At 43.9% G+C, this 71,617-nt stretch overlaps 3 protein-coding genes across 18 annotated transcripts; 1 reads left to right on the top strand and 2 right to left on the bottom strand.

The window, feature by feature from the left end:
- The first annotated feature begins 46,202 nt into the window (after positions 1 to 46,202).
- Positions 46,203 to 52,561, top strand: LOC106573599 (duodenase-1). Its single transcript, XM_014148779.3, has 5 exons — positions 46,203 to 46,332; positions 48,314 to 48,476; positions 49,409 to 49,529; positions 49,752 to 49,979; positions 50,718 to 52,561. The coding sequence occupies exons 1-5, from the start codon at positions 46,284 to 46,286 to the stop codon at positions 50,850 to 50,852; spliced, it is 696 nt and encodes a 231-aa protein (XP_014004254.1). The 5' UTR covers positions 46,203 to 46,283; the 3' UTR covers positions 50,853 to 52,561.
- A 971-nt stretch (positions 52,562 to 53,532) lies between these two features.
- Positions 53,533 to 58,649, bottom strand: LOC106573600 (cold-inducible RNA-binding protein). 10 transcript variants are annotated; one of them, XR_001321379.3, is made up of 8 exons: positions 58,540 to 58,648; positions 57,352 to 57,469; positions 57,086 to 57,192; positions 56,803 to 56,974; positions 56,274 to 56,364; positions 55,963 to 55,997; positions 55,166 to 55,274; positions 53,533 to 54,602 (listed from the first exon to the last, which is right to left on the bottom strand). XR_001321379.3 is itself a non-coding variant. In XM_014148782.3 (7 exons), exons 2-7 carry the CDS (start codon positions 57,449 to 57,451, stop codon positions 54,583 to 54,585), a joined length of 555 nt encoding a protein of 184 aa, XP_014004257.1. In that variant the 5' UTR covers positions 57,452 to 57,469; positions 58,540 to 58,649; the 3' UTR covers positions 53,533 to 54,582. The 10 variants fall into 10 exon arrangements, 8 of the variants coding, with proteins under 8 accessions (XP_014004257.1, XP_082818829.1, XP_014004262.1 ...); XR_014380899.1 differs by having other exon boundaries at positions 56,824 to 56,974; positions 58,540 to 58,646; XM_014148782.3 differs by lacking the exon at positions 55,166 to 55,274 and having other exon boundaries at positions 55,933 to 55,997; positions 58,540 to 58,649.
- Positions 58,650 to 58,686: 37 nt separating this feature from the next.
- Positions 58,687 to 64,779, bottom strand: LOC106573597 (uncharacterized). 7 transcript variants are annotated; one of them, XR_001321378.3, is made up of 9 exons: positions 63,924 to 63,968; positions 63,522 to 63,627; positions 63,316 to 63,422; positions 63,071 to 63,236; positions 62,752 to 62,950; positions 62,514 to 62,581; positions 59,819 to 59,905; positions 59,362 to 59,444; positions 58,687 to 59,223 (listed from the first exon to the last, which is right to left on the bottom strand). XR_001321378.3 is itself a non-coding variant. In XM_014148775.1 (7 exons), exons 1-7 carry the CDS (start codon positions 63,951 to 63,953, stop codon positions 62,084 to 62,086), a joined length of 690 nt encoding a protein of 229 aa, XP_014004250.1. In that variant the 5' UTR covers positions 63,954 to 63,968; the 3' UTR covers positions 61,185 to 62,083. The 7 variants fall into 7 exon arrangements, 5 of the variants coding, with proteins under 5 accessions (XP_014004250.1, XP_014004252.1, XP_014004253.1 ...); XR_001321377.3 differs by lacking the exon at positions 59,362 to 59,444; XM_014148775.1 differs by lacking the exons at positions 58,687 to 59,223; positions 59,362 to 59,444; positions 59,819 to 59,905 and adding an exon at positions 61,185 to 62,097.
- Between the last annotated feature and the right edge of the window lie 6,838 nt (positions 64,780 to 71,617).

Below are 71,617 nucleotides of genomic sequence, written 5' to 3'. Positions count from 1 at the left end.
AACAAGATGAGCATCCACATTCCTGCTGCGTTTTGGTCCTCTATTCCCGACGACAACCGTTACAGAATCTCCCACCACAACAAGACCAAGGAGAGGAGGAACGCTGAGAAAATGGACTTTGATATGGACGATCGTGAGAAGTGGACGTGGGAGGAGATTATGGCCGGAGAAGGTCTATGGAGGAAGTGGAGCGATGACAGGGAACGCTACAGGGGAACACGACTGGCGTTTAAGCCCGAGAGGCAGCCCCAATAATTTTGTTTGGGGGGGCACATGGGTAGTTTGGCTGGGCGAGGATGGAGCCCCAGGCCAAATCCCTGTACCTTTTCTGGGCAACCAGTGACTCGACAGGTCCCGTGCTTCGGGGTAATGGGTACTGTGGCGAGGCCAAGTATTTTTAGGCCGGTACGCGCAATACCAGTGCCCCGCATTTGCCAGGGGGAAGTGGGCATCCAGCCAGTAAGAGCGATGCCAGTTCTGCGCTCGAGACCGCCAGTACGCCTCTACGGTCCAGTGCGTCAGCCCAGTCCGACTTGTCCTGTTCCCGCTCCCCGCACTAGCCCTGAGGTGCGTGTTCCCAGGCTGATACCTCCAGCACCACGCATCAGGCTTCCAGTGCGTCAACCCAGTCTGACTCGGCCTGTTCCCGCTCCCCGCACTAGCCCTGAGGTGCGTGTTCCCAGGCTGATACCTCCAGTACCAGCACCACGCATCAGGCTTCCAGTGTGTCAACCCAGTCCGACTCGGCCTGTTCCCGCTCCCCGCACTAGCCCTGAGGTACGTGTTCCCAGGCTGATACCTCCAGCACCACGCATCAGGCTTCCAGTAGGTCAACCCAGTCCGACTCGGCCTGTTCCCGCTCCCCGCACTAGCCCTGAGGTGTGTGTTCCCAGGCTGATACCTCCAGTACCAGCACCACGCATCAGGCTTCTAGTGCGTCAACCCAGTCCGACTCGGCCTGTTCCCGCTCCCCGCACTAGCCCTGAGGTGCGTGTCCCCAGACTGGCACATCCAGTACCACGCATCAGGCTTCCAGTGCGTCAGCCCAACCTCGAGAGTTCGGCAATAGTGTGCATTCCAGAGTATCCGGCAACAGTGTGCAGTCCAGAGTATCCGGCAACAGTGTGCAGTCCAGAGTATCCGGCAACAGTGTGCAGTCCAGAGTAGCCGGCACCAGTGTGCAGTCCAGAGTATCCGGCACCAGTGTGCAGTCCAGAGTATCTGGCAACAGTGTCTAGTCCGGAACCGAGGGAGACTGCCTGGAGTCTGATGGCCTGGAGATAGAAGCTGTTTTTCAGTCTCTCGGTCCTAGCTTTGATGCACCTGTACTGTATCCGCCTTCTAGAGGGTAGCGGGGTGAATAGGCCATGGCTTGGGTGGCTGAGGTCCTTGATGATCTTCTAGGCCTTCCTGTGACACCGGATGCTGTAGATGTCCTCGAGGGCAGGCAGTGTGCCCCCGGTGATGGATTGGGCTAACCACCGTCTAGAGAGCCCTGTGGTTACGGAGGGTGCAATTGCCGTACCAGGCAGTGATACAGACTGACAGGATGATCTCAATGTTGCAGCTATAGAAGTTTGTGACCAAGTCAAATTTCTTCAGCCTCCTGAGTTTGAAGAGGCGCTGTTGCACCTTCTGATACTAACTTTCCTTGCTAGCTTACAGCTTAAGTTAAAATCAATTCACTACCCTAGAACTTTTGTTTGTGATCATATGCATTTAAAAAAAAAATTCTAATAAGAGGATAATATCTATTTAGCCTGACAGTGGGCTGGACAATAAGGGTGAAAATATATAAAAGTAGTAGTAGGGGGAAGGTAAAGACCCCTACCCTATTGACAGCAGAAATCATCCCTTTCCCTTTCCAAATGTGGATGGACCATTTCAGGTTGTCAGTGAAGTGCACGCCGACAAACCGTTCCACTGAGGCCCTGTCGATGTGGATGGGGGCGTGTTCTCTCTATTGTCTCCTGATCAGCTCCTTCTTTTTGTTGACGTTGAGGGAGAGGTTATTTTCCTGGCACACCTCTGCCAGGGTCCTCACCTCCTCCCTGTAGTCTGTCTCAACATTCTGAGGACGCGGCTTGAGATGCTGTCTGGGCTTGCAGCCTTGCAAAGGTTAAGAAGTTTAAATGTCTTACTCACACTGGCCACAGAGAGCGAGAACTCACAGTCCTCATGCGTCGGCGGCACTGTGTTTTCGTCGAAGTGGGCGAAGGTGTTTAGCTTTTCCGGGAGCAAGGCATCGGTTTCCGCAACGTGGCTGGTTTTCCCTTTATAATCCATGATGGTCTGGAGTCACTGCCACACACGTCTTGTGTCTCAGCCATTGAATTGCGACTCCACGTTGTCTCTGTACAGACGTTTTGCCTGTTTGATTGCCTTACGGAGAGCATAGCTGGAGTGTTTATACTCGTCCATGTTTCCAGTCACCTTGTCATGGTTAAATGCAGTGGTTCAATTTGAGAGAATGCTGCCATCTATCCATGGTTTTTGGTTTGGATAAGTTGTAATCATCACCGCGGGAACAATATCCTCTTCCTGATGAACTCAGTCACAGTCACTGTATTTGTCAATGCTATTCTCTGAGACAACCCGGAACATTTCCCTGTCCTTGTGGTCAAACAATCTTGGTCAGACCAACGTTGAACAGTCCTTACCACTGGTACATCCTGTTTAAGTTTCTTCCTATAGGAGGGGAGGAGTAGAATGGAGGTGTGATATGACATGCATAAAAGAGGGTGGGGGAGGGCCTTGTAGCCGTCCCGGAAGAGGGAGTAGCAATGGTCAAGGCTTCTCTATTAGTGAGTAGCGCAGGAGATGTGTTGATAAAACTTCGGTAGCGTTTTCTTCAGATTTGCAAAATGAACCCTTTGGCACATACCAACAAACCAGTGTGATCATTCTACAGTGGTCCCTACAGTGTACGCTCAAACCGGCAGTTATGTAAAGTACTTAAGTGAAAATACTTTAAAGTACTACTTAAGTAGTTTTTTTCTGTATCTGTACTTTACTATTTATATTTTTGACAACTTTTACTTCACTACATTCCTCAAAAAAATATTGTACTTTTTACTCCATACATTTTCCCTGACAACCCAAAGTACTTGTTACATTTTGAATGTTTAGCAGGACAGGAAAATTGTTAACCTCCCTGGGCAAGGTGGGACGCAAGCATATATGTCACAAAAACCAAAACCACAGCTAAATGCAGCACTAACCTTTGATGATCTTCATCAGATGACACTCCTAGGACATTATGTTATACAATACATGCATGTTTTGTTCAATCAAGTTCATATTTATATCAAAAAACAGCTTTTTACATTAGATGCAACAGAAGGACAACAAATTGTCAGACAGGGCACTTCCTGTATGGAATCTTCTCAGGTTTGGCCTGCCATATGAGTTCTGTTACACTCACAGACACCATTCAAACAGTGTTTTCTATCCAAATCTACTAATAATATGTATATTCTCGTTTCTGGGCAAGAGTAGTAACCAGTTTAAATCGGGTACGTTTTTTATCCGGCCGTGCAAATATTGCCCCCTAGCCCCAACAGGTTAAATTTACACTTTTATCAAGAGAAAATCCCTGGTCATCCCTACTGCCTATGGTCTGGCGGACTCACTAAACACAAATGCATCTTTTGCAAATAATGTCTGAGTGTTGGAGTGTGCCCCTGGGGATCCGTACATTTTAAAAACAAAAAATGGTGCCGTCGGCTTTCCTTAATATAAGGAATTTTAAATTATTTATACTTTTACTTCCACTTTTGATACTTAAGTATATTTTAGTAATTACATTTACTTTTGATACTTACGTACAGTACAGTACCAGTCAAAAGTTTGGACACACCTATTCACAGCCTGGAGGTGTGTTTTGTGTGGGGCTGCCCACCGTGAAGCATGGAGGAGGAGGTGTGATGGTGTGGGGGTGCTTTGCTGGTGACACAGTTGTTGATTTATTTAGAACTCAAGGCAAACTTAACCAGCATGGCTACCACAGAATTCTGCAGCAATACACCATCCCATCTGGTTTGCGCTTAGTGGGACTATCATTTGTTTTTCAACAGGGCAATGACCCAACACACCTCTAGGCTGTGCAAGGGCTATTTGACCAAGGAGAGTGATGGAGTGCTGCATCAGATGACCTGGCCTCCACAATCACCCGACCTCAACCCAATTGAGATGATTTGGGATGAGTTGGACCGCAGTGAAGGAAAAGCAGCCAACAAGTGCTCAGCATATGTGGGAACTCCTTCAATACTGTTGGAAAAGCATTCCTCATGAAGCTGGTTGAGAGAATGCCAAAAGTGTGCAAAGCTGTCATCAAGGTAAAGGGTGACTACTTTGAAGAATCTCAAATATAAAATATATTTTGATTTGTTTAACACTTTTTGGTTACTACAAAAAGGGGTGGGGGTAGGGTACCTTTTACATACCTTCTATGTTTTACTAAATAAGTATTAAGCTATTTTACTGTAGAAAATTGTCAAAATAAAGAAAAACCCTTGAATGAGTAGGTGTGTCCAAACTTTTGACTGGTACTGTATATTTAAAACCAAATACTTTTATACTTTTACTCAAGTAGCATTTTACTGGTTGACTTTCACTTTTACTTGAGTAACTTTCTATTAAGGTATCTATACATTTACTCAAGTGTGACAATTGGGTACTTTTTCCATCACGTGCATCCATTGTGATTAGAACGCTTATTTAGAATGTCCAGTTTCAATTGATGCAACAGTCAGCGTTTCAGCTGGCCACGCAGTTTTTTCAAAGAAACATTTTGCACAAACACAGTCCTTACAAAGTTATGTCCTGAATGTGACCAGTTTTTTGGGGGATGCAATTATGAAATACAGGAAATAAATTATTGATCTATTATGAATTATTATTAGGCTGGATTAATAACATTTGCCAACAATGTGGCCTCGTTAACCTGAGCACAGTGGCCAGGAAAACCCCCCTCCCTCCCTCACCATTTCCTTTGCAACTTTGAAGCTTCCCGCAGATTTTGCTTCTGCCTAATCAACCTGCTGAAGCAAGACAGAACGAGAGTAATGATCTGAGCAGCCCACGACAGCTGGTCGTTTGTCAGGGGGGTGGCCTCGAGCGGAGCATTACTAGTATTATATTTAAATTATTCCCAGCTCACGAGGTCCCTTGATGATGTAAGGCCTGTGGCAATTGCCTCTTCTGCCTAATGGTATGTCCACCACTGGTGTCAGACCTCCACAGCCCGGCGGATCCAAAAACACCTCATGTACAGTCTGCATCCGGCTGGCTGCTCCCACCTCTGGCTCCAGCACACAGTCAACCCAAATGAACAGCAGGTTGTCTCTCTGTTGCAATAATGCATTACACTAAGATGTAATGATGTGGTTTACATTAAATTCCAATTGGAGTGCATTAAAACCCCCAACGTTTACTTTAGTCTTCAATTGAATCAGACAGGCTCCACCGGGTCCATTTCTCTCCTGCCAGAGGCACACGTCAAAACAAGTCTGTCTTCGGGTATCAGGATACATATGTAGGCTCCATCAATTTTGCGGAGGCAAGCTTACATGAGGTTTTCCCCCAAGTTAATTTTAAAGCTGCGTGCCATTATACTGTACCTCTAGACTAGTAGCAAGAACAATACGTTCAGGCTAAGTTACATTACAGCATCAGCTAGTCTCACATACCTATCAGGGTGGAACATGGTGAAGAACAGAGCTCCGTCAAGGTCCAGGAGAGTATACTGTATCACCCATAAAGACCATTGGTGGGAGCAGCCTTATTTCTCTATTCATACATTTCCCCCCATGCAGTCGTATTGTGTCAGACTGGGAATGAGAGTGTGTGTGGTAGACATCTAATGGGGTTTATGATTGGGGGGCTCTCTCCATCTGGGTAAGTGAGCATTGCTTATGACCAAAGTGCCCAGATAATGAAAAAGAGAGAGAATGAAATAGAAAATGAAATGCAGCATGTGGCCTGCAATCTCAGAAAGGGCACAGGGGAGTGCAAGTATTAATCAAAGCAACAATATTTATCTCTGATGCCAGTTTTTCTATTTTTCACTTTTTGTTTTTGGTTTCCCTGCTGAAAAAAAACAGCAAAGACCAGCATACATTTGCTGGCCAGTGCTGGTCTGATTCTGGTCAAACTTGTCTGACCAGCGTGGCTAGCTGGTTATGCTGGCAGACCAGCATGGTCTAGCTGGTCAAGCTGGTCTGACCAGCATGGTCTAGCAAGTTATGCTGGCATACTAACTTTTGTTGTGTTTTTTTTGCTGGTGATCAGCCTTCGCTGTGTTTATGCTGGTGACCAGCCATTGCTGTGTTTTTGACACTTGTGACCAGCATAAGCTAAAGCAAAACCAGCATAAAGTCACATTATGCTAGCTTGTAAAGTGATGTTTAAATCCTCTTTTCGATCAGCCTCATTTTCTTTAAAACAGCAACATTTTCTCTCAGCCTCATGTCAAAATGTGTTGAATAGTATGAGATTAGCTATACCTTGCTCAGACCCCCTTGTGGGGGCCCCGCAAAACTGTGGTACGCCACTTGTCAATCAATGTACATGCAAAAACACAGATATTGAAAGAAACAATTCTAAAATTCAATTCGCAATAGAGCATTCTGGGAAATAGGATAATGATCGGCATGGCTTTGCAGAGTCATTACTTGGGAGTCAACCTCACTTAGGATTTGAACTCACAACCCCCCCCCCCCCCCCCCCCCCCCCCCCCAATCATATTGCAATGTACAGCCTTCCCTAAAAGGGGTATCAGCCCACTCAGTGACACCCACAGAACACAACTGTGAAGTGTTTTCAGAAATATCAAATATTAGCATCGTAGCACCTATTGCAAAACTTTGATACCGGCGTGAAATGAGCCACATTAAGCTCACCAGTCAACCTACAATGTAAAGAACATTCATATTGCAATGTACAACCTTACCTGTTGATATTGGGTCCACAGATTATAATTCTGAAGAATTTACACAAATATTAACGTTGCAGCTAATATTCATGGTCCCAACCATAGGGAAGGCTATACATTGCAATATGAATGTCAATACGCACAATAGTGAGGGGATTTCACACAGCTAAAATTTCCTTATGAGCTACAAGACTAATATTTGTGTACACTCTTCAGAATTGTAATCTGTGGGTGTCACTGATTAGGCTGATGGCCCAATTCATGGAGCCAAGATCCATAGGTAAGCCTGTACATTGCAATATGAATGTTCAGCACATTGTAGGTTGACTGGTTAGCTTAATGTGGCTCATTTCACACCGGCTCATTTCAAACTCTTCAGAATTGTATTCTGTGAATGTTACAGAGTAGGTGGATACCCAATTTCATTGACCCAAGATACATAGGAAAGGTGTTACAGTACAAATAAATATTCCCAGTGCTTGACTTGGACTAAAATAGGTGGCGGTACTCATTTTGGGTGCCGGTACTGTTTAACTTTAGGTGCAGGAGCTCCACAATACTTTTGAGCTAATATTCTATAAGAGGAACAGGAGCTCAAGCAGTAGAACGTTTCAGGTGCAGGTATCCAGCTCCGGTGAGCTCCTGCCCAAGACAAGCATTAAAAGGGAAAGGGGGATACCTAATCAGTTGTACAACGGAATGCCTTCAACTGAAATGTGTCTTCCGCATTAACCCAACCCCTCTGAGTATGTCCTTAATGCAATTTTAAAATCTAATACATCCACAGTGCGACACCAACTGTTTTTTTTTGTGTCATATTAACTAATTATTGTCTTTTGTTGAATTGATATATTATAACATTCTGACCTTGTTTAGTATTATTTAGTCTAAATATGGCATGATTCCAATATTTGTATCCATTTGAATCCCTTTCCATGGGGCACTTTCATTTTGAAGGCAAAACGCAAATTCCCCTTGAGGCTAATCCTTATTGTGGCTAGCTTCACCCAGGTCTATGCTTAGCTGGTCATGTATTTTACTGTTAGCTGTAGTATGGCTAGTGGGGGTGATTGTGGTCGATTGTGTAGCATTGGGTAACATTTATGTTTACACTACTATAGTGGGTAATCTGTTGAGATGTGTTGGACAAACATACATACAATTGGTTATACATGGTTATGGTTATACATGTATATAGTTATAAATGCTAGATGGCATGTCTTTTGCACTATTTGTAAGTGAAAAGCATTTATTTCGTTATAGATACTAGTTCATTGTTAAAGAGACATAGGATATGAAAGCATAATTATTTTTTTATGTAGATATTTTTCATTTGATGATGACAACTGAGAATGTATCATTTTCTACAAAGCAAATGTAATGAACCAGGTAATTGACCCTTGACACTTTGGAACAAATATGTGTCTATTGAGAGATCTTTTCCTGAAACCAATATCTCATCTCATCGTTTCTCCTATTTTACAGGAAACATGTTATTTGTTTTCCTGATCACAAGCATTAACATTTTTTATTATTATAGGAAATTAGCTTTAAAACTGCAAAGTTCTCAGCCTCATGGCAAAATGTGTATAATTGCAGGAAACTGCACATTTTTCACTCTGCCCCATAACATGTTGTTGTTATGATAATGTTATCTGGCTTAGGGGTGGCTGACGCTACCACACATTCATGGACATTACCCTGCACATATTGTGTAAACCTGTGCTGAATTTATTGCTTTTATCTTTTTGAATAATTTATTGTTTATATTTTACTAATGATTTGAATTGATGCTCAGATGAAATCTCTCTCCTGGATGAAACAATTTATCAGTCACTCTCCCCCATCCTCACCTACAGGCACTCCTGGCTGGCTGAGTTAGTGCTGTATAGACTATTTGAGCCAATGCAAACACAACACTATTTAGGATATCTAGTTTATTCTGTATGCTGTCTCACGTTTGAAAGAAATCCGGAACATGCTGCAAAGCAATCGTGACCCTGTTTATAGTATCTGTAGGCTAGACAATGTTACTAGAAATGAACACAATTGTTTGTATTTCACCTTTCATGCAACACAAACAAATCTTTCTAAAGTAATCAAATCAGTTAGTTGAAGTTACTTCACCTGTTACTGAAATAGTTGTTCCAGTTTAGATGGTTTAGGTAGTCTCATTTAATCATCTTTCTAACCCTAACAGTCATTCTGAATGCAGATTGTGGGTGAATACAAGTTCACATTTTTTGATATCCCCAGTTGGGCTGGATTCCAATAGGAATTAGACATCACTTTACAAATCAGCATAATGTGACTTTATGCTGGCTTTGCGGGTGACCAGCATATGTTGGTGACCAGATTGTGTGTCCAAAACCTCATAGCGAAAACACAACGAAGGCTGGCCTCATAGCGAAAACACAACAAAGGCTGGCCTCATAGTGAAAACACAACGAAGGCTGGCCTCATAGTGAAAACACAACGAAGGCTGGTCTCATAACGAAAACACAACGAAGTCTGGTCTCATAGCGAAAACACAACGAAGGCTGGTCTCATAACGAAAACACAACGAAGTCTGGTCTCATAGTGAAAACACAACAAAGGCTGGTCTCATAGCGAAAACACAACGAAGCCTGGCCTTATAGTGAAAACACAACGAAGGTTGACCTCATAGCGAAAACACAACGAAGGCTGGCCTCATAGCGAAAACCCGACGAAGGCTGGCCTCATAGTGAAAACACAACGAAGGCTGGCCTCATAGTGAAAACACAACGAAGGCTGGCCTCATAGCGAAAACACAACGAAGGTTGACCTCATAGCGAAAACACAACGAAGGCTGGCCTCATAGCGAAAACCCAACGAAGGCTGGCCTCATAGTGAAAACACAACGAAGGCTGGCCTCATAGTGAAAACACAACGAAGGCTGCCCTCATAGCGAAAACACAACGAAGGCTACCCTCATAGCGAAAACACAACGAAGGTTGGCCTCATAGCGAGAACACCACGAAGGCTGGGCTCATAGCGAAAACACAACGAAGGCTGGCCTCATAACGAAAACACAACGAAGGCTGGCCTCATAGCGAAAACACAACGAAGGCTGGTCTCATAGCGAAAACACAACGAAGGCTGGCCTCATAGCAAAAACACAACGAAGGCTGGCCTCATAGCAAAAACCCAACGAAGACTGGCCTCATAGCAAAAATAGGTTTATGCTGTTTCTTTCAGAAGGGTTGTTCTTGTGACCAGGTCTGTCTGTACTTTTGACCCAAGGTCTTTAGAAGGAACTAAGTCAAGCTGATTTGAAAATATTTTTGTTCTCTTCCTATGAAATTCAGATAAAGTTTCTGAGCATGTCTAGATTATGATCTACAGGGTCATCAGTATGTCAAACGACAAGTCAGCAGCATCCTGGTTAGATACAGATGACTTATGGATATGGAAGATAATGGTGCTTCTGTGCATCAGAACCACACATGTCCTCACCTCGTTAAAAGGACAACATTTCTACCTCTTGAAACAGTCACCGTCAACAAATAATTTATTAACACTATCCTAAGCCTTGCCAACACAGCCAGCCACAGGTACTCATGGTGCATGGACACTTCAAAACCTCCATTACAGAGTGAAAGCATCTGTTGAAAATAGTTTAGCTCACAGGACTAGGGTGGTTGAGAAGTCTGCACATTGTCCCAGAGAATCTCTACCTCGATCCGACAGTCTTCTGAGAGAGCCGGAGCTGGACCGTCTCTGTGGAGTCAGTTGATGAAGTGCTGAGTGACTTTCCAGCCAGAGGCCTTCATAGTCATGCATCTCTGCTAGCTCCGCTGAGAGGCCTGGGCCTGCCAGCATACTGCAGTCTTCAGGCCCAGGGAAGAAAGGGACACCTCCCTGTCCTGAAGTTCTCATGACTCTCCTCAGTTTTTCATCTATTTCTGTTTTTGATGGCTCAGGTCAAACCATAGATAATTGTTGCAGCTGCTCTGGCACATTGAGATGACCTCTTTTTTTTTCTCGCTCTCCTTCTCATTCTCCTTTCTGTTGGAAGGGTGGAAGAGAACAAAGGCCAAAGACAGAAATCACTTTTGCAAATGGACAAGACAATATTTCTATTTATTTTATTGTATCCTCTCCAATGATAACCATATTTGTCTTGAGATTTAATGTTGCTTTGATTTGGGCTTGGTGAGTAAGTAAGTACTTTAATAGTAATTGTTTTAAAGATATACTGTATCCGTTTGTATTACGTACCCAACAGTTACAATTGTTGAAGAACAAATGGCCATTAGACAAAAATTCCCCTATAAAAGCTAAAGCAAGTATATCAAAATTAACTTCTTCCATCCCCCTTCAGATGAAGCCAGTATAAATCTAACATGGTTGCATCACTGCCATGCCTTCAGAAGACAGCGGGGAGCTTAGAAATGCATCTTTATAGTCAGTAGCACAGCAGTTGTATGTATTTAGAGGAGGGCTATTTTTCTATTAGTTGATACGCCTTCCCTGTGGCTCAGTTGGTAGAGCATGATGTTTGCAACGCCAGCATGGTGTGTGCAACGCCAGGGTTGTGGGTTAGATTCCCACGGGAGGCCAGTACACATTTTTTTTTTTAAATGCATCAAATGAAAATGAAATGTATGTATTCACAACTGTAAGTCGCTCTGGATAAGAGTGTCTGCTAAATGACGTAAATGTAAAATAAGTAACCTGGCTGCTGAGGGGCTTGATTATTACTGATGATGATCACTAGACAGGAAATAATCAGAAAGGCACCCAAAGACCCTTACAGTGCATCCCTCAAGCCTCTCACTAAACATGACATTCTTATTACTGTCATAGAGACAGCTGTTTATTTCTACGCTCTCATCCCGAAGACATATCACAGGCCTACCTGGTCTGCATAGCCGCCCTTACCGTTGCTCACAACAACCATTCCATAATTCTGTCTGGGAGCTGTCTTTGTCAGCATCAGCAGTGTGACATTACCGAGCGGAAGCCTTCCATTTCATTGCTGCCATGTCCCAAGCACACTCTCACCGGATCCCATTCCTCAACTCCTGACAGCTTTCCCATCAGAGAGCACTTTTCCATATACAGGTCTAATGTACGTGCAGTTACACCACCGGCCCTCTCTCTCTCTCTCTTGTCCACCCCTTCCTCTCTCCCTCTGTCCTTCCACCCAATCCAATCTTCAGCCCCAGTTCCAGCTATTTCACAAATGTTTCCCACATTACCAGCGACCTGTTACATAAAAACTCCTTGTCCGTCCACAATAGGAATATCATATTAGTGTTGTTGCAAAATGCCAGCGGTCAGAGGCATGAATCATTCAGGCACAACAGAGTATTGTTCCCAAACAATAACACCAATAAAACGGGCAAGAGTTATACATTTCCTCTCCAGAGCTCACAGTGTTCTCTTCCTGGGCTTATATGAATACTTTTACAGTCCTTAGGCTGTATTTCTCTCATATAACATAATGGATTCCCCACTGTCCCACCATGTGAACAGTTATTATTTTGGTCATGGGTTTGGGGTTCAGTGGAAGCAACAAAGTCATGAATAAGAATCCCATTGAAATTAAATCCGAGGGCACTTATACACGGTGACAGACAGTTGCACCAGAAGCTAGCCACCACAACATTACCCAATCCCTCCACTTCCACAAACAGCACCTGATCTCAGTTCCATTTCCTCACATCAAAATACTACCCTCGCTACAAAGTAGGTGTGAATTTCGAGGATATACCGTACTATCAGTAACACTCAGCCTGTATGGAGTAGCAGTTTATGTGAGGAAATGGCTTCTACAAAGGGGCATGTTGGAAGGAAAAGAGCTCTTGACACCTTTAGAGTTGTTTCTTTACACATCCACCAGTCCCAAGAAAAAGCAACTGCTATCATTAGACTGTCTGTCTGGTCTTTCATAGCCATTTGCCCTGTTCTGCCCCTCTTGGGCCTCTCAGAGCAACCCTAACCCAAACCAGTCAATGCACCTTTCACTGAAACCCTTAAATCAACCGCTGGAGCGCTGAGTTGAGTAGAAATGGCTTTCATAACAGGGTGTCCAAAGAAATGACTGTCCTCAGCGTGAAGGATGAGACTCCATTCTCCTGCTGAATGGAGGACCAGGGTAGTTACGTGACGACCAGCATGTCCCTACGATGGGGGCGGACAAACAGACAACATGCAGGAGAACTCTGGACCAGACAGATAACCAGGCCCTGATCACCAGGATTTGCTGCGGGTCCAGAAAAAACTGCTGAGAATGCCAAAGCCACGCCCACAGATGGATTCGCCATTTTAACTTAGACCACCGCTCCTCTCCTCACGTTAGAGGGCCTCTGTAACAACGGAGATTGAGACAGTAGTCTGTGTCCTCATTTAAGCCGGAAGAGTGCTAGAGCACATTGGCCTCTCCATTTGTCATGGTGCCCAAAAGAGAAACAAAACATAAACCATCTCGCAGAAAGGGATAAATACTGTCAACGTAAAACTAAAATCTTACCCGCTTTTAGCACTTCCTCCTCTATTTGAAAGAGGTCCCAAACAGGCTGGTTTAGACGTACCATAGTAAATGCATCCCAGTATATTACACTTTACATACATCACAGAAGACTGAAATATAACAAAACCGTTTAACATGGAAACACTGGATTTTTGTAGTCTTTATTAACTATGAAATTCTGAAAAATATGAATAACAATCCACCCAAGAGGGTGCTTTTGGTCATTGACTGCAGGAAAGAGCTAAGGCAAAAACAAAAGTAGGGAGGGTGGGTGGGTGTATAACGCAAACGTCTAGCAACCCAAAGGTTGTCTGGCTCTCATCATGGACAACTTGAGCATTTCAAATCAAATCAAATCAAATGTATTTGTCACATACACATGGTTAGCAGGTGTTAATGCAAGTGTAGCGAAATGCTTGTGCTTCTAGTTCCGACCATGCAGTAATATCTAACAAGTAATCTACCAATTCCACAACAACTACCTTGTACACACAAGTGTAAAGGAATGAATACGAATATATACATACAAATATATAAATGAGTGATGGCGAACGGCGTAGGCAAGATGTAATAGATGGTATGGAGTACAGTATATACATATGAGATGAGTCAAGTAGGGTTTGAAAACATATAAAGCGGCATTGTTTAAGGTGGCTAGTGATACATTACATCAGGATGGCATCGAGTACAGTATATACATATGAGATGAGTAATGTAGGTTATGAAAACATTATATAAAGTGGCATTGTTTAAAGTGGCTAGTGATACATCTAATACATCAAGATGGCAACATGCAGTAGATCGAATAGCGTACAGTATATACATATGAGATGAATAATATAGGTTATGTAAACATTATCTAATATAAATAATATAAAGTGGCTAGTGATAAATTGATTACATCAATACGTCATAGTCTTCCCTGTGGCTCAGTTGGTAGAGCATGGTGATTGCAATGCCAGGGTTGTGGGTTTGATTCTCCACGGGGGGCCATTACAAAAAAAAAAAGAAGAAAAAAAACAAAGCATGAAATGTATTCATTCACTACTGTAAGTCGCTCTGGATAAGAGCGTCTGCTAAATGACTGAAATGTAAACCTAATCAATTTTCCCGTTATTAAAGTGGCTTGAGTTGAGTCAGTATGTAGGCAGCAGCCACTCAATGTTAGTGATGGCTGTTTAACAGTCTGATGGCCTTGAGATAGAAGTTGTTTTTCAGTCTCTCGGTTCCAGCTTTGATGCACCTGTACTGACCTCGTCTTCTGGATGTTAGCGGGGTGAACAGGCAGTGGCTCGGGTGGTTGCTGTCCTTGATGATCTTTATGGCCTTCCTGTGACATCGGGTGGTGTAGGTGTCCTGGAGGGCAGGTAGTTTGCACCCGGTGATGCATTGTGCAGACCTCACTACCCTCTGGAGAGCCTTCCGGTTATGGGCGGAGCAGTTGCCGTACCAGGCGGTGATACAGCCCGACAGGATGCTCTCGATTGTGTATCTGTAAAAGTTTGTAAGTGTTTATGGTGACAAGCCGAATTTCTTCAGCCTCCTGAGGTTGAGGAGGCGCTGCTGCGCGTTCTTCACCACACTGTCTGTGTGGGTGGACCATTTCAGTTTGTCCGTGATGTGTACGCCGAGGAACTTAAAACTCCACCCTCTCCACTACTGTCCCGTCAATGTAGATAGGGGGCTGCTAATTAACAACTTTTCAACTACTTACTACTTTTTAGCTACTTTGCAACTACTGAACATGTTAGCTAACCCTTCCCCTAACATTAACCCTTTAACGTAACTCCTAACCTTAACCCCTAGCTAACTGTAGCCTTAGCCACCTAGCTACCTAGCTAACATTAGCCACAACAAATTGCAGTTTGTAACATTACATTTTACTTTATTTATTTTTGTCATTTAGCAGACACACTTGTCCAGCAACTTACAGGAGCAATTATGGTTAGGTTATGGTTAGGTTAGGCCTTGCTCAGCTTCTTTTCACCATGTCGGCTCGGGGATTCAAACCAGCAACCTTTGGCACAACTGCTAGGCTACATTTAGCAAATTCGGAACACATTGTACGAATTGCAATTTGTAACATATCACACAAATTGTAATTTGTAACATATCATAAAAAATGGATGATGGACATCTACAAATGAATATACCATATGAAACGTAACATATCATTATAGTTGGAGTATCCTGGATTTAATTGTACTATGTTACATCTACCCCAGAGTCCAGGTTGTTCCAAATGGCTCTGAGTTAACTACCCTTGCTGTAGTCAGAGCCAGGTCAACTAACATCAGGTGTGATAGTGAAATATAGAGGTCATTATGCAAAGTATGGGGAAGCTGTTTATATCATTCAATTCACTTCCAAAAACATGGGAGGAAGATAAAAACAACCACAGTAGTCAAGGAGAATTGCTCAGTGAGTACAATAACTATTAGAAAACACATTTTGAATGATGAGTTGTAAACTCAGGAGACCAGACTGACTAGTACTACAAAAAGTAGGCAATATAGTGCATATTACAGTGTTATTATTAAGGTTAACATTCTTAATCAAATAGTGGAGCCCACATGTGGGATGAGAGTTTAGGCATGGAGAGGGGGTGAGGCGCACAGTGTTCCCCCTAGCCCGTCTGGTAGCCCTCCTCCCATAGCTCTGTTCTCATGGAATCTTCAGCTGAAATCCGCAGTCCATTTTCTCCATCCTCAAAAGCCCTATAATGACCAACAGACTGTCTACTCTACTGCTTCTACCCCCCAAACTCCTCCACCTCCTAACAAGACCCTTCTAAAAGATACTTTTTGTACTGTCCCCCTCATTCCTTCCCTCTTCCATTCTCTGTCTATCCGCTCTATTCCCAAATATCTGCCTCTCTTTTCAGTCAAATACCCAGAATACCATTGTGTGCTGCCTGTGTGGAGACAGCCTCCCTCGGGCAGTAGCACTCAATTCAAGGTACAGACGGCCGGTAAGTTAAACCCAAGGGCTCTATTGAGAAACCTTTCGATACCCAATCACAGTCAAAATATCTATATTTCATTGCCTGCAGTTTTCACACATTTGAAATGCAGATGTGATATCTCCACTTAATTTCAAAACTAAAGATAAATATTGAAGTGGAAAAAAGCCATATTGCACAATCTTGTCAAGAAACCTTGAGTGTGGAGTGTGCCTACAGACAAATAACAATATCTCTGTAGAAAATGAAAATGTAAGCACTCAACATAGATCAAGGGGGCGCCACACATGTTGCCTGTCAAATAAGGCCATGTAGACAGAGTGGGGTCTTTTAGGCTAGTGACAAGACCCCAGAAATGTTGAGATACACCTACCCGAGGTATAAGAAAACTCTCCCATATATGAAATGGAAGGTTGTGTAAAAATATTTTACTGCAAAGTTGTTAAAAATTGATAGATATTGTGACACACCCTCTTAACTCAAACAGTGCAGAATAACGCATGGCTGGAAGGGGGCAATTCCTATGACGTGAAGGCCCACAAACGTGTACATATACAGGTGATTAAACCACAATTTAATGGTAATGTGGCATCCATAATGGATTTGGAGTCAAATCTAAGGGGCCCCCTAACGTAATTGCAAGAGTAGGGGCTAAACATGTGACTGAAATCCATGACTGGAAAAACAGTTTTTAGTGTCTGAGCCCACTTGCCTTAGAGCCAATTACAAAAGCCACAACATCAAAAAACATGTGAAACTATGCATTTTTTTTATTCAGGCAGGACCATACAGCACTGAATGAGAACAAATTTGACTTGGAAAGTTTATTGAACAGCAACCAAAAAGTGTAGTTCATCATAAATATTCATAGTTGATATTTCTGACAATTGTATCTTTGTGTTTACAGTTATATATATATATATATTTCTAAGATGCATTAAGATATCCTAATGTTGTTTGTTTGTGTATGTAGGGACAACTGACTACTTGTATCGCACATTTTAGCATTATCAGAGCTTGCAATTTTGGGTTACATGAGCTTAGGTGGACCACCCCTCCTCCAGCCAGGAATTATTCTGCACTTTTTGAGTTAAGGCGGTGTGTTACAATATCTATCAATTTAACCACTTTTGCAGTAAAATATTTTTATACGACCATCCAGGATTGGCCACTAGCCTATTTCTGATTGGCTATATCGCTAGGATGTGGCAACCAAACAACCCAGATGGAAAATGTGGCATTCATTCCTATGTAATCCAATTTGGTTTTCAGAGAAATGTCCGCAGAGAGATTCTAACATGTTCTGGCTGTTAAGCCTGCAACACATCCGCGTGAGAGACGGAGAGGCTGCTTGGTTGTCTGTCACTCCACGTGGCAGTGGGAATTGGAGCGGTCGGTCTCCTGTCTCCATGATGGCTCCTTCATTTCGACTGCCCAGCAGCAAGAATAACCAAGAGTTACATTTCTATTCGCACAAACCACAGTAATGAATCCTCCACTAAATAAGTTCCATGGTGAAAACCTATGACCCAATACAACATTTGTCCAAAACTGGACTAGGCTAGCTAGCTACATCTGGATGTTCGATTATTCCCCCGGTCTCAACTGAGAAATGTCTAAATATAGGTATCGCCTTTCGGTGCTCATTAATTACAAACAACCCCTACAAAATGAATAATATATTGGAGTCTCAGGTCCCCACTTACAAACCTCATTGGCTTTCAGTGAAAACCTATACAAACTTATTTCTTTTCCACACTGTTTGGCAGCCAGGTTAGCCTTTCAGGGCACTTGTCTGTGATCAGCAACGCTGGATACGTCTACAGACAGAGGTATCTACTGTTGGTCTTTTTCTCATGGTAGTTTTCCTGGGGCTCTGTGTTCCTCAGACAGAGCTGACTTTAAAGAGGATTCTATTTCAGGCTAAGCATGTATTTCTGTCTGAAGAATGAGTGGAGGAGTGAAAAGGGGGCCTGAGCTCCTCCAACACAACCATTATCAAGCAGTTGCATGATTCATCCGATCGCGTTAAACCAAAAAACAGATTTGGCAGCTAAGAGCCTTCATCGGATCTACGTGGTTGTGTCTGACGCTACAGCCCTCACCGCTTTAGGTTTACTAGAACACTATCTAATCTAGAAAGAGGTGAAAACATTGCACTAGACTTGTTTACTATGCTTAATCAGTGGCAAGTTTCTTTCATGTTCTCTCTTCTAAGGAGCCACAGATACAATCTCCAGTGTACGATACTTTTAATTTGGCAACCTGCCACTGATCTCTGCACGATGTGACTGACTGAGTCCTAATGGGTCTGTCAAAGTTAGAGGAGCTTTATTGGCAGAAATGTTCCAATCCCCTATTATTCTGATGTACATCTGATACCTTGGAATATGTACACCATATGTTTTGCAGATCACAATGAATCGAGCAGAACACCAAAACATCCACACAGGCTGACATAATTGATGTTCTTCAGGCTCAAGACAACCTCTATTATTTCTCTTCTAAGCATGGCATGATGCTTCAGACTGGGTCATGTCTGTCTGTCAGATACAGACTGTGGACATTCTTCAGGCTGTGGTTGGGTTTTTTCAATGCCAAAGGATCATTCTTCGTCTGACTCCTATAATCCTTCAAGAACAATTTCCCTTTTGTTTGGGTTCCCTGGTACATGTGGTATATAGGGTATGTGACAGTGGAGGCTCCTCGGGGGAGGAAGGCGAGGACCATCCATTTCAGTGAATTTTAGAAAAATGTAAATAGTGAAACATTTAAAAAGTTATCCTTTTTAGATAAACCTATACTAAATAAACTCAGCAAAAAAAGAAAAGTCCCTTTTTCAGGACCCTGTCTTTCAAAGATAATTCGTAAAAATCCAAATAACTTCACAGATCTTCATTGTAAAGGATTTAAACACTGTTTCCCATGCTTGTTCAATGAACCATAAACAATTAATGAACATGCACCTGTGGAATGGTCGCTAAGACACTAACAGCTTACGGACAGTAGTCAATTAAGGTCACAGTTATGAAAACTTAGGACACTAAAGAGGCCTTTCTACTGACTTTGAAAAACACCAAAAGAAAAATGCCCAGGGTCCGTGCTCATCTGCGTGAACGTGCCTTAGGCATGCTGCAAGGAGGCATGAGGACTGCAGATGTGGCCAGGGCAATAAATTGCAATGTCCGTACTGTGAGATGCCTAAGACAGCGCTACAGGGAGACAGGATGGACAGCTGATCATCCTCGCAGTGGCAGACCACGTGTAACAACACCTGCACAGGATCGGTACATCCGAACATCACACCTGCGGGACAGGTACAGGATGGCAACAACAACTACCCGAGTTACACCAGGAACGTACAATCCCTCCATCAGTGCTCAGACTGTACGCAATAGGCTGATAGAGGCTGGACTGAGGGCTTGTAGGCCTGTTGTAAGGCAGGTCCTCACCAGACATCACCGGCAACAAAGTCATCTATGGGCACAAACCCACTGTCGCTGGACCAGATTGGACTGGCAAAAAGTGCTCTTCTCTGATGAGTCGCGGTTTTGTCTCACCAGGGGACATGGTTGGATTCGCGTTTATCGTCGAAGGAATGAGTGTTACACCGAGGCATGTACTCTGGAGCGGGATCGATTTGGAGGTGGAAGGTCCGTCATGGTCTGAGGCGGTGTGTCACAGCATCATCGGCCTGAGCTTGTTGTTATTGCAGGCAATCTCAACAATGTGCGTTACAGGGAAGACATCCTCCTCCCTCATGTGGTACCCTTCCTGCAGGCTCATCCTGACATGACCCTCCAGCATGACAATGCCACCAGCCATACTGCTCGTTCTGTGCGTGATTTCCTGCAAGACAGGAATGTCAGTGTTCTGCCATGGCCAGCGAAGACCCCGGATCTCAATCCCATTGAATACGTCTGGGACCTGTTGGATCGGAGGGTGAGGGCTAGAGCCATTCCCCCCAGAAATGTCCGGGAACTTGCAGGTGCCTTGGTGGTTCACAGCAAGAACTGGCAAATCTGGTGCAGTCCATGAGGAGGAGATGCACTGCAGTACTTAATGCAGCTGGTGGCCACACCAGATAGTGACTGTTACTTTTGATTTTGACCTCCCCCCCCCCTTTTGTTCAGAGACACATTATTCAATTTCTGTTAGTCACATGTCTGTGGAACTTGTTCAGTTTATGTCTCAGTTGTTGAATCTTGTTATATTCATACAAATACTTACATATGTTAAGTTTGCTGAAAATAAATGCAGTTGATAGTGAGAGGACATTGCTTTTTTTGCTGAGTTTAAATTCACGTCACCAAAGAATTTAATAAAACACACTGTTTTGCAATGGTCACAGTAGCCTCAACAGCACTTTGGATGGTAGCAACATGTTGTAGCCGGAGGACAGCTAGTTTCCGTCCTCCTCTGGGTACATTGACCTCAATACAAAACCTTCGAGGCTTGTGATACTCACCCCCTTCCATAGACTTACACAGTAATTATGGCATCTTCCGGAGGACGTCCTTCAACCTATCAGAGCTTTTGCAGAATGAAGTGACATGTTGTCCACATAATCAAAGAATCAGAGAATGAATCTCGTACTGAAAGCATAAGCTACAGCTAGATAGCACTTCACTGCATAAAATATGGTGAGTAGTTGACTCAGAGAAAAACAATAGTTGAACAGTTTAACAAATTAATTTATTCAAAAATGATGAAGAAGCGAGAGAGAGAGAGAGCGTGCTAGCTATATTTCGTATTTCTTTCACGTTCACTTACTTAGCGAGTGAATGCAGCTAGCTAGTTTAGCCTACTCAAACACAGAGAGGGATGCTATGTTAGTTAGCTGACTATGGCTATTCAAACCTCCAAGTCAAGGTAAGCTTTTGGTTTTATTAATTTATTGCCACCAGGGCCCGCTGGTGTAACTGCTAAACTCCTTGCTCTCTGACTGCATGATAGTAGTGTGTTTACTAATGCGTTAGTTCTAGTAGCAATGTTGACTGTGACATTATAATATGGTGACAACGATGTTGGCTGTGTGTAGCGGTTAGCGGTTATAATACTAAAGTTTGGCTTGGAAAGGTTTTTTCGACTGGTCACAGACAGCTAATGTGTCTGAAGTCCACAAGCGAAGGGAAAAGGTGAGAAGAGGAGAGCGAGAAGAAATTATACAACGATCAAAGGGATCATGCTGAATTGTATGTATCCGCCGATTCGGTTGAAAAAAAATTCTTAAACAGAAGCAAACGGAACAAAACGGGGATGGACATACCTGAATTTGTCCAATAAAAACTCTAGTTAGCAACTGTTGGACTAATGGTTACACCCTAGATCAGCTAGATGCAGGCCAGAGTGTGCAAGGCGGTATTGAATGTTTCAATATCTGTCACTATGATTACTACAATTTCTCAACCTGTGGACCTACCGTCATGACTTCCGCCGAAGTCAGTTGCTCTCCAAGTTTGGGTGGCGTTCGGCGGGTGGCGTTGCAGGCCTTCGAGCCAGCATCAATCCACTTTTCATTTTCCATTTGTTTTGTCGTGTCTTCCCACACACCTGGTTTCAATTCCCTCATTACATGTTGTGTATTTAACCCTCTGTTCCCCCCATGTCCTTGTCCGGAATTGTTTATTGTAAGTGCATGTGCACGTTTATCTGGTGTGCGACGGGTTTTGTACCCATTGATTGTTGGTTCTGATTCCGGTGGGTTTTATTATTAAACTGCTCCGTGGTAAACACAGTTTTTGCTCTCCTGCGCCTGACTTCTCTGCCGCCAGTACGCACCCCTTACAGAATTCCGGACCAACTAAATGGAGTCAGCAGGAGCAAGTACCCCGGGTATAGGGGTGGAGGAGCGCGTCCGGGAGCACGCAGCAATGCTCCACCATCTTGGCACCGCCATGGACCGCGTTGTCCAGACAATGGACCGCTGGGAGAGACAGGGAGTTCTACCAGCGCCTTCACCAGCACAACCGGGGTCTCCACTACTCGCCCCTCCTTCTCCTGGTCCCAGTGGGATTCGTCTCTCCCTTCCCCAGGAATGCGATGGGACGGCTGCGAACTGCCAGGGGTTCCTGTTGCAGCTAGACTTATACCTGGCAACCATCCACCCGGCTCCTTCGGGCCGTGTGAGGGTGTCCGCCCTCTCACGGCCTGTCGTTCCTCACCAGGAAAGTCCTGGAGTGGGCCAACGCCGTGTGGAGAGAGGGAGATGCGGCGTTGGACCAGTTTGAGTAGTTCATCCGCCGCTTCCGGGCAGTCTTCGACCACCCGCCCGAGGGTAGAGCTGCGAGTGAACGCCTCTTCCATCTGAGGCAGGGGACGAGGAGCGCCCAGGAGTTCGCCCTGGAGATTCGAACCCTGACTGGCAGCGCGGGATGGAACGACAGGGCCCTGATCAACCATTATCGCTGCAGTCTGCGCGAGGACGGCCGTTGGGAGTTGGCCTGCAGAGACACCATCCTCACATTCGACCAGCTGGTGGACCTGTCCATCCGGCTGGATAACCTGCTGGCTACCCACGGACGTTCAGATCGGGGTCTGTCGGTTCCATCCTCCCGCACCCCGTCTCCGATAACCATGGAGCTGGGAGGGGCGGTGCTCAGGGAGACTGGAGGAGGTTCGAGCTCGTGCACCATCTGTGGCCGCAGAGGTCACACTGCCGGTCGGTGCCGGGTTGGTTCCTCTGGGGATCGAGGCAGCAGGCAGGGCGCTCTGGCGTCACCCCAGGTGAGCCAGCACCATTCTCACCCAGAGCCCTCTGTTGCACATATGTTTTTGTATGTCACTTTTTCTGAGTTTTCCCCGCATTCCCAGCATAAGGCAATCGTCAATTCGGGTGCGGCTGGGAATTTTATAGATAGATCGTTCGCCCATAGGTTAGGGATCCCCATTGTTCCCATGGCTGTGCCCTTCCCCGTTCATACCTTAGATAGTCGACCATTAGGGTCAGGGTTGATTAGGTAGGCCACCGCTCCTCTGGGTATGGTGACGCAGGGGGGTCACAAGGAGAGAATTAGTCTCTTCCTCATTGACTCTCCTGCATTTCCCATGGTGCTGGGCCTACCCTGGTTAGCTTGTCATGACTCCACTGTTTCTTGGCAATGGAGGGCTCTCACGGGGTGGTCGCGAGAGTGCTCGGGGAGGAGTTTAGGGGTTTCCGTTGGTGCTACTACGGTGGAAAGTCCCGACCAGGTCTCCACCGTGCGCATTCCCCCTGAAAATGTCGATTTGGCTCTCACCTTCTCTAAGAAGAAGGCGACTCAATTACCACCCCATCGACAGGGGGATTGTGCGATAAATCTCCTGGTAGACGCCGCACTTCCCAGGAGTCACGTGTATCCTCTGTCACAAGCGGAGACGGCAGCTATGGAAACATGTCTCCGAATCCCTGCGTCAGGGGTACATTTGGTCCTCCACTTCACCCGCCTCCTCAAGTTTCTTTTTTGTGAAAAAGAAGGAGGGAGGTCTGCGCCTGTGTATTGACTATCGAGGGCTAAATCAGATCACGATGAGATACAGTTACCCGCTACCTCTCATCGCCACAGCGAATGAGTCAATGCACGGGGCACGCTTCTTCACCAAACTAGATCTCAGGAGCGCTTACAACCTGGTGCGTATCCGGGAGGGAGACGAGTGGAAGACGGCATTCAGTACCACCTCAAGGCATTATGAGTAACTCGTCATGCCGTACGGGTTGATGAATGCTCCATCAGTCTTCCAAGCCTTTGTAGACAACATTTTCAGGGACCTGCACGGGCAGGGTGTAGTGGTGTATATTGATGACATTCTGATATACTCCGCTGCACGCGCCGAGCATGTGTCCCTGGTGCGCAAGGTGCTTGGACGATTGTTGGAGCATGACCTGTACGTCAAGGCTGAGAAATGCCTGTTCTTCCAGCAGTCCGTCTCCTTCCTAGGGTACCGCATTTCCACCTCGGGGGTGGAGATGGAGAGTGACCACTGTCACGAACCGGCTCAACGTTCGTAACAAAAGGGAGACAACGTGGAGACAAGGAATAACAAAATATACATTTATTAACTAAGGTAACTTAAATGCAATTAACAATGGTGTGTGTAATCAGTAATCAGTAGTGTAAGTGAGTGTTTTGCATGCATAAATGTGATAATGCGGGGTGTTGAATGGTGTCAAAGCAAACAACCAAAAAGCCACAAAAATACCACAACAAAATCTATGAAGGTGTCTGCATGGAGAGAGTCTCCCCAATGAATGTGGCAGAGCTCTATTTATCCTGGGACACTCCCGGGCCCAGGTGTTTCCCATGTAGCTGACCACCCTCCCAACTCCGCCCACCGGCATCCTAATAAGGAAACAAGAGCAAAGAGAGAGAACACGGCAGACAGAGTGGGAGGGTCGTCACACCGCATTGTAGCCGTGCGTAATTGGCCGACTCCCACTACGGTAAAGGAGGTGCAGTGGTTTCTTGGGTTAGCCAATTACTACCGGAGGTTTATCCGGGGTTTGGTCAGGTAGCGGCTCCCATTACTTCACTGCCGAAGGGGGGCCCGGTGAGGTTGCAGTGGTCGGCTGAGGCGGATAGGGCTTTTGGTCACCTGAGGGCTCTGTTTACCTCGACTCCCATGCTGGCCATCCGGATCCCTCTTTGGCGTTCATAGTGGAGGTGGACGCGTCCGAGGCTGTGATAGGAGCCGTGCTCTCTCAGCGCTCTGGTACGCCACCGATGCTCCGCCCCTGTGCCTTCTTCTCGAAGAAGCTCAGCCCGGCGGAGCAAAACTATGACGTGGGGGACCAGGAGCTGTTGGCTGTCGTCAAGGCTCTGAAGGTGTGGAGACATTGGCTTGAGGGGGCTAAACACCCTTTTCTCATCTGGACTGACCACCGCAATCTGGAGTACATCCGGGCAGCGGGGAGGCTGAACCCTCGCCAGGCAAGGTGGGCCATGTTTTTCACCCGTTTTGTGTTCACCCTTTCCTACAGACCAGGCTCCCAGAACGTGAAGGCAGACGCATTGTCCCGACTGTATGACACAGAGGAGCGGCCCATGGATCCCACCCCTATACTCCCAGCCTCCTGCCTGGTGGCACCGGTAGTGTGGGAGCTGGACACGGACATTGAGCAGGCGTTACGTGCAGAGCCCGCTCCCGTCCAGTGTCCCGCTGGGCATCTGAACGTCCCGTCTGCTGTCCGTGACCGGTTGATCTATTGGGCCCACACGTCACCCTCCTCTGGTCATCCTGGGATCGGTCGGACAGTGCGCTGTTTGAGCGGGAGGTACTGTTGGCCTACCTTGGCTAAGGACGTGAGGGTTTATGTTTCCTCCTGCTCGGTGTGCGCCCAGTGTAAGGCTCCTAGGCACCTGCCCAGAGGGAAGCTACACCCTTACCCGTTCCACAATGGCCTTGGTCACACCTGTCGGTGGATTTTCTTACCAATCTCCCCCCACCGCGATCCTGGTCGTTGTGGATCGGTTCTCTAAGTCCTGCCATCTCCTCCCTCTGCCCGGTCTCCCTACGGCCCTACAGACTGCGGAGGCCTTGTTTACGCACGTCTTCCGGCACTACGGTGTGCCTGAGGATATAGTGTCTGATCGAGGTCCCCAGTTCATGTCTAGAGTCTAGAAGGCGTTCATGGAACGTCTGGGGGTCTCGATCAGCCTTACCTCTGGGTTTCACCCCGAGAGTAATGGGCAGGTTGAGAGAGTAAACCAGGATATGGGCAGGTTTCTGCGGTCTTATTGCCAGGACCGGCCGGGGGAGTGGGCGGCGTTCATGCCCTGGGCCGAGATGGCCCAGAACTCGCTCCGCCACTCCTCCACTAACCTCTCTCCCTTCCCGTGCGTACTGGGGTACCATCCGGTTCTAGCCCCTTGGCATCAGAGTCAGACCGAGGCTCCTGCGGTGGACGACTGGTTCAGGCGCGCGGAGGAGACATGGGAAGCTGCCGTGTTCACCTTCAGCAGGCCATGCTGTGCCAGAAAAAGAGCGCAGACTGTCACCGCAGTGAGGCCCCGGTGTTCACACCGGGGGACCGGGTCTGGCTCTCGACCCGAAACCTGCCCCTCCGCCTGCCCTGCCGGAAGCTGGGTCCGCGGTTTGTGGGGCCATTTAAAGTCCTGAGGAGAGTGAACGAGGTTTGTTATAGGTTACAGCTTCCCCGACGATTACCGTATTAACCCCTCGTTCCATGTGTCTCTCCTCAGACCGGTGGTGGCTGGTCTGCTCCAGGAGTCTGAGGTGCGGGAGGTTCCTCCGCCCCCTCTGGACATCGAGGGGGCCCCGGCAGACTCCGTTCGCTCCATACTGGATTTGAGGTGTCGGGCGAGGGACCTTCAATATCTCGTGGAGTGGGAGGAGTACGGTCCGGAGGAGGTTCCTCTCCTTGTTCGGGTGACGTTCGGCGGTCGGCGTCGCCGGCCTTCTAGCCATCATCGATCCACTTTTCATTTTCCATTTGTTTTGTCTTGTCTTCCCACACACCTGGTTTCAATTCCCTCATTACATTGTTGTGTATTTAACCCTCTGGTGTGCGGCGGGTACTGTACCCATTGATTGTTTGTTCTGATTCCGGTAGGTTTTATTATTAAACTGCTCCATGGTAAACACCGTTTTTGCTCTCCTGTGCCTGACTTCTCTGCCGCCAGTACGCACCCCTTACACCTACGATGTAAACATTCATTCATAGGCTAGGTTGTAGTAAGCTCATGATGGGTATAGGGAAAATTCAGGTATCATGTAGTAGCCTAAACCTATCGATGTTACATTGAACTGGGTAAATGGAATATGAATGACAGTTATTCAATATGCTGTAATAGAAATAAGGCCATGCTCATTAAAAAAATGATCGTCTTCCCTCATCTTAAACGGCACCGATTGCCACTGGTATGTGATGCTGGCCGTTCAGTCATTTTGACTAGTCAGTCATGATGAGTGCAGTCAGAATGGACAGTTGAAATTGAAGGGGTGTTACTGATGGAGTTTCATTGTGGTTTAGCCGCTGTTTGCTCTACGGCAAGTGTTACGAATCCCTTTGGCCCTGCAGTCTAAGGGGGATGGAAACGAGACCCGTAACATAACTCATGCAAATTATAACAGTGAAAAGGAACAGTGAGAACAAAAACCACAGACAACTTAAGTCTACCGTCAAACACTCATGGTTTATTTTCAAACACACGGTAAAGGGGGGGTCGGTCTGAGCTGGACCCAAGGAATTAAACAAATATCCAAAAACACCCCATAGGCTAGACTAGCCTGCTTCAATACAGCTAGCTAACTAACCAATAAAATACCGCGGGTGGTCCACCCAGTTCTAACTAGTGTTCTTAGACAAAGTATTCCTACATGTAATGTATGCCCATGGGCAAATTTGCTTGGTACCCCCTTTTCCCACCAGCCAACAAACAGTCAAACACCATAACAAAACATACTCACATAATACTGGACAAATGTGACATGTAGGAGCAAAAACCAAAAGAGAGCTCAATCCAGAGAGAGAGAGAGAGAGAGAGAGAGAGAGCGATGGAGATTCAGAGAGATTGAATGACAGAGAGATTGAGCTATCCAATTAGACTTCATGAAGCATTTTATTCAATGGAAATAAACAGCATACCGATCATGGCTTCACAGTCAGAGCGCATGCCCGTGTCTCTGCATGGAGATAGAGGAGAACCACCTGAAGCAGGTTTTCTATTTATAGCCAGCACATTACTAACAACATTGGCTCATCATATTAAGTATCTCTGATTACTGATCCACTCCCTCCCGGGTTCATGCCAATTGTGTGCTGCGATTATGTACTGCTTAAGTCTCAATTGTTCTAAGAATTACAGTGTTGTAGTGCTGGAGAGCTTTAGAAGTACATCGTTCACCGGGGAAGAGAACACTCCATAGAGGAAAATAAATAGACTGAGGTCCCAAATAATTTCCATCAGTCTCTCTTCAATAAGCCACAATTTCTCAGTCTTCTGCTGCCAATGGTTTTGAATTATATGGTGAAAAGAACTGATTTGGATCCAGTTAAGAGTTTTCATCTCTAAAGTTGGGATACCATGGCAGGCAGGGCTATCAGATGAGATGCCAGGATCCAAATCAAAAGTCTGTCAGGGTGCAGGGAGTCCATCAATGAGCTAGCTAGATGTCTGGGAGACTGTGTTGAGTTGATGTTCTCGTGAACAATGTCTTATATCATAATTGAAAATCCTCCTGTTTAGTTTTACAGACTACACACAGCACGACATGCCTTTGGCAAATGTGATGTTTTTGTTTTCCTTAACTACCCAATAACGGAAATAAGTACTTGGCGCTCTGAAAACGTTCTCACAACAAAACAAAAATCACTCAGCCTACCAAAAAAATCTTATTTCACCTGAGGGCAATAGTTCACATGAGAACACGTTAATCTTATGACCACATAACATGAATCATGATCTTGTGGTTAGGTATAACAATTTAGACTCAAACTCAGACCAACGGAAATAAGCATTTCCATCGGTTTTTAAGACACCTTAATCCATTGATGGTATGTTGATGTACAGATAATTTAATATTATAGAAGCTACATTTAATTCAACAAACATTTAAACCTGTGACTTGAAATTCATTTATTGAAATCGCAAGTGCATCTCTGGTTTTTCCCTTGCCTGCAGTAGCTGTAGGAAAGTGTGAGCTACCTGAGAAGCCCCAGTACATCTCCAGCTGTGCAAATAGGATAGAGAATTTTGCATAAATCTTATTTTCTTCATATACTGTACTGGACCGTAGGGCATCAGTTGGCATCAGTTGATACCAATGATACCAACTAGATGACTAATAACGGCTCTGTGTTGAAGCCACCATGCCTCTATCTTGGCACTCCCTCACCAGTGTAAAAAATATTTTGGAAGCTATAGAAATGCATTTATTAATGTCTGCATTCATTTTTGCAACATTTATTCTAGTACAGACACCTTGCATACTGCATACTTTTAAAATATATTAATTATGCGTGATATCAGGTCTGTCTGTCGTAGCTGTTATTTTGCCCAAAAATAGTAGTCCCAAATTGGGCTGTTTAGTCCGTCCATTTTGGTCCAAATTTAGCCAAAGATCAGCCTGACCGCTAGCTTGCTGTACTCATTGGAAACATGAGAACAGAAAATCACATTGTAGGATTTTTAATGAATTTATTTGCAAATTATGGTGGAAAATAAGTATTTGGTCAATAACAAAAGTTTATCTCAATACTTTGTTATATACCCTTTGTTGGCAATGACACAGGTCAAACGTTTTCTGTAAGTCTTCACAAGGTTTTCACACACTATTGCTGGTATTTTGGCCCATTCCTCCATGCAGATCTCCTCTAGAGCCGTGATGTTTTGGGGCTGTCGCTGGGAAACACGGACTTTCAACTCCCTCCAAAGATTTTCTATGGGGTTGAGATCTGGAGACTGGCTAGGCCACTCCAGGACCTTGAAATGCTTCATTGCCCGGGCGGTGTGTTTGGGATCATTGTCATGCTGAAAAACCCAGCCACATTTCATCTTCAATGCCCTTGCTGATGGAAGGGGGTTTTCACTCAAAATCTCACAATACATGGCCCCATTCATTCTTTCCTTTACACGGATCAGTCGTCCTGGTCCTTTTGCAGAAAAACAGCCCCAAAGCATGATGTTTCCACCCCCATGCTTCACAGTAGGTATGGTGTTCTTTGGATGCAACTCAGCATTCTTTGTCCTCCAAACACGACGAGTTGAGATTTTACCAAAAAGTTATATTTTGGTTTCATCTGACCATATGACATTCTCCCAATCCTCTTCTGGATCATCCAAATGCTCTCTAGCAAACTTCAGACGGGCCTGGACATGTACTGGCTTAAGCAGGGGGACACGTCTGGCACTGCAGGATTTGAGTCCCTGGTGGCATAGTGTGTTACTGATGGTAGGCTTTGTTACTTTGGTCCCAGCTCTCTGCAGGTCATTCACTAGGTCCCCCCGTGTGGTTCTGGGATTTTTGCTCACCGTTCTTGTGATCATTTTGACCCCACGGGTGAGATCTTGCGTGGAGCCCCAGATCGAGGGAGATTATCAGTGGTCTTGTATGTCTTCCATTTCCTAATAATTGCTCCCACAGTTGATTTCTTCAAACCAAGCTGCTTATCTATTGCAGATTCAGTCTTCCCAGCCTGGTGCAGGTCTACAATTTAGTTTCTGGTGTCCTTTGACAGCTCTTTGGTCTTGGCCATAGTGGAGTTTGGAGTGTGACTGTTTGAGGTTGTGGACAGGTGTCTTTTATACTGATAACAAGTTCAAACAGGTGCCATTAATACAGGTAACAAGTGGAGGACAGAGGAGCCTCTTAAAGAAGAAGTTACAGGTCTGTGAGAGCCAGAAATCTTGCTTGTTTGTAGGTGACCAAATACTTATTTTCCACCATAATTTGCAAATAAATTGATAAAAAATCCTACAATGTGATTTTCTGGATTTTTTTTTCTAATTTTGTCTGTCATAGTTGACGTGTACCTATGACGAAAATTACAGGCCTCTCTCATCTTTTTAAGTGGGAGAACTTGCACAATTGGTGGCTGACTAAATACTTTTTTCCCCCACTGTATATATATATATATATACATATATATATATATTTTTTTTTCTCCAGCAGCTAACATTAACGTAAGCTAACGTTAGCCTACTCTGGGTAACATTACCTGCAGTCAGATGCTAGCTAGCTAGGTAGCAAGGTGGGAAAGCATAGATAGCTGGTTTGCTTACTAACTAGCTTGCTGTAGCTATCCAACTATCATAGCTAGCAAGCTAGCTCATAAAAAGGATCGTTAAAAGGGAATGGAAACACCTATATATAAATTAGGTCTGTGCTTTTTTAAATACTCTCTCTCTCTCTATAGGACACTGTGGTGGACTGTAAGCTGTTAGACCTTGGTGAGGAGGAAGACACTATAAGCTTTTGTTGTGTTACAGCCTAAATTTCAAATTGATTAAATTGAGATTCTGTGTCACTGGCCTACACACAATACCCCATAATGTCAAAGTGGAATTATGTTGTTAGACATTTTTACAAATGAATGAAAAATGAAAAGCTGAAATGTCTTGAGTCAATAAGTTTTAACCCCTTTGTTATGGCAAGCCTAAATACGTTCAGGAGTTAAAATGTGCTTAACAAGTCACATGGACTGTGTGTGCAATAAGTGTTTAGCAAGATCTTTGAATGACTATCTCTGTACCCCACACAAACAATTATCTGTACAGTCCCCAGTCGAGCAGTGAATTTCAAACACAGATTCAACCACAAAGACCAGGGAGGTTTACCAATGGCTTGAAAAGAAGGGCACCTATTGGTTGATTTAAAAAAAATGCAAACACTGACTATCCCAGTGAGCATGGAGAAGTTATTAATTACACTTTGAATTGTGTATCAATACATCCAGTCACTACATAGATACAGGCGTCCTTCCTAACTCAGTTGCCGGAGAGGATAGAAACCGCTCAGGGATTTCACCATGAGGCCAATGGTGACTTTAAAACAGTTTGAGTTTAATGGAGGATGGCTCAACAACATTGTAGGTACTCCACAATACTAACCTAAATGACAGAGTGAAAAGAAGGAAGCCTGTACAGAATAAAAAAATACTCCAAAACATGCATCCTGTTTGCAATAAGGCACTAAAGTAAAACTGCAAAAAATGTAGCAAAGAAATGAATTTTATGTCCTGAATACAAAGCGTTATGTTTGGGGCAAATCTACCACATTTATTTACATTTTTTATTTAACACATCACTGAGTACCACTCTTCATAATTTCAAGCATGGTGGCTGCATCATGTTATGGGTATGCTTATCATCGGCAAAGACTGGGGAGTTTGTTAGGATAAAAATAAACAGAATAAAGCTAAGCACAGGCAAGATCCTAGAAGAAAACCTGGTTCAGTCTGCTTTCCAATAGACACTGAGAGACAAATGCACCTTTCAGCAGGACAATAACCTAAAAAGTTGAATTTGTAAAAGCCAATTATTGTTATTATATTCCTTATTCGTACCATATTAGTCATTCCAGTTCAAATTTGATGACAACCCTGAGATGAATGTTGTGTATAATGTAATGGTTAGGATACCATGATGTAACTTGCACTTTGTTTTTAAGTTTGAATGAGACAATGTATTCCACTAACCTTATTCTTTCATGAAAGCTATTGTTTTATTAATATTATATTACGTGTTTATGTCTTTCCTTATCAAATGTAAGACTAAAATGCCATTTGTAATATGTTTTGGTGCATATATGTTTTGGTGCAAAAAATGCACAACTTCATTTTTATGCTGATGATACTGTTATTTACTGTTGTGCCTCGTCTCTTACAAAAACTTTCCAGAACTTGCAAACTGCTTTTTATACTGTTCAACATACCTTGTGTCAATTGAAGCTTATTCTCAATACTGACAAAACTAAACTAATGGTGTTTTCTAAAGCAAGAAATAGACCTGTGAACCTTTCACCTATTACTACCTGTCAGGGCAAGGAGATTGAGGTTGTAACCTCATATAAATATATTGGAATTTTGATTGATGATGGCCTCTCTTTTAAAATGCATATTCAACAACTTACAAAAAAATTGAAGCTGAAATTGGGATTTTATTTTAGGAATAAGGCCTGTTTTTCTTTTGAAGCCAGAAGGAGGCTAGTATCAGCTACATTTATGCCTTTACTAGACTATGGGGATATTTTATATATGAATGCTTCCGCTCAGTGTTTGAGATCAATTGACACCCTTTACCATGGCACTTTGAGATTTATTTTAAACTGCAAAACCCTTACGCACCACTGCACTTTGTATACCAGGGTTGGCTGGCCTTCTCTAGTCACTCGTAGGCTCAGTCACTGGTATACTTTTATTTACAAAGCCATTTTGGGTTTACTACCTTTTTATTTGGGCATTTTTATTGTTCAGAAATGTGGTGGGTACTCTCTTCGTTCGCTGGACTTTATCCTGCTAACTGTTCCAAATGTCCGAACTGAATTTGGTAAAAGGGATTTTATGTACTCTGCACCATCGTCTTGGAACGCCTTACAAAATACTTTTAAACTAGAAGAACTTGTCCCGATTGGTATTTTTAAATCACTGATGAATGATCTTGAGACTGATTCCCTGACATGTCAATGTTTTTAATTTGCTGTTTTGATTTTGTTATACTCTTGTGAATTCTACGGTTTTTACTAGATTACTTGTAGTTTTTCATGTTGTTTGTCTGTAATTTTTGTAATGACTTGGTGCTGCCTAACTTGGCCAGGACGCTCTTGAAAGGGAGATTTTAAATCTCAATGAGCCTTTCCTGGTTAAATAAAGGTTAAATAAAACATTTAAAAAATATATACAGTACCAGTCAAAAGTTTGGACACACCTTCTCATTCAAGGGATTTTCTTTATTTTACTGGAATAATAGTGAAGACATCAAAACTATGAAATAACACATATGGAATCATGTAGTAACCAAAAATGTGTTAAATCAAAATATATTTTATATTTCAGATTCTTCAAAGTAGCCACCCTTTGCCTTGATGACAGCTTTGCACAGTCTTGGCATTCTCTCAACCAGCTTCATGAGGAATGCTTTTCCAACAGTCTTGAAGGAGTTCCCACATATGCTGAGCACTTGTTGGCTGCTTTTCCTTAACTCTGCGGTCCAACTCATCCCAAATCATCTCAATTGGGTTGAGGTCAGGTGATTGTGGAGGCCAGGTCATCTGATGCAGCACTCCATCATTACGCAGAGTTCACCCGCCGCTTTCGGCAGTTTTCGACCACCCGCCTGAACGTCTGTTTCACCTGAGGCAGGGGACGAGGAGCGCGCAGGATTTCACGTTGGACCCTGGCCGCCAGCGCGGGATGGAACGACAGGGCCCTGATTGATCACTACCGGTGCAGTCTGCGCGAGGACGTCCATCGGGAGTTGGCCTGCTGAGACACCACCCTCACGATGGACCAGCTGGTGGACCTGTCCATCCGGCTGGACAACCTGCTGGCCACCCGCGGACGTCCGGATCCGGGCCCATCAGTTCCATCCCCCAGCTCCAATCCGACGCCCATGGAGCTGGGAGGTGCTGCGCTTAGGGCGACTGGAGGAGGGGTCATTCCCTGCACCATCTGTGGCCGCAGAGGGCACACTGCTGGTCGGTGCTGGGGGGGGTTCCTCAGGGAGTCGAGGCAGCAGGCAGGGCACTATTGTGTCACCCCAGGTGAGTCGGCACCAGGCTCACCCAGAGCCCCCTGTTGCTCACATGTACGTGTTTATTACATTTCCTGAGTTTTCCTCGCATTCCCAGCATAAGGCGCTCGTAGATTCCGGTGCAGCTGGGAATTTTATTGACCGTTCATTTGCCCATAGTTTAGGGATCCCCTTGTTCCTGTGGATATGCCCTTCCCTGTGCACACCCTAGATAGTCAACCATTAGAGTCAGGGCTGATTAGGGAGGCCACCGCTCCACTAGACATGGTTACGCAGGAGGGTCACAAGGAGAGAATCAGTCTCTTCTTTATTGATTCTCCTACGTTTCCCGTGGTGCTGGGCCTACCCTGGTTGGCCTGTCATGACCCCACTATTATGTGGCAACAGAGGGCTCTCAAGGGGTGGTCACGAGAGTGCTCGGTGAGGTGTGTAGGGGTTTCCATCGGTGCGACTACGGTGGAAAGTCCAGACCAGGTCTCCACCGTGCACATCCCCTCAGAATATGCCGATTTGGCTCTCGGCTTCTGTAAGAAGAGGGCGACTAAATTACCACCCCATCGACGGGGGGATTGTGCGATAAATCTCCTGGTAGATGCAGCACTTCCCAGCAGTCACATGTATCCTCTGTCACAGGAGGAGACGGCGGCTATGGAAACATATGTCTCCGAATCCCTGGTGCAGGGATACATTTGGCCCTCCACTTCACCTGCCTCCTCGAGTTTATTTTTTGTGAAGAAGGATGGGGGTCTGCGCCCGTGTATTGACTATCGAGGTATCAATCAGATCACTGTGGGGTACAGCTACCCGCTGCCTCTCATCGCCAGTGCGATCGAGTCAATGCACGGGGCGCGCCTCTTCACAAGATTGGACCTCAGGAGCGCTTACAACCTGGTGCGTATCCGGGAGGGAGACGAGTGGAGACGGCATTTAGTACCACCTCAGTGCACTATGAGTACCTCGTCATGCCGTACGGGTTGATGAATGCTCCATCAGTCTTCCAGGCCTTTGTTGATGAGATATTCCGGGACCTGCACGGGCAGGGTATAGTGGTGTATATCGACGACATTCTGATATACTCTGCTACATGCGCCGAGCATGTGTCCCTGGTGCTCAGGTCAACTGTTGGAGCATGACCTGTACGTCAAGGCTGAGAAATGTCTGTTCTTCCAACGGTCCGTCTCCTTCCTAGGGTACCGCATTTCCACTTCAGGGGTGGAGATGGAGAGGTACCGCATTTCAGCCATGCGTAATTGGCCGACTCCCAACACGGTAAAGGAAGTGCAGCGGTTTCTAGGATTTTCCAACTACTACCGGAGGTTTATCCGGGGTTTTGGTCAGGTAGCGGCTCCCATTACCTCACTGCTGAAGGGGGGACCGGTGCGGCTGCAGTGGTCGGCTGATCCCGGATCCCTCTTTGGCGTTCATAGTGGAGGTGGACGCGTCCGAGGCTGGAATAGGAGCCGTGCTCTCTCAGCGCTCGGGCACGCCACCAAATCTCCACCATTGTGCTTTCTTTTCGAAGAGGCTCAGCCCAGCGGAGCGAAACTATGATGTGGGGGATCGGGAGCTGTTGGCTGTTGTCAAGAATCTGAAGGCGTGGAGACATTGGCTTGAGGGGGCTAAACACCCTTTTCTCATCTGGACTGACCACCGCAATCTGGAGTACATCCGGGCGGCGAGGAGACTCAACCCTCGCCAGGCAAGGTGGGCCATGTTCTTTACCCGTTTTGCTTTCACTCTGTCCTACAGACCAGGTTCCCAGAACACTAAGGCAGACGCACTGTCCCGGATGTATGACACAGAGGAGCGGTCCATGGATCACACTCCCATACTTCCGGCCTCTTGCCTGGTGGCACCGGTGGTGTGGGAGCTGGACGTGGACATTGAGCAGGCGTTACGTGCAGAGCCCACTCCCCCCCAGTGTCCAGCTGGGCGCCTGTACGTTCCATCTGCTGTCCGCGACAGTTTGATCTATTGGGCCCACACGTCACCCTCCTCTGGTCACCCTGGCATCGGGCGGACGGTGCGTTGCCTTAGTGGGAAGTACTGGTGGTCCACCTTGGCTAAGGACGTGAGGGTTTATGTTTCCTCCTGCTCTGTGTGCGCCCAGTGCAAGGCTCCCAGGCACCTGCCTAGAGGGAAGTTACAACCCCTACCCGTTCCACAACGGAAGCTTCCAGTCTGTTATGCGAACTAAATCAGCATGACAGAGTGATCTCCAGCCTTGTCCTCGTCAACACTCACACCTGTGTTAACGATAGAATCACTGACATCATGTCAGCTGGTCCTTTTGTGGCATGGCTGAAATGCAGTGGAAATGTTTTTTTTTTGGAATTCAGTTCATTTGCATGGCAAAGAGGGACTTTGCAATTAATTGCAATTCATCTGATCACTCTTCATAACATTCTGGAGTATATGCACATTGCCATCATACAAACTGAGGCAGCAGACTTTGTGAAAATTAATATTTGTGTCATTCTCAAAACTTTTGGCCACGACTGTAGAGTCACAATTCAACGGCTCAGACACGAGAGGTATGTGGCAGGGTCTACAGTCAATCACGGACTACAAAAAGAAAACCAGCCCCATCACGGACCACGATGTCTTGCTCCCAGACAAACTAAACAACTTCTTTGCTCGCTTTGAGGACAATACAGTGCTGCCAACACGGCCCGCTACCAAAACCTGCGGGCTCTCCTTCACTGCAGCCAATGTGAGTAAAACATTTAAACGTGTTAACCCTCGCAAGGCTGCAGGCCCAGACGACATCCCTAGCCGCATCCTCAGAGCATGCGCAGACCAGCTGGCTGGTGTGTTTACGGACATATTCAATCGATCCTTATCCCAGTCTGCTGTTCCCACATGCTTCAAGATTGTTCCTGTTCCCAAGAAAGCTAAGGTACCTGAGCTAAATGACTATCGCCCCGTAGCACTCACATCCGTCATCATGAAATTCCAAGATGGCGTAGCAGTTCAGACGTCCTTTACCCTCCTCTTGTCTTGTCCCGTGTATATATATATTTACATATTTTTTCTTCGCATATCTTTTTACATTTTTTCTTCTAAAAACTCAACCTCAAAGCACTCTCCTGCAACCCGCCTCACCAATTTTAAACAAGAAAGTATTATTTACCTCAAATCTGAAATCCACAACAGAAACTAGCCAGAGGTTAGCCATTTTCACTGGCTAACGTTGGAGTTCAGCTAGCCACGGTTAGCGGTCATCAGATATCCATTAGCGCGAAAAGCTATCGCCAGTCTTTGTACAGCGCGACTCAGACCAGAGCATACCGGTCCTATTCTCTCTCCTTTCCCCGGATTTCTACCGCATGCTCGGGACATTTACACCTGGATCTTGCAGCTAACTAGCTGCTACCTGAGTGACTATTGGCAACGTCGGTCCCGGAATTAACACACATTATTCCGGAGCTAGCCAGCTGAAGAGTTCTGTCAGCCACTCCTGGGCTATTCCTGAGCTAGCCAGCTGAAGTGTCTCCTGGGCTACAATCACCTATCCGGACCTGTTTTACAGCCGATGCGGAGCCCCATCTGGCCTTCACGAATGGACCACCGACGTTATCTGCCCGAGGGAGTTATCCAACTGGCCCCTCCGTCGCGACGTAACCTGATCGCCCATCTGCGGCCCGCTAATCGTTAGCTGTCTTACCGACTGCGATCTGAATAGGTCTATCGGACACTTTTCTTGGCCCACAATAACAAACTATTTTGCCAACTTGGACTGGTCCCCCCTTCCACACGGAACCCCACTAATCCACAGACGGAAACGCACGAGGTGGCTAAAAACAGAGCTCCCTCCATCTTCCACCAGCTTGCTACCTATGGCCCGGCTAGCTGTCTGAATCTCACTGGACCCTTTGATCACTCGGCTAAGCATGCCTCTCCTTAATGTCAATATGCCTTGTCCATTGCTATACTGGTTAGTGTTTATTGGCTTATTTCACTGTAGAGCCTCTAGCCCTGCTCATTATACCTTATCCAACCTCTCAGTTCCTCCACCCACACATGCTATGACATCTTCTGGTTTCAATGATGTTTCTAGAGACAATATCTCTCTCATCATCACTAAATGCCTAGGTTTACCTCCTCTGTATTCACATCCCACCATACCTTTGTCTGTACATTATACCTTGAAGCTATTTTATCGCCCCCAGAAACATGCTCCTTTTTCTCTCTATTCTGGACGTCACAGACGACCAATTCTTATAGCTTTTAGTCGTACTCTCATACTCATTCTTCTCTGCTCCTCTGGGGATGTAGAGGTGAATCCAGGCCCTGCAGTGCCTGGCTCCACTCCTACTCCCCAGGCGCTCTCTTTTGATGACTTCTGTAACCGTAATAGCCTTGGTTTCATGCATAACATTAGAAGCCTCCTCCCTAAGTTTGCTTTATTCACTGCTTTAGCACACTCTGCCAACCCGGATGTCCTAGCTGTGTCTGAATCTTGGCTTAGGAAGTCCACCAAAAACTCAGAAATCTTCATCCCTAACTACAACGTTTTCAGACAAGATAGAACGACCAAAGGGGGCGGTGTTGCAATCTACTGCAGAGATAGCCTGCAGAGTTCTGTCCTGCTATCCAGGTCTGTACCCAAACAATTTGAACTTCTACTTTTAAAAATCCACCTCTCTAAAAACAAGTCTCTCACTGTTGCCGCCTGCTATAGACCCCCCTCTGCCCCCAGCTGTGCTCTGGACATCATATGTGAACTGATTGCCCCCCATCTATCTTCAGAGCTCGTGCTACTAGGTGACCTAAACTGGGACATGCTTAACACCCCAACCATCCTACAATCCAAGCTTGATGCCCTCAATCTCACACAAATTATTAATGAACCCACCAGGTACAACCCCAAAGCCGCAAACACTGGCACCCTCATAGATATCATCCTAACCAACGTGCCCTCTAAATACACCTCTGCTATTTTCAACCAAGATCTCAGCGATCACTGCCTCATTGCCTGCACCCGTAATGGGTCAGCGGTCAAACGACCTCCACTCATCACTGTCAAACGCTCCCTGAAACATTTCAACGAGCAAGCCTTTCTAATCGACCTTGCCATGGTATCCTGGAAGGATATTGACCTCATCCCGTCAGTAGAGGATGCCTGGTTATTTTTTTTAAATGCCTTCCTCACCATCTTAAATAAGCATGCCCCTTTCAAGAAATTTAGAACCAGGAACAGATACAGCCCTTGGTTCTCCCCAGACCTGACTGCCCTTAACCAACACAAAAATATCCTGTGGCGTTCTGCATTAGCATCGAACTGCCCCCGCGATATGCAACTTTTCAGGGAAGTTAGAAACCAATACACACAGGCAGTTAGAAATGCCAAGGCTAGCTTTTTCAAACAGAAATTTGCTTCCTGCAACTCAAACTCCAAAAGGTTCTGGGACATTGTAAAGTCCATGGAGAATAAGAACACCTCCTCCCAGCTGCCCACTGCACTGAGGATAGGAAACTCTGTCACCACCGATAAGCCCACTATAATTGAGAATTTCAATAAGCATTTTTCTAAGGTTGGCCATGCTTTCCACCTAACTACCCCTACTGCATTCAACACCACTGCACCCCCCACAGCTACTCGCCCAAGCCTCCCCCATTTCTCCTTCTCCCAAATCCATTCAGCTGATGTTCTGAAAGAGCTGCAAAATCTGGACCCCTACAAATCAGCTGGGCTTGACAATCTGGACCCTTTCTTTCTAAAATTATCTGCCGAAATTATTGCAACCCCTATTACTAGCCTGTTCAACCTCTCTTTCGTGTCGTCTGAGATTCCCATAGATTGGAAAGCAGCTGCTGTCATCCCCCTCTTCAAAGGAGGTGACACTCTTGACCCAAATTGCTACAGACCTATATCCATCCTACCCTGCCTTTCTAAGGTCTTCGAAAGCCAAGTCAACAAACAGATTACCGACCATTTCGAATCCCACCGCACCCTCTCCACTATGCAATCTGGTTTCAGAGCTGGTCATGGGTGCACCTCAGCCACGCTCAAGGTCCTAAACGACATCGTAACCGCCATCGATAAGAAACAATACTGTGCTGCCATATTCATTGACCTGGCCAAAGCTTTTCACTCTGTTAATCACCACATCCTCATCGGCAGACTCAGTAGCCTTGGTTTCTCAAACGATTGCGTCGCCTGGTTCACCAACTACTTCTCTGATAGAGTTCAGTGTGTCAAATCGGAGGGCCTGCTGTCCGGACCTCTGGCAGTCTCTATGGGGGTACCACAGGGTTCAATTCTTGGGCCAACTCTTTTCTCTGTATACATCAATGATGTCGCTCTTGCTGTTGGTGAATCTCTGATCCACCTCTACGCAGACGACACCATTCTGTATACTTCTGGCCCTTCTTTGGACACTGTGTTAACAACCCTCCAGACGAGCTTCAATGCCATACAACTCTCCTTCCGTGGTCTCCAACTGCTCCTAAATACAAGTAAAACTAAATGCATGCTCTTCAACCGATCGCTGCCTGCACCTGCCCGCCTGTCCAGCATCACTTCTCTGGACAGTTCTGACTTAGAATTTGTGGACAACTACAAATACCTAGGTGTCTGGTTAGACTGTAAACTCTCCTTCCAGACTCACATCAATCATCTCCAATCCAAAGTTAAATCTAGAATTGGCTTCCTATTTCGCAACAAAGCATCCTTCACTCATGTTGCCAAACATACCCTCGTAAAACTGACCATCCTACCAATCCTCGACTTCGGCGATGTCATTTACAAAATAGCCTCCAATACCCTACTCAACAAGCTGGATGCAGTCTATCACAGTGCCATCCGTTTTGTCACCAAAGCCCCATATACTACCCACCACTGCGACCTGTACGCTCTCGTTGGCTGGCCTTCGCTTCATAATCGTCACCAAACACATTGGCTCCAGGTCATCTACAAGACCCTGCTAGGTAAAGTCCCCCCTTATCTCCGCTCACTGGTCACCATAGCAGCACACACCTGTAGCACGCGCTCCAGCAGGTATATCTTTCTGGTCACCCCTAAAGCCAACTCCTCCTTTGGTCGTCTCTCCTTCCAGTTCTCTGCTGCCAATGACTGGAACGAACTACAAAAATCTCTGAAACTGGAAACACTTATCGACCCTCACTAGCTTTAAGCACCAGCTATCAGAGCAGCTCCCAGATCACTGCACCTGTACATAGCCCATCTATAATTTAGCCCAAACTACTACCTCTTCCCCTACTGTATTTATTTATTTTATTTATTATTTTGCTCCTTTGCACCATATTATTTATATTTTAACTTTGAACTTTCTTCAAATTATAAATCTACCATTCCAGTGTTTTACTTGCTATACTTTATTTACTTTGCCACCATGGCCTTTTTTGCCTTTACCTCCCTTATCTCACATCATTTGCTCACATTGTATATTGTCTTATTTTTGTCTACTGTATCATTGATTGTATGTTGTTTTACTCCATGTGTAACTCTGTGTTTTTGTATGTTGTCGAACTGCTTTGCTTTATCTTGGCCAGGTCGCAATTGTAAATGAGAACTTGTTCTCAACTTGCCTACCTGGTTAAATAAAGGTGAAATAAAAAATAAAATATCAAACCATATACCACGGGTATGACAAAACATTTATTTTTACTGCTCTAATTACGTTGGTAACCAGTTTATAATAGCAATAAGGCATCTCGGGGGTTTGTGGTATATGGCCAATATACCACGGCTAAGTGCTGTATCCAGGCAGTCCGCATTGTGTCGTGCATATATATTGTGCCTTATTGCTTAAATATACAATGACTGTCAACCAATCAGCATTCAGGGCTGGAACCACCAAGTTTATAATCCAGTTTATGTGCCTTATAGACTGTTGACCAATGTTTCTCCCCCCTCGTCTAAATAACAGCATCTAGACTTTAGATATTAATTGTAAGTCTCTTGATTTTTACTTTCTCAACCATGAATCCCATAGACAACACAGCTGTCACATGAACAGCTTCAGAGAGCACGCTTGACAAGTGTTTTGAGGATTACTTCTATAATGAACATTGCATGGTGTCAGACAGAGGCTGGAGGCATTGTAGCTAGTTATCTGGACAGACCTATCAGAAAGGAGCTGATGAAGGACTCAGGAAGTTAGCCTTTAGTTCCTCTCCATCCTATCAACACAGATCCAATCATATGTTTCTGGGTGTAGACTTCTTTATGACATTATCATACCACAGAAATAACGCCACATCCACCGACTATACAGTAGACAATGAATGAACCCCCGGCCTACCACATTTGTGATTTCGAATTCACCGAGATGTGCGACACAATGATCAAGGTCCTCCTTTTATTGTTGTCATTTTCCTTTCTTCTTAATAAACATGTAATTTTAGCCATTATTGATGGACTTTTTATGACTATCACTACTTTCCCCTGCTTTCTACCGCAATGGCTGATGGCTGAACCGGGCGGCGCTCAATCCCCGCAGTCCCAATAAAGCTGACAAGCTGACGATAAAGGCCTCTCCTGCTGGGCTGACTCTCTGTCCAGCTCCTCTCTGCCTCCTGCGATTCCCATTACGCCATCACACAGCTCCCAGAGACCATTCACTTCTCTTACTCGCTTTCCTTCTCACAAAACCCACTGTTGCACACTATTCCAATCAATTAGAATAAAAGGCTTGTGGTTCAGGTATGAAAGGTATTATTCAGTCTAGACTCTGGAAGGCATGTAATAGACATACCTGGGGCTACGCGGTCAGTTTATACGCTTACCAAAAACAAAGCGGTACCCCTTTTTAGCCAAGGGAAATAGGTTGTTTCTGGTTTGTAGGTTTTATACACCCCATATATTGAGCAGTTTAACTCACCCCATGATGTTGACATCTGATATGAGGACAAGAGAAGTAGACAGGAGGGTCACATAAGGAGAAAGGAGGGTCATCTGGTGAGAAAGTATCAGAAAGCAGACCTTTGGTTTAGGTTTGCATGGTAAACAGGAAGCGGCATCCCTTTGTGTGGGTGTGAGACAGCCGACAAATAGATGTTGATATGTTCACACAGGTCACAGGGAGAAGAGAAGCCAACTGTTTCATTGCTTTGTATATATATATTGCTTTATATATATATATATATATATATATATATATATATATATATATATATTATATATATATATATATAATTATTTTTTACCTTTATTTAACTAGGCAAGTCAGTTAAGAACAAATTATAATTTACAATGAGAGCCTACCGGGGAACAGTGGGTTAACTGCTTGTTCAGGGGCAGAATGACAGATTTTTACCTTGTCAAGTCAGGGATTCAATCCAGCAACCTTTCGGTTACTGGCCAAATGGTCTAACCACTAGACTACCTGCCTCCTGCTATTATTATGTTTTGAACTGAAATCTACTGAAGTAAGTAGAAACAAATTGCACTATGCAGAAAGGGGAGAAATGCAAAATGTGTAAAATAGTGGCAGGTCGTGTTTCGGAGGACGCATAGCTCTCGACCTTCGCCTCTCCCGAGTCCATACGGGAGTTGCAGAGATGGGACAAGACTGTAACTACCAATCGGATATCACAAATTTGTGGAGAAAAAAGGGGTAAAAAGTAAATAAATAAATAAAAATCTAAAATGGAAATTCCTTAAAGTGATTTAGACTTAAATCCTTGAGTAAGATAGCTCTGATACATGTGTGACAGTCCGGGTGTTCCGCAAGGTTCTATTTTGGGCCCACTGTTGTTCATTTTGTATATCAACAACATTGTGGATCTTATTGAAACAGCGGATGTTCATTTTTATGCAGATGATACTGTTCTTTATTCAAGTGGTAGTAGTTTATCTTTAGCTTTTGAAAATGCCCAAAGAGCATTTAACATCATACAACAGAATCTGTATGATTTAAAGCTGATTCTAAATTCTAGTAAAACAAAATGCATGGTATATATATGCAGGCCTCAGCCACTACCCTGAGAACACTTGATTCAGTGTATCATGCAGCCCTCAGGTTCATTACAAATCAGAAACGTCTAACACATCATTGTGATCTCTACAGCGATGTTGGCTGGTCGTCATTGACCTTGCATAGGCTTAAACACTGGTATACACTGATTTATAAGGCCATATTGGGTAAAATGCCATTTTATCTCTGTTCTTTTTTAATCAGGTCAGTAAATAAATATGAATTACGGTCCCATTCTGATTTGCTTCTAACAGTACCAAAAATTAGAACAGGTCATGGTAGAAATAGTTTTAGTCACTCAGCTCCGAGGTCCTGGAATTCTCTCCTGAACATTTTAAAATGTGATGATCTAGTTTTGTTGGAGTTTAAACACTTGATCGATGTATATATCATAGAAGAGTGTAATTGTTTTTAGGCCAGCTGTTTTTAGTCAAGACGTTTGTTTTAAATGTAAAATGTTTTTGTTGTACTGTATGTGTGTTTATAGTTTTGTTTAATGTTGTGTTAGTGTATGTAAGTTGTTTTGTCTGAAACCTTGTTCCCTCTGCTGCTATTGGACCAGGTCTCTGTTGGAAAAGAGATGTTATCTCAATGAGAAAAAACCTGTATAAATAAAGGTAAAATAAAAAAATAAAAAAATTACAATCCAAAATTACCCACTTGAATAAATAGTACATCAACCTCCAAAGATGATTTTCAAAAAGAATACAGATGTTGAGCGATGGTATTTTACGACAGAGGGTACCCATACCCTTCAAGTCAGTTTCTCCTTTACTTTTGCCAAACCGAAAATAACTTTTTAGAACCCACAAGCTTCCAAGATACATCATTATCTGCTTTTGAGATATGCCTCACATGAATGCCTAATAGTGGTATCATTTTATTTCCATTTTTGGTTGAAGCAGATTGACTGACCATGACGCTCACTGTCGTCTGTGCAGGTTAATATAATATAAGAGAGTCTAGTCACTTGATCCTTTAGTTTTCTTCCCAAAGGACTTTAATGCCTTCCCCATACCAGACAAACCTATCGGATCACAAAGCACTGGTTACAATGAACCCTAAAACCAAACAATTCCTATTTCGATACTCTTTTGACTGGGGTTAAGTTTAAATAACGTTACCTGGGGTCCGATGGCAGAAAAAAATATTTATAAGAGCCATGACCTTGAACAGGGAATGAGAATCTTCAAGGCTGTCTGCTGTTTTTACATGAGAGGCATTAGATTGTACATTTTGACAGATGTACAGTATGTGCATCACAGGCCACCATATGGCTTGATTTATGCTAAATTATGCACCAGTAGATTAAATTACGAGTCAGCCTTGGGTCACACACAAGAAGCGACTTTCACATCATATAAAGCTATCAAAACATAAATCACAGGATATTTGTTCAATGTCACCCAAAGGCATTTATGTTCTTTCCTTTCAGTCCCATGATGCTCTGAAAGACCCCTACAGTCCATAACTAGCATAGCTATAGTTTCAACATTACTACTATTGGCGTCTTGCTTGTAGTGCTTCGAAGACAGTACATGCAAATATATCAACCTCAAATAAATGACATGCACACAAAGGGTTTAAGCTCTGTCATTCATCACTCTCAGTGTCAATCACTCAAAATATATGCATAGATGATTAGTTCCTGGTCTCCTTCAAGGCCTATTTAAAGCTGAAGTGTAAGAGGAGACAGGGAATGACATTTCTCACAGGTCTCCAATCGCTTCAATTGCTCAGCTGAAGTCCATTCACTATGGGCATTCCATTGAACCTGCTCCTGATACTCCTCTTCTACACACAAGGTAAAAAATAAAATACCTAGACTGCACATGTATAGTGAGCTCCAAAAGTATTGGGACATTTGTTGTTGTGGCTCTACTCCAGCGCTTTTGATTTGAAATGATACAATGACTATGGAGGTTGAAATGCAGACTGTCAGCTTTAATTTGAGGGTAGTTTCATCCATATCGGGTGAACCGTTTACAGCACTGTTTACATAGACAACAAATAGAAATGAATGGTAAATAATGTATTGTGTCATTTTGGAGTCACTTTTATTGTAAATAAGTGTAGAATGTTTCTAAAAACATTCACATTAATGTGGATGCTACCGTGACTATGGATAATCCTGACTGAATTATGAATAATGACGAGTGAGACAGAGGCATAAACATATTCTATTTTTATTTACAATAAAATTGACTCCAAAATGACACAACACATTATTTACCATTCATTTCTATTGGGCACAAAATAATCAGAAACAACCAAAACAAACAGCAAATGCTTCCAACAAATGTGTAGTCACAAGCTTGATGTAGTACTTGCGTGCTATGCACATGGGACCAAATACTTTAAGTAGTAAAGTTACAGTAAATTTGTCCCAATACTTTTTCTCCCTTAAGTGCTGCAATTTCTAAACTGTTCACCTGATATACACTACCGTTCAAAAGTTTGGGGTCACTTAAATGTCCTTGCAAATGAAAGAAAAGCAAATTTGTGTCCATTAAAACAACATCAAATTGATCAGAAACAGTGTAGACATTGCTAATGTTGTAAATGACTATTGTAGCTGGAAACGGCAGATTTTTTATGGAATATCTACATAGGCGTACAGAGGCCCATTATCAGCAACCGTCACTCCTGTGTTCCAATGGCATGTTGTGTTAGCTAATCCAAGTTTATAATTCTAAAAGGCTAATTGATCATTAGAAAACCCTTTTGCAAATATGTTAGCACAGCTGAAAACTGTCCTTCTTTAGACTAGTTGAGTATCTGGAGCATCAGCATTTGTGGGTGAGATTACAGGCTCAAAATGGCCAGAAACAAAGAACTTTCTTCTGAAACTCAGTCTATTCTTGTTCTGAGAAATGAAGGCTATTCCATGCGAGAAATTGCCAAGAAAGTGAAGATCTGGTACAACGCTGTGTACTACTCCCTTCACAGAACAGTGCAAACTGGCTCTAACCAGAATAGAAAGAGTGCACAACTGAGCAAGAGGACAAGTACATTAGAGTGTCTAGTTTGAGAAACAGACGCCTCACAAGTCCTCAACTGGCAGCTTCATTAAATATTACCCGCAAAACACCAGTCTCAACGTGAACAGCAAAGAGGCGACTCCGGGATGCTGGCCTTCTGACAGAGTTGCAAAGAAAAAGCCATATCTCAGACTGGCCAATAAGCAGAAAAGATTAAGATGGACAAAACAGACACTGGACAGAGGAACTGTGCCTAGAAGGTCAGCATCCTGGAGTCGCCTCTTCACTGTTGAGGTGGAGACTGGTGTTTTTTGCAGGTACTATTTAATGAAGCTGATAATGGCCATCTGTACGCCTATGTAGATATTCCATTAAAAATCAGCCATTTCCAGCTACAATAGTCATTTACAACATTAACAATGTCTATACTGTATTTCTGATCAATTTTATTTTATTTTAATGAACGAAAAAATTTGCTTTTCTTTCAAAAACAAGGACTTTCTAAGTGACCCCAAACATTTGAAAAGTAGTGGAGATGGAAATACCCTCAAATTAAAGCTGACAGTCTGCACTTTAACCTCATAGTCATTGTATCATTTCAAATCCAGAGCCAAAATAACAAAAAAAAATGTCAGTCCCAATAGTTTGAGCTCACATTGATTCAGGGTCTTGTACTTTTGCAGTCTACTACTGCTAATCCAATCAGGTATTATGCAAGGTGGTATCAAATAAGAAAAATCCACAACGTTTGATGTTTTAGATATTATAGGTTGAGAGTGGATCCTGATTGTTGATGTTGTCACAGTGCACGCAGGGCGTATCTATGGGGGCAAGGAGGCTGTGCCCCACAGCAGACCCTACATGGTTCTCCTGGAGAAAGCTGTCACCAACAACCTGAAGCCAGGAAGCTGTTGTGGTTTTCTAGTGAGAGAAGACTTTGTGATGACTGCCGCCCACTGCAATGGGAGGTCAGTAATGTCTGCTTATCTAGTGAAGGAAAACCAATAGAAAATGTGTGGAGCCCATTGGCCTCCATTATCTGCCCTTTAAATGCTTTAACTGTTTCTCCTTGATACTCACTACCTTATAGCTCTATGCCTAGAATTAGAAAGCATGCTGGTCAAACTACTCTTTCAATTGGATTTTTCTTGCAATCTCACCTACAACATTTTAATAGGGTACCATTTCAATGTCTCTAGGTTTTTCACACCTGACTATCTTTACTGTTTTTAGCCTAGGGCTATCCTACCCCATGCTTCACATAGCTCTTCCTAACGTTGCATTTACACATTTTAACAATGTATTTCTAACGTCCCCTTTGGAGCATAACTAATGCACAATACACGCAGCACGAAAGCCGAAATAACAACGCACAGGTACTCCCAGACCAACAGACATGGGAACAATAACCAACAAAACAATGGTGAACAGAGGCACATATATACAATTACTAATCAGGGGAATTGTAATCAGGTGTGCATAATGAAACAGTTCAGTGACGCCTAGAGGCCGGTGACGTAGACCTCCGGAACTGGTGCACAGAAGGAGCAGCAGTACAGGTGGAATCTTTGACAACATGCTCACGTGTTTTCACATGTGTAGTTTCATGTTATCACATGTTGCTTTACATGTTGTCACATTAACTTCCCATAAGATCACGTGATCACATGAAAACGTGTTTTCGGAACACTTCACATGTGATCACGTGAAATTCATGTGGTTTTTCCGTAAGGGAAATGTCAGAGCACATGTTGAACCAAGCGGGAAGCAAGAATATACAGTAGATTGACATGACCTTTTCAATCAGTGTCCATGTTAGTCCACTACGGTCAGTTGCAGATATGTGTAAGACTACAGTATATTCCATTGCGTTGTGCCTCTGTCTGTGTGTATGTTACAGATCCATTAAGGTCAAGCTGGGAGTCCACAATGTGCAGCAAGGTCAGGAAATGCTTGTGAAACAGGCATTTCCACATCCAAATTATGATGAAGAATATAATAATGATATCATGCTACTCAAGGTAAAACTCCAAGCTAGGACCTAAAGCTAGGCATATTGTTTTTATTTTTCCCTACACAGGTGAAATTGTGAATGCACATTGTCACTACAATGTCAAAGTATGAAATTGATTGGTAACAAACAGTTAACCACCATTAAATTAACTACCAGGCTTGCTGAATAGACTATAGAACCAAGGATGTAAGTTGTAACATTCAACAAACCTGCTCTCTCTGCCTGAAAGCTGGAGGAGATTGCAGTTTTCACCGACCGTGTGAGACCCATTGGCCTCCCGCTGACAAAAGATGAGGAGGTGCCCAAGGACTGTCTGGTGTCAGGCTGGGGACACACTATCAGGAATGTAAAGCAAGGCTCCCCTGTGCTTCAGGACCTCAACGTGACACTGGATGAGAATCAACTTTGCTCTGACAACCATCAGGTCTGCTCATCAGGACTAAATGGACCTGCTCAGGCAAGTGGCGTCTGAAAGTATGTAATGTTAAAGGGGAAATAACATGAGAGGAATGAAAGGAAATTATAATTTCCCTTTGGTTTGAGGGCATGAATCATTCCAAGGGAAATGTGCCTTTTCATTTGCCTGGCTTCCTAAACTCCTTGCTTTGGCCAAACACTACCCCACGCACACAGACGTTAATTTGTTCTCGGGGAGGTACTCCGCAATGAGTAGCTCCCCGATGATTTCTAAAACGCAAATACATTCTAATCGTTCTGATTGGTCCTAGAAAACGATGGGTTGAGCTAAAACACACGTGGGTAAAGAGGTGTTTTGAATATTCGGAATTGGTTGTGATACTCAAATTCAGTGTTTCTTAATCCTGGTCCTGGGGAACCAAATGTGTGCAAATGGGTGCACATCTTTGTTTTTGCCCTAGCACTACACAGCTGTCTCAAATGATCAACTCATCATCATCTTTGATCATCTTTGATGATTTGAATCAGGTGTGTAGTGCTGAGGCAAAAACAAAAATGTTCACCCCTTTGGATCCCCAGGACCAGGAATAAGCAAACTATCGCTGATGACTTTGTTTTGTACAACATTCCTAATTTTGAGGTTACCACAAACAACTTCAACAATGGCAGTCTCAGACTGAAGTATGTAGTGAACGTAGAGCAGCGGAAGAATTAACTTTGAGTCACTAGGCAACCTTTTCATTTGTTCGGTATTATGGTCTATGTGTGTTACTTCTAGGGAGACTCTGGTGGTCCATTAGTCTGTAACGGTGTGGCCTATGGGGTGGTGTCTACCAAGACTAGAAACAACACCTACATCTACATGCGCATCCCTGACTTCCTGGACTGGATCAATGACACCATGAAGAATTGATATGTCACTGACCAGAAACATTTTGTTAATTTGGTCAACCAGGTGCCTAGAACATGATTATGATACTGTGACGAATCCTAATGTGCTTATGATGCTTTCTGATTGATTTACCAGTGCTGGTTAATGTCTTTGCCCAGAGCCGCCTCTTCCTATACGGATACTTTTTGTTGTTTTGTTGTTGTTTGTTTTTTTCAGTGAGAGTTTGAGAAGTAGAATACACAAGGTGCCATTTTGAAATTTTGTGGTGCATCAGCAGTTTTTTTTATGTCAGTCACTGACAGTCACTCAATTAACCCATACTAGCTAATCAATTTGTAATGCTAGGTAAGGTAGTCTAGCCAGCTATCTAAACTTTGTAGATGGCCTTATCATCACCAAATTACCAACCGGGCACGCAGGGCATGTGCCCAGGGGCCCTGACCTCCAGGGGCCCCCATTGATTTGTTAGTCACTCTCACAGAGATATCATGTTTTTGTATTTATTAAGGATCCCCATTAGCTGTTGCCAAGGCAGCAGGTACTCTTCCTGGGGTCCAAACACATTAAGGCACTTACATCACACAAAACAAAAGATAAAACAGTACTTCATATAACATTATTACACCACTACATATCTACAATATAAAATGTATAATACCACCATACAACAATATTACAATGTACATGTGTGTAGAGTGCATGTGCTAGCGTTTGTGTGCATATGTGTGTCTGTACCTGTGTGTGTCTCTTCACGGTACCTGCTGGTCCAAAAGGTGTATTTTCATATTTAAAAAAAAATCTGATTCTACTGCTTGCATCATTTACCTGATGTGGAATATAGTTCCATGTAGTCATGGCTCGATGTAGTACTGTGCGCCTCCCACAGTCTGTTCTGTACTTTGAGACTGTGAAGAGACCTTAGGTGGCATGTCTTGTGGGGTATGCATGTGTGTCTGAGCTGTGTGCTAGTATTTTAAACAGACAGCTCTGTGCATTCAGCTTGTCAACACTTCTTACAAAAACAAGTAGTGATGTAGTCAATCTCTCCTCCACTTTGAGCCATGAGAGATTGTTATGCATATGATTCATTCATGTTAGCTCTCTGTGTATATCCAAGGGCTAGCCGTGCTGCCCTGTTCTGAGCCAATTGCAATTTTCCTAAGTCCCTCTTTGTGGCACCTGACCACACGACTGAACAGTAGTCCAGGTGCGACAAAACTAGGGCCTGTAGGACCTACCTTGTTAATAGTGTTGTTAAGAAGGTAGAGCAGTGCTTTATTATGGACAGACTTCTCCCCATCTTAGCTACATGCTGTATTAAATTTTTTTGACCATGACAGTTTACAATCCAGGGTTACTCCAAGCAGATTAGTCTCCTCAACTTGCTCAATTTTCACATTATTCATTACAATATTTTTCAATGATTTGTCCCAAATACAATGCTTTTAGTTTTTTTTATATTTAGGACTAACTTGTACCTTGCTACCAATTCTGATATTAACTGCAGCTCTTTGTTTGTTCAGACATTAATCATAAATATGAGACATAAATCATGGAAAAACTTGTAGAATTGCAGGAAATTAGCCATCTATGCCCCTACATGCGGTAACAATTGAAACCTCTGAATTTCCATCTGTCAAACAATGCTTTCAAGTCCTGTTCTGTAGCAGTTTTAAATCTTCAATTATTTACTGTGGGATTAAACAGTAGAGTAGGGTGATGTTATTGGACACATTTATTTTGTGAATATCTGAGCAAACTGATAAGGTGTGCTTTTATCATGTTGTCCCTTCACCAGTAAAGCAACAATCATATTTCTGGTAAACAGTTCATTGCATTGAGCAGTAAATTGAAAATGTATAGTAAAATACATTGAACATACCAAAGATCTTTGAGACAAGACTGCCCCCTTGTGCACATCTGGATAACATACTGTCCATGTAAAATACATTAAAAGTCTGGAATGTATTTTGAGGGCAACAGGAAAGAATGTCTCATGATGACTACTATTGAGATTTCTAATATTGTGACAAATAGAAGAGATGAAAACGCCTGAAGAAAAGTCAAATATGAGATTCTCTAAAAACGGGTTAGGATAATTAGGTTAAGGTTAGGATATATAGATTAAGGTTAGGAAAAGGGTTAGAGAAAATGCTCTCCTAAACTGCTATGAAAAGTCACTTCCGGCTGTAATGAATTGGCGTTTTTATGTAGTTCCACTGATTATTGCAGCATGATAGCAAAGCATCCCTACCTAACCTACATCATATTGAGCCATTATATCAGTCCTGGCATGCCAGTCCTCTAGATCTGTTGAATACTGGAATTGGTTTGATCGGACCACAGGTAGACGGGATACTCCTTAGTTTCAGGGTAGTTTCTGTCTAGACATGCATTGTATTTTTCACAGAATAGACAGCCTATAAATCCTATAGCTGTAGTTTCATCCACAACTTATTACCAGACTTTCCAGGAAATAATGATCTCATGTGGGGCTGTTCCAATAGCCAGCATGACTTATATTTATATCATTAGCAGGTGTGAGTGTACCTTAGACAATATCATTTCATTTCTACCCAGATACTCCTTTCAATATCATCTCATAAATGTATATCTATCAAGTCACCTCTTTTTGAAACGCATGCAAATTATAAAATAATATGGAATATGTAATGTAGCCTATATCAAAACCAGCACCAGAGATTTGTAAAGGTTTTTTATTTAGGAAAAATACAACCATGAAGATACAGAATGCTTTAAAAAAAAATCAAATACAAAACCAATCTGATGCTATGACGAGAACAGTTGTGAAATCACTCCATTTGTACCCTCATAAAAAGTAGGTTTGTTGAAAAGAGCTCATAAGTAGTAGTTACCTTTAAGAACTGGCCCGCTTCACATTAATTCACCGCTGTGTACTCAACTGTCATGTGACAGTTCCTTATTGAAAATGTGCAGCTAATAAAATAAAAACCGTTCTCAGTAGAAACCAAAATAAATTAGACAAGAACCTGCCATAGATAGGTCAGTCAAAAAACAGATCAGTGATCCAGAAAACAATTGAGCAGGCCCTCTTCATTTACCGGAACCCACAGCGATCCTAACAAGCCCAGTGGACTAGAGAACGTTTAGAGAACGTCTCCACCATCCCTCCCTCAGCCAGGTAGAACAGTGCAAACATGATGGTGGTGATAGAAGGGTTCAGACCATTGTGTACATTTCCCTCATTCAGACTCATCACCATTAATGGGTGGCAAAGCAGTCACAATCAAATCAACCAAAATAAGTGCAAGCATTTTCGTACTTTGTTACAGAGCAGAGCTTTGAAACTACAACAACATTACCATTCTCTATCCAAGATACATTCCCTGTCTTTCAGGTTGTGCCTCTTCCATGCACAGCCCAAAGTGAGGTAAAGGCCTACAGCACATGAGCCTTGCTCTTTCGAGCTCCCCACAAAAACTGTAAATAAAAATTTAGTTCTCTGCGGTTTTCAATAACAAATAAGGAGGATCAGAAAGTAAAAAACAAAAACTTGGAACAGACCGGTGGTGGGTGGCTCGGAGTGCAAGCCAGCCCTCCCCGCACTTATCCAGGACTGCTCTTATCTACATGGTGGGTTTCAGAAGAAGATTTAAAGTGTCACGGAGCAGCAGGCGCTGGGCTAGGACCAGGCCAGGCCCGCCGTCATCGGGATGGGGCCGCCGGTTCGGGGTCGTGCCCAGACGACAGGCATCCGGACACCACTGTCCTACCAGCCGCCCTCGTCACCTGCAGAGAAATTGGAAAGACACACACAGGTTACCTTGATTCTGTGGATGGTAGGGGGCTCATCTCTCGAAAGGGGCCCTGCTGCTACTGAACGTTAATTCCTTTTGAAGATACATAGAAGTGGTAGCAAATTATGCTGGAGTGAATTACATTTTCTGTGACAAATACTCTATCTGAAGGCAGGCCATCTGATTGAGAAATGTTTTGTTTTCATTTAGCAAGCGCAGTCAAACTCCGCTCGATGAAAGCAATATTACGTCGGCTTATTCCATGGATAGAAAACTTTCAACAACAAAACTACAGAGCAGACAGACAAGGCAATCCTGCTACTACTATATGCAAATTACGTCAACAAGAAAGGTGACTGGCTCCATTGTGTGTGTGTGTGTGCAGATCCTTGTACTGCAAGGCAAAGAAGCAAAGGAAAATACACCTCTACAAAAAAGCTGCTACAAGACAGAGAGAAAAAGCTTATGACAAGAAAAGCAGGAAGTAGAGAGCTAATGCTATGACCCCTGTAGGACAGCTCGCGCCAAGACAGTTGCAGACCGAGGTCAGCCTACCTTGGCTTTCTGCAGTGCTAAACTGGGCCTTCAACATATTGTTTCTTCAGTTCAACATATTTCAACTACAGGAGTCAGCCTCACTGTGCGCCACTGACAACAGCACCGCCTGTTTAGAGAAGAGAAAGCCAAGTGGTTAATGACGAGGTCCCAGGTTCTCCAACAAGGAGGGAAACACAAGTACACTAAGGCCCATCTGCAGACCCTCTCTTCCACTGATGCTCCCTAAAGGAATGGATGCTGAGCTGAAGTGGTATATTGAGTCTTTCCTATATCGCATACCTTTAACACCAAATGACTCCCATTTTCCAATACTAACCTGGTAGGGCATTTGTTTGTAGGAAATACCCAGTGTCCACCACTAGGTTAATTTGCAACTCCTCTTTATTCTTGAAGATGAATTATGTACCACATATTGTAAAACACCAAAAGTGTAACTTGGGAGGGTGTATTTCCCAATATGGTCAGGAAAGAATGGGAATAGGGACCCCATTTCTCCATTACACATGACTAAAGGCCTCATGCATTGAGAAAATGACTCATTTCACTGATATTTTCATCCATCAGTTGGTCCAAGAACATAGGGGGCAAACCCGGTCTGAGAGGAGCCCATCCAGCTGCTATACAGGGCAAGAACCTGCCTCGGCTCTGGTGTTGATTGGCCGATTCCAAATCTATGGTAGCTTTCAGGGATGTTGCTGTCCAGGCACCAGATTGGCTGCCTATCCTGACTCCCTACACTTGTGTAAGCTTATAAGAAGCCTCACCATAGCTATCGTAGCTGTCTCTGTACGAACCTCCTGAACGATCTCCGTATCCTCCTCCTTGCGCTCTGTGGACAGAAGCAGAAATGTACATCAGTAAACAAGAATTTGACGAGCAGAAGCAAGTTGAGTAACATCAAATTCTAAATGGTCTTCCTAAAAGTGCTTGCCTACTGTCAAAATGGGCACATGGCTTCTTAAAATATATTGTGATTTACCTATAGGATCTATACCCTTCACCTTTCCTTTGTCTTACCAAATTCTATCAATTGCCTAAAATAAAGTAGCTATGTATATGCAAATGTGACTTTATGTAGCTGAGATGGTATATCATCACTATTCACCTGTCTTTGTTGTAGTAGCCTCTTTCTGATCCGTATGAGCCTCCACTTCTGTTGTCGTAACGTCCACCACCATATCCCCGGTCTCCACCACCTGTAATATAACTTGTGGTTAACAGCTGACTCAAAGGAATGCTAAAAGCAGCCATGCACTCATCTTATGGTTAAATGTGTTGATAAGAGAATATCGAACACCACTCTTCAGTTTGGACATGCTATCAGTAGCCCAACAGATGTCTCAATCAAACCTCTACAGCTACTAGACAACAGCAACAGTCACTGCAAAAGAAAAAGACATGGGAACGTAGGAGTGGTTATTAAGGATGAGGGACCAGAGGGGAGGGTCAGAGCGCGGGGTGCACGCATATGCACTGACTACTTCTGGTTAGTTCTGCAAGCCACAGAATCCCAGGCTAGCACAGGTGTGAGGACATCTTTGTAGGGTTGGGACTGGGGTGTCAGTCACTCCAAGGCAAACGAGGGAGGGACACTCAAGGTCAGGATGCTGTAGGATAGAAAACAACAAACTTGCCTCGTGAGAAGCCACGCCCACCTCTTCCACCACCACCACCTCTGCCTCCACGGAAGTATCCTCCTCCACCTCCTCTGCCGCCTGAAGAGCCCCCTCGGAATCCGCCTCCGGACCTGCCACCACCGCCAGATTTGCCAGCCTGGTCGACACGGATCTGTCTGCCATCAAGAGACTGACACAGAAAAGGTTGGGGAAGATAAAATAAAGAATACACCATTAATATCGTCGTTGCACAGTCAAGACAGTGTTGTGTTTCAGGGCGGAGTTTAGGTTTAATTGTCACCTTGCCGTTCATGGCCAGCATAGCATCCTTGGCCTCATCTGGGTTCTCGAAGGTGACGAAACCAAAGCCCCTGGACCTCTGAGTTTCTCTGTCTTTAATTACAACAACTATACAGAGAAATGTTATTTAAAGACTATAGAGACACAAGGCAACCTTGCAAGACGTGTATCATTCAAAGCATGTTCAAATAGTGGACCACCAGATATATATTTAAAAAAAAAAACATTTTTTACATTGCACCCAATATCCAACAGTTAGTTGCTTACCTTCAGATATTTGCCCATATTTGGAGAATACATCTTCTAATGACTGTTCATTAGTGTCAAAGCTGAGGCCACCCACAAAAAGCTTCCCTTCGTCAGACATCCTTCCTTTTCACCACTGCTGAAGGGAAGAAATAACTTGTTTATTATGGATGCAAAGATGTATTTGCAATGAACTGTTTGCAGCAGGGCTGGAGGCAGAAATTAATTGGTGGATGGGCCAACGGGGAGTTCTAAGTATATAATACATATAAATGTTTTTTTGTTTTGATAATCTGATTAGGTGGGCCTGGCAGTGCCTACGCCACTGGATAGCAGGTTATTATTGGATGCAAACCTCTGTTCGTGTTCTATTCTTGCAATGGTGCATTTACACACGCAATAACATTTATTTTAACAGTTTGGCATGATTCTGTTTTGTATTTGTATCCAATGCCAAGTATGTTGTATTACCAAAATGAAGGTAACCTAGCAAGTTTCATAAAAAAGTCAAGTGCCAGCGAGTGAAGAACAAATGCGTGTGGGGGGGACTTAGCTCATAAAGGCCCAAAACCATCCTGCCCCCTGGTAGCTAGCGCTGCCTTCTCGTCCTCTTTCCCAATATAACGCTACCGTAGCTAGCCAGTTTACGGTACCTAGCCAATGAAATTTGCGTTTTAGCAACAAAAAGCGGTCCTCGCTCCACAAGCAGATGAGTGCGTGCGATTCAGTTCCGTTTTTAGTACAAATCAGTAAGCGACATCGTCTTCCCCCGCCCCCTCATGTCCCAGGCCTAGATGTGCAACTCCCTTTGTTCAACACTGTCCAACAACGGCGCCATTTATGATAGTGCTAATGGCCCCCGACTAGCCAGCTATCACTGCGTCATTGCATCGACTAAGGTTACTGAGCACGCTCGCTCGCATAGCAAAATGTGGGCATCGGCATTATGGCGAATACAAGAAAGTTGGTCTGTTCCGCACACCACAATATAATTGTCAATTAATTCGGACAACGAACACAATTTACTAGCATGAGGATGTTATCGTTGGCTACCTGCTCGCTAGTTAGCTGCATCTTGAGCCACCTTCAGACTCCTCCTCGGGTGATGTCACACTCATTTAGCCTGCCACAATCTTGGTAGCTCCTGTCCCGAATTAAATACGTTTACGAACACAAACATTTATGAAAAAGGTTATTACAATCGCTTACCTCCGACAAAAACAGAATCTTGCGACCGACCTGCAGCAGATGGGAATGAATGAGATGCGGGGCCTCCCGGTATATGTATTGATGCGTCCCTTGCAGTTACGCCCAACTTATGAATATTAAACAGATTACTCTCCACGGCTCAAGGAATAGCATTTCAGATTATTTTATTTATCAAAGTGAATTTGTTACGTTGGAGGATCAACTACAACCAAGTTAACGCAAAAGTACAACTGCCTGTGCATTTGCCCATCTTTGGGTCAATACATGCAACAACTACAATGAGTAGTCCTGAATGGAAAGTCAATTCACCATCAGAAATGTTCTTGTGTGCACTGTACTACACCTAAAATAGACATTACAAGAATGTACTATAACATGTGCAAGAGAACCAATTTTCAAAAAATAGATTTAATCCATTCATTTTCCATGACGTTCATTTGAGTACTTCACAAAAAAAAAAAGTGTATACTGGTAATACAGGCATTGGCACACCAGAATGACAATCCGTTTGGTAAACATCATGGATATATCAAATCTGGTTCAGATATGCACTCCCATTCCAAGGCAGGTCTTGACTAAACGACAAGTCCAGTTCAGCTGCACATCTCTAGTTCAGTATTAAAGATATCTCCTGGTGACGATTTTCCAAGGAGCCGTTTCAGGGCAAACCATCCTGTGGTGAACCTGGAATAAAGTTACAAATTAGTCAGAAGAAATAAAGTAAAATGACAGATGAGTTTACAATTCTAGCAGTGCACTCAAGTCAGTTGCACCATACGCTACTGTTAAGTCAGATCAACAGCATGCATCCCCAATTCTCACCAAGTGTGTACTTCTCCCCACATTTAAAAGCATTGGATTGGTGTAAGCATATTCTGTAGGGAGGTCCCACAAGGCCGTAGACACTAGGTTTGACAAAAAACAAAAAAAAACACGTCCGTCCTTTGATGGATGCAACTCTTCTGAACACATCCAAAAGTTGACTTGTACCTTTGATGGACTAACAATGTAGGTCGTATACGATTTCAGTGTTCATGTATCTGAATGGGCCCGTAGCCTTACAAGCCAATTTAAAACATGCACTGGTTGTATCCTGCAAATACGAACCCTTCCTTGAGTGATACCCGATCTCATCTGACTAAAGGACAGGTAAAAGCAGGGTTCCACACTGCTTTCACCAATAAAAGGTGTCAGATCAGTGATTACATCATTTAAGGGGAACGCACAGGGCCCATGACTACAGCTCAAAGGCATGCAGTACACGTCAGAGAATACCCACCTCCAAGGAAGCACTGGAACGAACTAGTCAGCGTCGAAGTCCAACCTCGTGTTAAAGCAGGCTTTCACATCCAACGCTTAGTTTAACCTGATCGAGTAACAAGACTGTAATTAGTTGAGTACAGCTTTTGAGGGCAACAATATGACATGCATTTGCTTATCAACATGAACTACAGATGTGCTAAACAGCATCAACTTCTAGCATTAGACAGTGTTTATCCTATCAAAGTTGATTGAATGTTAAGATGTTTTATATAAACAAATTACAGTGATAAACTTGACAAGCAAAAGTAGAAAGGTGATAGCTGTCTAGAATTGAGGTAGACTCAGCGATATGACAGATGCAGAAAGTGAACAGCATAGTGGGTCAATTTCCACAACTACTAAACACATTGAAGCACAAGGCTCAACTTCTCCGCTGTTTTGGTGCCCTGGCTAAAACACTTTGAAGCGAACCCGTGCACAGATAGTGTGACCAAGTAAAGTCTCTTGCATCCCAATGTCTGCACTTCTGCTTGTGACAACGTCATTTTGTTGAGTCTACCTTTACGATGAAGCCATCTTTTGCAATCACTGGGAGAACAGTACTTGTAGTGTCACAGATCAAAACTGGGAGGATCTTGTTTTACACTAGGGATACTTGAGCCATGACAACTTATGGAATTTTCAAAAGCTCAATGGCCATTTTCAGAGTCTAGTAGTCCCAATGGTCTATGGGGGACAGGGTGAAAATTCTACAAAAAAAAAAAAAAAAACAGGATACGCTACTGGACGTACTCATGCAACTCAGGGTTCTGAACAGTAACTGCTAGGGCCTGAGGAAGTGACAGCGGTAGTTGGGTAAAGTTGAAGGCAGTTAAGATGGACATCAAAATGAGAACTTTGAGGGATGCGAACAGGAGAGCAAAAGTCTTTACCTCACATTACTGGCCTATTTCCACTTATGAACTAGCCAAGAGAGCAGCATTCACCAGAGCGGATTCACGTGTCGGTAGGCACAACACTTCATTCTCCAAGGACTTTGTTGAGTTCCAAAACGATAGTAGAGCTCTTGGGCGCAATGAAGCATTATAAAAGAACCAGTGCCAGCACCAGGATGACATTTCATTTCTATTCTGCTTTCAACACACCCAGGCCCCCCACAATGACTAGCTTCAGGTTAGATCTTTCAGCATCCTCTGAGTATTAATTCAGCCACCCTTCCAAAATGAGATCCCACCTTTCAGAAAACCCTTTCCAGCAGAGACTATGCTATCATTTCTCTCAACCCACTTACGACATCTCTCCCTACCAAACTCGCATTGCATAACATTCAGCTGGCTTAGTGTGAACAGGCTTAAGTTCTTTGAAGGCACAAGAAATCAGAGCATTTTCAACGGATTGTTTAATAGGCTTCATGAAGCCAGGATATACAAAAAAATTAGGTGTTTGTACACAGAACAGAGAGCACATATCCTTGTAGTAACATTGAGTGATCGTGAATGTTTCAGTCCATCATATTATGCACGTTTGAGAACAGCAAAGTACCTTAGGCCAACTGCAGAAGGCTGCAAACACCTAGTATACCTTTCAATGAAATGAAGTTGTTTCGCCAGTCAAAGTCATTCACTCTTTGGATACTGAGTATTTACAAATCTTTAGCAATATCAAGGTGGTCTGCTGGAAACCAGTGCTCCCACTTAGCATTCCTACCTTGTTACACTAAAGGAATGCATTACAGAACTGAAGGAGCACATCACAGCTTGTCAAGCTTCTAGTGTAAATTTCACAGATTCTTTTTTTTTAAGTCCAGAATTCACAACGGCAGTTAAAATAAGCTTAAATGGAAACATGTTACTACTGATATGAGTCTTCCGATTGAGCAGGAACATGGTCAAGGCTGAATTTGTCTTAGAAGCTATCAGGCTGTGTTGAACAGATTACGAGTCAACGGTGGAAACAGGTTTCATTGCAAATAAAGCCATTAATTATTAAATTTGATTCTCCCAGTGTCCACTTTTCCTACAACACCAGGAGGGCATACTGAACTTAAGGTATTAAGATCCTTAGTGAGCGTCAAGGCTTACAGTAATTAAACGCTACAGGATTTCAATTACTGCCATGTAGAACACAACACAAAAAACTAAAGATACTGCCAAGTTTGTTAAAGAAAACACTAGAACCAGATACCACAAACAGAAGAAAAAAAAGTGTCTTCGAAGAGCGCATCTTTTAAAAAACAGCCAGCGAAGGGACGATCTTGCAATCAGGAAGTTTGTTTTTGTTTTTACTCGTGTGTAGCTGAGGACAAGAAGAAGCCACAAGTGTAAAGGCACTGCAGCATTCGGACATTTCTCACACAGTAGACTAGAACCTATTCATATTTTGTGCCACAGTTCTCATAAGGTTCTCATTGCAACAGTAAAGCATCAGGGCAAGGGGCATTGGACGTGAACTTATGCCTCTTCAAAAGAAGACTGACTCAGTGGAAAAAAATATTGAAATGTCTTTCTGCTTCTGGGTGGGTGGCAGAGCTGGATTTGAGCAGACCTGAGAATTTTAACATGCTAATCCAAGAGGGCACAGGCTTTCGGATACTGAGCAACAAGTCTTACAGGGCCATTCTGGGAGTCTATGCAATCATGTCCAGTCCGTACTAAACATTTCTAGTCCATACCAACAGTGAGATCATGGCAACTAGGCTACATCAAACTTACCATAGCTGTCATAGCTGTCTCTGTAGGATCCCCCAGAGCGGCCACCATAACCACTTTCACCGCCACTCCTAAAAATGTGCACATATGAATGCTGGTTAACGGAAACCAAGGAAAAGTACACAATTATCCTAGAAAAACAACTTCTGAAGGTAAAAGCCTATTAATGTTACTAAAACCAGCTGACCGATCACTTAAGTCAGCACTTTAGAGAAAATAAAACCATTAAATTAAGTCTTACCTGGCCTCTCTGTAACCTCCGCTGCCACCCCCAGAGGAGTATCCTCCACCACTCCTGTAGCTACCACCATAACTTCTGTCTCCACCACCATAGCTTCTGTCACCACCATAGCTTCTCTCCCCCCCATAGCTTCTGTCACCTCCACCATAGCTTCTGTCACCTCCACCATAGCTTCTGTCACCTCCACCATAGCCACCACCTATGTAAAAAATAAGAGCATTTCAGTCAAAGGCCCTTCAGTTTGGAGCAAGGTAAAATAAAAAGAGGGGTATGACTTAGAGCAAACGGAAGCTAACCACTTTGCAATGCCAGCCCTTACCTCCTCCTAAATAACCATGCCCACCTCTTCCTCTGCCTCCTCTGAAGCCACCAGAACCCCCCCTGAAGCCACCAGAACCCCCCCTGAAGCCCCCACCACCACCACGGTCAGATCTTCCTCCCGACTTGCCAGCTTCATCCACACGGATCATCCTGCCATCAACAGACTGAAGGGGGAGATAAATCACTGGTATTAAATGTATATCAGTCGAAGATCTGCATGTGTCTGTGGAAAGAAACCCTCACCTTGCCATTCATTGCAGCCATTGCGTCTTTGGCATCTTCAGGGTTTTCAAAAGTCACAAAGCCGAAACCCCTGGACCTCCTAGTCTCTCTGTCTCTTACAACATCAACTGTGGGGGGGGATTAAAATAATCAGCCACCCATATGGCCAAAGCCCACTTGAGGCAACATTGCCGAACTGTCAACTGGGTCCTGGAGAGGCAACATACCTTTAGCAATGTTACCATACTTGGAAAACGCCTCTTCCAGTGAAGTTTCATCTGTGTCAAAACACAATCCTCCAACAAAAAGCTTTCCTTCGTCAGACATCTTTATCTAGAGAGAAACAAATAAATAAGCGCCTGGCCTACACACATTGTTTAGAAGACATTCACTGTTTTAAGAACTGAAGGAAAAAATGGAGAAAAACAACTTCACATACGGATGGCACCAGAAGCGCTAATTGCTATGAAGCCATACATTTTAGGCGATAAGGCCATTTTCTTCCACCATTAGTTTTCAAATGCGTGCAGCAGCCGTGTTTTAACCCGTGCAATAAAGTTACCTAACCTCATACATTCGCTATAATTTAGCAGGCCAATTTACTAACGTTAGCTAAGTTAATTAGTTACCTGGGAATCTGTGGTAAAATTCTCAACCATGGCGACTAACCAAACAGGCAAATACCCACCATAACCTTGAGCTGATGTTAGCTAGAGAGGCGCTAGCCAAAAAACAGGCAGTACACAAAGGATAGTTAACAAACTTGCTAAGCGTTAGCAGGCGAACGATAAACCAGTCACATTAGCCATTTCAATCCACACAGTAAACACGAACTGGCCCAGAGTTGGCCTATCCTGCAACGTCAGCTAGCGTATTGTCTGGTAATTCGTTTACGTTACCTAAACAGCGGCAGTAAAATAACACGTTGCCACGCCGACGTCCAAAAGATACCTAGCTATTTTAGTTAACGGTTAATGTTAGCTAGTGAAACGTGCATTAGCGGACGGCCATTTTGTAGGTAACTACCAACGACGTTAACAAGTTACTAGACCGAATTTGGCTTTGAAACACAACCCAGTTGTAACAGCAAATAACGTGAAAAAAACAAGTAAACATTGCACTCGAAATAGAATAACGTTACACACCGAGTAAAGTTACACATGCGGACGGGAATAATTATGGCTAACGCTAGCTCGTTAACGTTATAATCGCTTCAATTCTTTCATCGACATGAACACGTTTGCTTGCCAAATTGCAAAGCGAACGTTGATTAGAAAGTAAATGGTCAAAGCCAATTATTTTCCAATAGGAAATGAAAAGGCATTGTGGTACATTTACCCGGTAATGATTAGAATGATGTGCGTAAACAGTTACCTTTGTGTGGTTTGGCGTCGTCTGAGAAAGATGTCAAAATGGCTCCAATATATGAGCATCTGCGTGAGTCATGAATAAATAGCAAAAGGGGCGTACGCATCACTGAGGTAAAATAAGAATGGTGTGAATGCAGCGAGTAGTTTTTGCGCAGTCCACCTGACGGCGGCAAAGCATCATGTAGTGGACAGGGAGGCCAAATAAAATAAAACAAATGTGGGTAGGCTAGGTATACTGTATTTTCATGTGTGGTATTATGTCATGATATTCCGACTACACTTGGTGAAGATTTGGACTGACAGTTGCAGAGTTCGTCAAAGATTATTAACCCAATATAGGACATCGGCATCGCTTTCAATGGCAGCAAATGGCCACTGTACTCACAAATTCGCTGCGCTGGTGTCTGGATTGGGATGTTTTCTGATAAACCAAAACTACTGTACATAGGCTACATTAAGTATACAAACCAAAGGTTTGCCATTCAAAATTCCTATACACCAGACCGGTCTGATCAGATTTACAGTTGTGCAGCCCCTCTGATGCTGTTCTTGCACTAGACAAGACCGATGAGCATATTGGTGCCGACCACAGCCAGGCTATAAATACCAGAGCTAACAGGCCAACGTGAGTGCTGCTATCCTCTGCCTTACCTCCTACACACATACGCTCTGCGGCTTCCTGTTCGTTACCACAGTTTTCCACCCAGCGCTGACTGCCTCACCGCCTCCTCATATTCTCTCTAAGCAAAAAGCCATCCTTTTCACCCAACTGGATGACAGATGTGCGGGCCACCGCCATCTCTCTCTCTCTCTCTCTCTCTCTCTCTCTTTCACCGGTTTACAATGTCCCATTATTCACTCAGGGTCTCAAACCATTACTAATAATTCCAACTATGTGAGAGAAGAGTAAGGAATGGCAAAAAAACGTGCACATTTAAACTTGTCTAGTATGTGTTTCTGTGCAACCTCAATTAATGGTGTAATGCAGATTAGGTCAACATAATTTTTCATTCAAGTAAAGCTGCGCTAACATACAATCAGACAGAGGGGGACGCTGTAAGTGCATGTTTTGATGGCTGAATGGCACCTGCCTTCTCATAGTGCTGGCTGGACCAGTGTTTCCACAGAGGTTCATTGACTGCAGCAGATTTTGCTGTGCCCTGGCAGTGGGCTCTCTGTTAGATGTTGATTGCTATTCTGTGGATGCAGCATTTCAGAGGCAGTGTGAGCCTAGATGTGTTCAGGCTTGGCTGCCATGGCATGTTGTTTATCTCATATGATTATCCCACAAAACAATCCATCAAATGTATTTATGAAGCCCCTTTTACATCATCAGATGTCACAAAGTGCTATAAAGAAACCCAGCCTAAAACCCCAAACAGCACGCAATGCTGATGTAGCAACACGGTGGTTAGGAAAAACAACACAGCTGTCTGCCCTGGTTCTGAGCACCATTGCCAAGCCCAAAACTGACAAGCAGAGCAAAGCAATACCTCTGCTAAAATTGGATAGCAACGGACAATGGGCTTTTGTGGCACTATGATATATAATTTTAAAGATTGCTTTGATATGTTGTGCAATCAGAAGTCACTGTACCTAACAAAAGTACTAGCCCCAACCACATAAATAGCAAGCCTTTCACGTTCACTTCACTTCTAAAGCAGTATAACACTGACCACACCTACCAGAAGAGAAGAATACATCTACCTATGTTGAAAACATTCAGAGAGAAAGCTGAAATAGCAGCTCCTGACGCAATGGCCCTGTGCCTTTAAGAGGTAAAATAATATCACATTGTTATTCTGGGTTTGTCCACACGCTGCTTGTGGAGGTGGATGTATAGTGGTGTTGACGAGGGTGGGGCGATGTGTAGGAGTCTCGAAACATGTGTCTCCGGAGGCCAATATGGATTAGGGAGAGAGGGAGGGAAGGCGAGAGAGGGAGAACGAGAGAGAAAAGAAGACAGCAAGAGAAAGAGAGGATAGTCCTTTGAGTGGATCCTCTCTGATTTACTGCTCTTCTATGATAGAAATGTATAATTTCCCCAATTTCCTCTAATTCTGTCATTATGTTGAGACCACAGCTGATGCCTCAGATGCTACACTTCTCAGATTTCAGCACTGCGAGGAGAATTTGCACTCGTCATTATAAAGCTAACCTCTCTCAACCATTGTTTTTGAGATGTAGGTCTATGCTGAAAAAACCTGAATGCATTTTTTTTCACTCACCTTAGAAAGCCCATTCACAGCAGGCTCAATGCAATAAATCAATGTATTAAGTGTTAAGTAACATGCTGCAGTCCCTACACCTAAGCGTTAGACTAGTGATTGAAGCGAATTGTAATTATTGAAATGCTCTATGGTGGTGCTAGAGTGAATTGAAGGGCTCACACAGATGAAGGAGGGAGAGGCTGGAGAGGGTTGGCTGTACTCCAGGTAGAGAGGAGGTGAGTCATGCCCAACTCAGACAGACTATCAGCGAGTGTGTGTGTGTGTGTGTATGTGCAGTCTAAAATCTGTACATGCGTGTGTGTGTGCTTGTTCCCATTTGAGTGAGGATGTGTGTGTGAGCATGTGCCAGATATAGTGACTGTAGCCTTCTTGATCACCCTGCCCCAAGTGCTCTCCAGTGCCCAGTGGGAGTCATGGTTCATGTGACCTAGTATCAAACTGCTTAGTGGATGAAAGGAACCTGTCAAAACACAGAAAGGTTTTAGGTTATTCTGATTAGGACAGGAGATGAGTTTATGAGTCACTCACTGCACACACACACACCACACACACACACACACACACACACACACACACCCCCCCCCCCCCCCCCCCGTATATCAAATTACACAAGCAAATTTGGGTAGAGTAAGATTTGAATACCCATCAGTGAGCATGTCAGTGACTCTCTGGTCCAATCCCAAATCGACCCATAGACCCTACACCCTATGCACTTGTAAAGATCTGAGGATTTGACAGGTGTAAGCAATTTGGTAATAGTTCCAACTTGCCCTCTGATAGGCTAGGTGGAAGTTTTACCATATTTCTTAGACCCATAAATCATCTTCAATCTCCACAAGTGCATAGGGTCTTGGGATCTATTTGGGATTGGGCCAGGTATCTTCCTTGGCCTCTATCTATATATCCTGCCTGTTTGGCCCTGTCCGGGGGTATCATCGGATGGGGCCACAGTGTCTTCTGATTCCTCCTGTCTCAGCCTCCAGTATTTATGCTGCAGTAGTTTATGTGTCGGGGGGCTAGGGTCAGTCTGTTACATCTGGAGTATTTCTCTTGTCTTATCCGGTGTCCTGTGTGTATTTAAATATGCTCTCTCTAATTCTCTCTTTCTCTCTTTCTGTCTTTCTCTCGGAGGACCTGAGCCCTAGGACCATGCCTCAGGACTACCTGGTATGATGACTCCTTGCTGTCCCCAGTCCACCTGGCCGTGCTGCTGCTCCAGTTTCAACTGTTCTGCCTGCGGCTATGGAACCCTGACCTGTTCACCGGACGTGCTTGTTGCACCCTCGACAACTACTATGATTATTATTATTTGACCATGCTGGTCATTTATGAACATTTTAACATTTTAACATTTTGACCATGTTCTGTTATAATATCCACCCTGCACAGCCAGAAGATGACTGGCCACCCCTCATAGCCTGGTTCCTCTCTAGGTTTCTTCCTAGGTTTTTGGCCTTTCTAGGGAGTTTTTCCTAGGGAGTTTTTCCTAGCCACCGTGCTTCTTTCACATGCTTTGCTTGCTGTTTGGGGTTTTAGGCTGGGTTTCTGTACAGCACTTTGAGAATATCAGCTGATGTACGAAGGGCTATATAAATACATTTGATTTGATGATTTGATTTGATATCTAAAACCACCCAAAAGCACAGAGCACACACTGAACCATGAAATGTCCCCTCTTATAAACACCAACACTTCTAGAGAAACAAAACCTATTGCTGATACTCTGCTGCTCAGTCATTCTGTAAGTGTGAGCACCAAAATGGAAACATCTATTGATTCTATCAAGACAATGACTGAACCCAAGACCAGGAAGCCGCAGAGTGTGTGTGTAGGAGGTAAGGCAGAGGCTAGCAGCATTCACGTTGGCCTGGCAGCTCTGGTATTTATAGCATACACACACACGTTTGTTTTACTCTCTTTGTGGGGACCAAACAATTTCCCCCAACCCATGGGCTCCCGAGTGGCGCAGCAGTCTAAGGCCCTGCATCTCAGTGCTAGAGGTGTCACTAATAAAAACATGCATCTGTCTGAGGGGGACAGAAAGGTGACTTGGAGTTGTATTATGGCCAAATATGTTCCTCGTCACCCACACAGATTTACCACTCACCCCCAGGTGCTGTGTAGTGGGTCTGTCTGAATCATTCCGGGGGCTTGGAGAGTCATGCCAGTGGCTGGGTTTTCTGGCACAATAATATGAAGACTACTACCCTAGGCCCATCTGTCCCCTGCTCCTCAATAGTATTAGTGGTGTACCTGGACCACAGTGTAGGAACTCTGACCCTCCTCCACAAAGTCCAGACCTCATTCACTGAGCCCCTCTATCCTGTGTGCTTTGTATGGGATGCGTCTGTGAAGATACTGACAACCAAACAGTGATGAACTTTGATAAGAATACAAACATGCATGTATGACATGCTCAAGTATCCTAAGGTCTAAGATTTCAACCTAAAACCCCTTAATCAATTGATTTGAATAATTTACGAAGTTTAAATAAATGTGTGCATGGATAATCAAGATTATGTTGTTCTTTCTTTTAAAACTCCCAAGTCCAAGTCTTCCACAGTCAGCATCATCCCTCGATCAGAGAGGAACACAGGTATGTACCCAGCAAACATGCCCACATTGGCACAATGTGGGTCCAATGCAAGCTAAAATATTGGCCCCATGTAGGCTCAGTTGATAAATCATGGCACTTGCAATGCTAGGGTTGTGGGTTCGATTCTAGTATGAAACATTTATGCATTCACTACTGCAAGTCGCTCTGGCTAAGAACGTCTGCTAAATGACTAAAATGTAGAATGTAGGCTGCCCACATCAGGGCAATGCGACTTTGCTAATCGACTCCATATTGGCCCCAAGGCATTGTCCCAGAGTGGGCAGCTCATATCTGGTGAAGGCAGCTCGCACATGGCCTGAAATAAGCCCACCTTTTGGATTGTTTGCCTTTATTGGGCCTCCATATGAGCTCATGGTATTGGCCCTATGTCTACTGCCCACCCTATGCCAACTAATCCGTTTCTTTATTATTGATTAGGAATTTATTTATTACAATTTAACTCAATGCATACATTTTATCATTTTCATTGTTGTGTGTTATTACCTGCTGTATGTGGCCATGTTATCTGGTTGTATGATGTGAAAATGGTGTTTGTATGGCTCTGCATAGCGGTCAAACATTTTTCCAGCTGTTCTGGAGCTAGAGCACTATACTCAAATTAATGTCAATTGGTCGTGTACACAGATTTGCAGATGTTATTGCAGGTACAGCCAAATGCTTTTGTTTTTATCTTCAACAGTGCAGTAATACAGAGCAATGCAAAACAATACACACATAATCAAAAATGTAATAAGAAAGAAGTTAAGAAATGTCGTAACGAATCCAACAACAGTTAACCAAATGCAAACTACACATATCTACACCGGATTAATTTACACAAGGTATACTAGGAACGATATGTACAGCATATTAGAGTGAGCTATGTCAAGAATCCAGTGTATAAATAACTATGCAGTGTGTATAAACAGTGGAACTAAAATGCAATGCACAGTAGTAGAAATATTAGAATGAGCTATGTCAAAAATAAAGTATATCAATAAACAGTACAAAACCCCATAGAAAAATTAATAGAATTGCAGGAAATAAGCTTTCCGGACCTGAGTCCGGAATATAAATAATATATACAGTTGAAGTCAGAAGTTTACATACACTTAGGTTGGAGTCATTAAAACTCGTTTTTCAACCACTCCACAAATGTATTGTTAACAAACTAACGTTTTGGCAAGTTGTTTAGGACATCTACTTTGTGCATGACACAAGTCATTTTTCCAACAATTGTTTACAGACAGATTATTTCATTTATAATTCACTATCACAATTCCAGTGGGTCAGAAGTGTACATACACTAAGTTGACTGTGCCTTTCAACATCTTGTAAAATTCCAGAAAAGTATGTCATTGCTTTAGAAGCTTCTGATAGGCAGATTGACATAATTTGAGTCAATTGGAGGTATACCTGTGGATATATTTCAAGGCCTAACTTCAAACTCAGTGCCTCTTTGCTTGACATCATGGGAAAATCTAAAGAAATCAGCCAAGACCTCAGAAAATAATTGTAGACCTCCACAAGTCTGGTTCAGCCTTGGGAGCAATTTCCGAACACCTGAAGGTACCACGTTCATCTGTACAAACAATTGTACACAAGTATAAACACCATGGGACCATGCAGCCGTCATACCGCTCAGGAAGGAGACGTGTTCTGTCTCCTAGAGATGAACGTACTTTGGTGCGAAAAGTGCAAATCAATCCCAGAACAACAGCAGAGGACCTTGTGAAGATGCTGGAGGAAACAGGTTCAAAAGTATCTATATCGACAGTAAAATGAGTCCTATGTCGACATAATCTGAAAGGCCGCTCAACAAGGAAGAAGCCACTGCTCCAAAACCGCTATAAAAAAGCCAGACTATGATTTGCAACTGCACATGGGGACAAAGATTGTATTTTTGGAGAAATGTTCTCTGGTGTGATGAAACAAAAGTAGAAGTGTTTGGCCATAATGACCATCGTTATGTTTGGAGGAAAAAGGGGGAGGCTTGCAAGCCGAAGAACACCATCCCAACCATCAAGCATGGGAGTGGCAGCATCATGTTGTGGTGGTGCTTTTCTGCAGGAGGGACTGGTGCACTTCACAAAATAGATGGCATCATGAGGAGGGAAAATTATGTG

Source organism: Salmo salar, chromosome 16 (genome assembly GCF_965601325.2).
Source record: "Salmo salar chromosome 16, fSalSal1, whole genome shotgun sequence".
NCBI classification, from domain to species: domain Eukaryota; kingdom Metazoa; phylum Chordata; class Actinopteri; order Salmoniformes; family Salmonidae; genus Salmo; species Salmo salar.
This window is presented reverse-complemented; position numbering and strand designations above follow the sequence as displayed.

Excerpts from the sequence above, each read along its gene's own strand:
- LOC106573600 (XM_014148782.3), bottom strand. The coding sequence starts at position 57,451 with ATGTCTGACGAAGGGAAGCTTTTTGTGGGTGGCCTCAGCTTTGACACT. Across the intron at positions 56,975-57,085 it reads TGCTGGCCATGAACGGCAAG|TCTCTTGATGGCAGACAGAT; the intron begins GTGACAATTAAA and ends TTTCTGTGTCAG. Across the intron at positions 54,603-55,932 it reads AGACAGCTACGATAGCTATG|GTGACGAGGGCGGCTGGTAG; the intron begins GTGAGGCTTCTT and ends ATTTCTCTGCAG.
- LOC106573597 (XM_014148774.3), bottom strand. The coding sequence starts at position 63,953 with ATGGTTGAGAATTTTACCACAGATTCCCAG. Across the intron at positions 63,423-63,521 it reads GTATGGTAACATTGCTAAAG|TTGATGTTGTAAGAGACAGA; the intron begins GTATGTTGCCTC and ends CCCCCCCCACAG. Across the intron at positions 62,951-63,070 it reads GCATGGTTATTTAGGAGGAG|GTGGTGGCTATGGTGGAGGT; the intron begins GTAAGGGCTGGC and ends TTTTTTACATAG.
- LOC106573599 (XM_014148779.3), top strand. The coding sequence starts at position 46,284 with ATGGGCATTCCATTGAACCTGCTCCTGATACTCCTCTTCTACACACAA. Across the intron at positions 49,530-49,751 it reads ATGATATCATGCTACTCAAG|CTGGAGGAGATTGCAGTTTT; the intron begins GTAAAACTCCAA and ends TCTGCCTGAAAG. Across the intron at positions 49,980-50,717 it reads GACTAAATGGACCTGCTCAG|GGAGACTCTGGTGGTCCATT; the intron begins GCAAGTGGCGTC and ends TGTTACTTCTAG.